The sequence below is a fragment of the Elgaria multicarinata genome, chromosome 5 (genome assembly GCF_023053635.1).
Source record: "Elgaria multicarinata webbii isolate HBS135686 ecotype San Diego chromosome 5, rElgMul1.1.pri, whole genome shotgun sequence".
Lineage (NCBI taxonomy): Eukaryota > Metazoa > Chordata > Lepidosauria > Squamata > Anguidae > Elgaria > Elgaria multicarinata.
In genome coordinates this window covers 766,937-827,884 of record NC_086175.1, presented here as the reverse complement: position 1 = coordinate 827,884, position 60,948 = coordinate 766,937, and the positions used below count along the sequence as shown (strand labels likewise).

General features: G+C 44.5%; 1 protein-coding gene across 1 annotated transcript; it reads right to left on the bottom strand.

Moving 5' to 3' along the window:
- Positions 1-509: 509 nt before the first annotated feature.
- DRGX (dorsal root ganglia homeobox) lies at positions 510-45,835 on the bottom strand. The gene is made up of 5 exons (XM_063127409.1): positions 45,783-45,835; positions 41,539-41,636; positions 40,730-40,831; positions 35,208-35,380; positions 510-722 (listed from the first exon to the last, which is right to left on the bottom strand). Exons 1-5 carry the CDS (start codon positions 45,814-45,816, stop codon positions 719-721), a joined length of 411 nt encoding a protein of 136 aa, XP_062983479.1. The 5' UTR covers positions 45,817-45,835; the 3' UTR covers positions 510-718.
- Positions 45,836-60,948: the final 15,113 nt, after the last annotated feature.

Sequence of the window (60,948 nt, the reverse complement as noted above, 5' to 3'; positions counted from 1 at the left end):
TTATGTACTGAGAGCTCTCCACACCCTGTTTTATTATATCAGTTTGTTTAATTAATAGGAGAGCCTGTTAGGTGATGCTGAGGGAACTCCCCCCCCCCACGTCATCCCCACACCTTGCCCCAGGGGGGAGTATAGGCAACAGGCAAGTATCCTTTTGTTTCTGTTGACTATTTATAGCAGGACTCCTGGGTCCAGTTCCTATTTAGATAGGACTAATGCCAGATGGTGCCAGAAAATTCATTGGGAGTAATAAGGAACCTGAGGAAATCCACCAGGAAGTGAAGATATTAATAGGAATGATGGTCAAAGAAAGCTAGCATGTGTAGCTTGGTGAGATACTAAGTCTTCTCCCAACAGTTGCAAAAGAATCCAGGCAGCTGAAGAGGTGCTCCAGTGGGGTAGATCCCTTAGAATTGGCTTCTTAGGAGGATGGGTTCATTATGATGTGGAAGGTGGAGTCTCCTCACTTTCATTTATTTCCTCAGCCAAAGGAGGCTTGTTGTCCAAGATATTCTCTGGGCCAGGCTTAGCCCCTGGCACCGGGGTGGGGCTGGGGCTGCTGGAGGCCAGAAGGTTCGCTGACTGCAGCACAGCCTCAGAATGCTCCCGGGCTTTCATGCGTAGGGCTGCCACACTCGCTGTGCGATTACTCTGGCAGCCGTATGTGGGAAGGAAGGAGAGACCCATGTGGTCAGGAACACAGCAAGAACACAGTGGGCTACCTGGAGGAGGAGGAAAAACAAAACACTACCTGCCACTAAAATAATCAACAAAGCTGAAGTGGATTGCTGCTGCAACACATTTATCCCAATATGCACCAGATGGAATTTGCAGGGTCCTGCCCATATCTAGGCATCTCTAAGTAGGGATGAGGCAGATTTGGGGTACCCATCAGACTGGAATCACAGCTTCCAGAGGGTGTGAAGGCATTAGCAAAACAGATCCAGGAGATACTGAGCCCCTTCAAGAAATACACAGAAGGTGATTTTTGAGCACAGTCTGGGATAGTCTAGGTCTACACCCTACTCCCAGGCATCTGAGGTGGTGATACAGTACATTTGGTCACCTAAAAATGTGGGAGGCCTCAGAGCAGGAGAGACCAGGGCAGGATCTACACTACTGTGTTATAACAGTTTATAACACTATTGACAACTGTTTGAGCCCACGACACATTCAAACTATTTTCAAAGTGTTGCATCCTGCTTGTGTAGATCTGGCCCAGGTCTACTGCATTTTCAAAGGGGATTACAGAATTAATATTGGATCCACTACAATCTACTCTGGAGTTTTCGTGGAGCTGAATGAATCCATTCCACTCTTTGCAAAATCCTTTCTGAGGCCTGGTTTAAATGTGACACCATCAGATGGTGGAAAATCGCGTTTCCTTACCACGGAATCTCTTGCTGGTTCTCTTCCGCTTCCAAAATGAGCACTTTTCACCGAGAAGAGACCAGCGACCATGGCCTGTAGATTTCAGTGGGGACATTGCCATCTAGTGGGCAATTTATAGCACAACCTTGGAAGACTCGGATTAAAAGAAGTTTATTTTGTCACTCTAAAACTGAGAAAAGGAGCAGGAGGTACGCGGGAGACAAACAATGACATCAAAAGGACCCGGAAAAAACTGTGAGTGGACAGTAACAAGCGTGCAATAAAACGCTCATCTGATGATGCTCTCTGTGTGTAAAAGGAAATCAACACTCTCCCATGCAGGGACTCATGACTTTGCGTCATGTTTAAACTAAGTTGCTCTCCAACCACAAATAGGAATGAACCAAATAATTATAAAATCTTTTTGAATATATGTATATATTATTGTTCTTATTCTTATTGACAAGTTATGTTACACTGTCTCAAACTATGTGAACATAATATTTGTAAGTCATAACCAATCACATCAGTATACAAACACGTCATATCACAAATTTAGACAAAATACTTATAAACAATTATTATATTTCAGAAGTATATCTATGTATTGGTGGCGTGTAAAATATACATTAGTAGAAATCAAAATAAAGCACGTTCATATGATGAAACCATTCACAAAGTCTCCCAGTATTTGTCCTAAATAAGGTAGGAAACAACATTTGATATTTCTGTCAGTCCACTTGTTTTCAATAAGAATTTTAAGGATAATTGCTGTTTTCAAATACCATGTAAGTAATAGTTATTCTATATGCTTTTATGTTCTATATAGCGTGTCCAGAGGAAGCATTTCCAGCAAAACAGGTCATGTGTACCGGACTCCTGTTCATTGAATTACCACACGCTGCATAATTGCTTTCTTCATATTAATGTACTTTATTTTGATTACTATTAATGTATATGTTACACACCATACTTCTGAAATATAATAATTGTTTATAACTATTTTGTCTAAATTTGTGATATGGCATGTGTTTGTATACTGATGTGAATGGTTATGATTTATAAATAATATATTCATATTGTTTAAGGCAGTGTAAAATAATTTGTCAATAAAAATAAGAACAACAATATATACATTTATTCAAAAAGATTTTATAATTGTTTAGTTCGTTCCTATTTGTGGTTGGTGGGTTTCCCACCCACCCCAGCTTTTGTCACATTATTCCCAACCACTGCCTCCCTTCATTTAGGTAAACTAAGTTGCTGACATCTACACATGCACCATGCATACAGCATACTCCTGTGCAACAGAGCCCTGATATGTTAAAACTGAATGTATGAGCATATAAAATATTTATATCCTGCTTCCCTGTTGAAGGATAAAACACCAAAAGTGGATAGTAAATTATCAAATGTACACAAAAGCTGAAATACTGTAAAAAGCCACTCTAAAATTATCACTGAACAATGAAGAATAAGACCAGAAAAAAAGTGGAATGAGGCAAACCAGGAGTGTTGTTACAGTACCAGTAGTCCAGAAATGAGTGAGTGGGCCAAATGAACCTTCCAAGGAAAGTCATTCCAAAGCCTGGGTGCTATAGCCAAAAAGCTGTGTTCCACATACCCACACACCTAAACCCTAAAAATGGGGGCGAGGTGACAGAACTTGGCCTCAGCTAATACTGAAGAGATGCATTGGAATACTACCAACACCAAAGCTGAGTAAGGGGGTTGCACAAACCAGGTATGGGTTAGGGTTTGATACCATCATAATACAGAAAGGATAACCTTTGCATTTCATTGTTTTGGTTTGCCATGTCCTACAGATGAACTTATAATGCTGAGAATTAACTACTTTTATATTTTGCCTGACAAAGGCATAGTTCAAATGCTCCTATTTAAACTGGCTCATTAAAATATTTATTCGTTTGCTTTCTTGTGCTATGTATGGACTGCATTTTCTTCCATTCATGTGATAATGAAAGATAACTTAAAACCATGTACAAATACCACCATAAAACCAAACCAAAACACAATAAAACAATAGTAAAACAGACAGATCATAAAATCAATAATGAGTGAATGGAAAAGACATTATTTAAAAGCCAAATTTTTACTTGGTCACAAATTATTATAAATATAAGGGAGTTAATATACTGTAGATTATCAATGTCATTCAGACAGCATCATTTGGCACATCACTGAATCTCATTTGTTATTTTTCTTGCCCACTCACCCAGTTTGGAGAGATCCTTCTGGAGTCCTTTATAGTCTGAATAAAATTTCACCACCCTTAATAATTTGGAGTAATCTACAATTTATATACCTCATTGAATAAGTTAAATAGCACTGATTGCTGGGGGATCCTACAGTATTTGCTCCTAACTCTGCTTCCTGTTTTTTTAACCAGTGCCCAGTCCAGAAAATGGTACATCCTCCTCTTTATTTAGTTACATAGGTTGCAATCCAGGAGGAGGAGGAGGAGGAGGAGAAAACGACTTCCTGGGGAATGCTGGGAGTTGTAAGTCTTTTTCCTGTCTAAACATGCATAGTATTGTGCCCTAAGAGTTTATCCACACATAACACTAAAGGTGCTGTTTGTATTTTGACATCGTAAAAGCAAAAACTACAGTGGCTACAATGCACCTGCCATTTTAAAATGGTTCTCTTCCACTTTCAATCAAGTATTAGCAGCATTCACAAATGCGAAGTACCTGTGTACGGAGAAGCTTAAACATGGCTTCAATGTTATACATAAATATGTCTAATAAGAGGTGCACATAAAACAAAGAGAGCTGCATCTGATAACATAATGGTTTGGTTTTATTTCTATTGTCTCATTACAATTTCTCACAAGGACACTGAATATGGCTGTAAAGGGGTGGATTCTTTTCGTTTTTAGGAGAAGTCAGGCCTGTTCTTATCCCAGTCTGTGGAAGTGCATCCTTAACAACTTTGCTAAATTGTTTCAAGAACCTGCTGTCTCTCATATTCTAAATTAAAAACATGCAATTAGGTCTCCATTAGGTTACAGCAGATTCTGCAAAATTGATCTAAAGCACCTACTCCTCGCTATATTACATCATGCTTGAAAGGCTGAGCCTGGACATAAATATTTAATGTAATAAATACAGTCTGAAATATTTGATCCACTTGACAGTTTAATTGATCTGCGACAGAGGGACTGACAGGAAAAAATAAGTTAGTCCTGCCCCATGTCTGCCAAAAGCACATTTTAATTGTACGAGGTACTTGAACTAGTTTGGTTCACAAAGGGATGTCTTTTGCCTTGACGCCACTAAAAGGAAAGAAGAGCAGGCGAGGCATTGATTTGGATTTTAAAATGTGTCACACTTCTTCCACCCTACTTCTTCTCCCAAAGAGCTCAGAAGACCTTCCCTATGGCTCCCAAACAGGCTCCCACTCAGGCCAACAAGTTAGCTCCAGCAGCAGAAGTGGTTCCCTTCCTGACTGTTCCCTGTTCTGAGAATCCAATTTTTTTTAACAAATATGACCAGCAAAAGTTTCGGTTTTCAAAGCTGTCATACATATATTGAGCCAGATTATTGCTCCATATTCTGGCCCAATACTTTCTCCTCTAGCAACAATTCTCTAATCTCTCAAGCAGAGGGCCTTTCCCAACTCAAGTACCCAAGACTATTGGCGATGCCAAGGACTGAACCCAAGACCTGTGGGTGCCACATGACCCTATGCCACCCCTTCCCTCCCTTCTCATCCTGTAAAGGTTGGAGAGAGAAGATCTATGCAAAAGACTTTTCTTGTAAATCCCCTTACTCCTAGGTGGTCGATATAAGTGACAAAGAATGCAGGGTTTGTTGTGTTTTCCCAAAAATAGATGGACTATATCTAGTCCCCGTGTTACAATATGCTTCCCTTCAAATGCAAAGAACAGCTTTGGAAAGTAGACTTTGGTTTGGATTATGGCAGGGAAAAGACTCCCTAACCCCAACCCGTTCAGCAGTTGCACAGGCTTCCCTTAGCTATTCACACAGCGAAATCATATGTCAATTCCATTCACACAATAAACCTCATGTCTAGTTTGGACCCAGAATGTCTTACAAAAATAAAATTTAGAAAAATCCTAACATAAATGCTATTTAAGAGCAGTCACAGAGTACATTATGGCACTCTAGTCCTGAGGTCACTAAGGACATGAATAACCATGGCAAGATTTGACTTTGCCAGGAAGAGTCTATCAGCAGAAACAGGTAAAAGGCATTCCCAGACACCGATGCCACCTGAGCTTCCAAAAGCAGCACCAGATCAAGGAGTACACTAAATGGTGAGCCTGATATTTCAGAGGGAAGACTACCCCATCCAGGGGTGAATCTACACTGCCAATTTAATGCAGAGAAGGAGCAATTTGGTGTTGTTTGTAACACATGACATTGTGGCCAACCTACAGCAACCACACAGATTCCCTCAGAAAAAAGTATTTTCACAGAATACTTTTAGTTTATTCCCCCCCCCCCCGTCCCCATTAATGCAGCTCCCATTTAGTTCAGCTGCTCTGTGCCTCATTCCTCCCGATTAAATTCAGCATAATGAGGTGTGTCTTTCAGCTAGCTGTTACATTGGTCAAGGGTAAGGGCTAGCCCTGTTTTCCCCTGTCGTGTTTTTCCATTTCATGGTAGCATGTGCAAACACAGTTCAGGTTTCTGTACTTTGACATCACTCATTGTAATTTATTCTTCTTTCTGTCTCTACCTCGACAAAGCAAATAATCTGGGTTTAGGTGCCTAATTTTATAAAATCGCTAAATCTAAGTCTCTAGAAATTGCTGAACCCCCAAATGCCAACATCATTAAATCGCTAAATCACTCAAGAACTAAATCACTACACCTTAATCACTACACTACACCATGCAGCTAAATTACTGCAGCACCAAAGCCGCACCAGCTGTTTTCTCCTGCACCTCCCTTCAATGCTCTTTGTTTGTACTTTGCACCTTTTACTTTCAGGGCTTAACAATTCCTCCTACATCATTTCCCCTGCTACCACTGTCAGTGGCACTAGCAGAGTTGGTGGAATATAGGGAAACCTCTGGACAAAAGTATCTGCTCCTTTTCTTTGGATGCCTGATATTCCTTACAATACATTTCCTTTCCCTAAGCAGGGCAAAGAGGGGGGTGGGGACCAATCCTTTCCTTCGTTTTTGATGATATTCATTTTGACCACCCGCCCCACCCCACCCCAAAGTAAGGCACATTAGAGCACAGTGTGACCTGTGGTTGGTTTGGGAGGGGTATAGCCCACCTTTTTCAGCTTAGTGTGCCGCTGACAGACCAAAGCTGGTTTCAGGAAAAATTGAAAAAAGCTTAACGTGGTTGCCAATGTGTTTCCATGAAGATGGCCCCCAGAACATGTTGTGATACTAAACATGGCTTGTAGTGACTGAAGAACTCATGGTGCCTGAGTTCAAAGTCGACCCTTTCCCTAGAACTAAGTAATCAATTCCAACCTCTAGCTTCCAAGGAAAGATGCATAAACAGGAGGCGACCTACAGGAGATTCCCACAGTTGAAGTTCCGTCACCTGATCCAAGTGGAGGTCATCTGTCATCAATCAAAATGAAAAAGAAAAGGAAGGTTGTGACTGTAGGTGACTCCCTCTTGAGAGGCACAGAAGCATCCATTTGTCGACCAAATCTTTCATCTTGACACATCCGAGACATGATGGAAAGACTGACAAGGCTTGTTGGACCTGACGATCACAGACATTTTCTTCTCAATCATGTGGACACAAATGATATGGCAAGGCATGATATCCAATGTATCAAGAGTGACTTCATGGCTTTGAGGAAAAGGGTGATGGATCTTAGGGCCAAGGTGGTGTTCTCATCAATACTTCCCACTGAAGGCAAAAGTGCATCAAGAGAAAGGAATTTTTTCAAGTGAACTCCTGGCCACAACATTGGTGCAAGCAGCAAAGATTTGGGTTTTTCAATGGTGGTACAATTTTCAGGGACTGCTTTGATGAGATGAAATTAATCTCACTAGGGAGGGAAAGAACATCTTTGGAAGACGGCTGGCTAACCTGATCAGGAGGGCTTTAAAATAGAAAGCAAGGGGGTGGAGTTATAAGACCACTGGGCAGTAATGAATTGAGCAAGTTATGGATTAAATAAAGCAGGAAAGCAAAGTGAATTGGAAATTATTAGTTTAACAAAGAAGCAAAGGAAAGACAGGCATAAAGGGAAACGGAAACTGAACACAGTGAGTCTAACCCATTATTTTAAATGTCTCTACACTAATGCACAAGGTATGAGGAAAAAGCAAGATGAGCTGGATGTCATAAGCCACCAAGGCAAGAATGACATAATAGGAGCTACAGAAACATGGTGAGATGAATCCCATAAGTGGGCTTGATGGGTTCACTTTGTTTCAGAGAAACAGGCAGCACAAGAGAGGAGGTGGTGGAGCGCTGTGTATCAGGAATGAACTTACCTGGACTGATGGTAATACAAGTGTTGAAAGCCTCTGGGCTAAGATAAAAGGGTAACCTAACAGAAGGGATATCTTGCGAGGTCAGCATGGCTTTGCCAAAAAGAGGTCATATGAGACAAATCTTGTCTCCTTCTTTGACAGGGTAACTACTTTAGTGGACAAGGGGCATGCTATGGAAATAGTCTACCTCAATTTCAGCAAAGCTTTTGACAAGGTTCCATTCACATTGACAAGCTGCTAAAGTTTGGCTGGGATGGTGCTACAGTACAGTGGGTCCACAACTGTCTGGCTAACTGCACTCAGAGCATCAGCATTAATGAGCTGGAGAGCAGTAACCAGTTGGGTGCCACAGAGTTCTGTCTTGGGGCCAGTATTATTTGACATTTTATTAATGACCTGGATGATGGGATTTGAAGATGACACAAAACTGGTAAGTCTGGCTGACATCCAGGATGACAGAATAAGACTGAAATCTGATTTGGACAGGTTGGATGACTGGGCAGAGAGGAACAAGATGTCCTTTAACAAGGATAAATGTGAGATATTATATTTAGGGAGGAAAAAATGTAGGGTACACATACAAGATGGAGGATCCTGGTGGAGGATTTGGGTGTGGTTGTTGACAGCAATCTGAACATGAGTCAGCAATGTAAGATAGCTGCTAGAAGGGCTAACACAGTTCTGGGCTGCATTAGAAGAAGCATTATATCAAAGATGTGTGTGGTCCTTATTCCTCTCTACTCGGCAGTAGTGAGACTACACCTGGAGTATTGTGTGCGATTTTGGGCAGCACATTTCCAGAAGTACATTGACAGGTTAGAACTGGTTCAGAGGAGAGCAACCAAGTTGATATAGGGACTGGAGGTCATGCTATGAGGACAGGCTGAAGGAACTTGGGATGTCCAGTCTGGAGAAAAGAAGACTGGGGTGAAACCTGTTAGCATTGTTCAGGTACATCAAAGTGTGCCACAGGGAGAATGGTCAAGAACTATTTTCCATTGCCACAGGAATTAAGACTTGAAATAATCTCTATAAGTTTCAGTTACCTAGATTTTGATTAAATAGAAGGCAAAACTTCCTGACGGTAATATCTGTACAACAGTGGAACAGTCTACCTACAGAGGTTGTGGGTTCTTCAACTCTGGGAGTTTTTAAGCTACCTCTCATGGATGGTTGAATTGGTTTTCCTGCACATTGCAGAGGGTTGGACTAGATGATCCTTGTGGTCCCTTCCAACTCCACAGTTCTATGATTCTATGGTTCACACAGTTGAACTGCCCACTTCGGCTGTGTGCCGATGGTCGTTTTAAATATGTATAGCTCGGCCATAGGTTGTTGTTTTGTGTGAACCTGGGTCGCAGGTGTATGTGAGGGTTAAACAACTCTTGCATAATCCATGGTCTATTGTTGGGTTATGTAACAAACTGCAGCTGGACACTGAATACTCAGATCCTGCCTGGCACACACTTAAATAAACCACAGTGGGCTATTTAGACCATACAAACCAGATCAATGAGTAACTAATGTATAGAATTCACTGCTACATGATACGATGGATTCTAGCTTATTTGGTTTATTAGAGAAATTCGTGGAAAATAGGAGTATTTTAGCAGCCACCTGAGGGAGCCACCATTTCCCCTCCTCCAAATCCCCAGCAGAATGGCACGACATTATGGCATGACATCTTCTGGGAGAAAAAATAGCAGTCCACAATAGGGCTCTGCTGCTGCCTGTAGCTGTGGCACAAAAATATTTATTTATTTACTTTAAAGAAAAAGAACTTCCTTTTCCAGAAGGACTAAGGAGAAGTGAACCTTGGGGTGAATTCCACCCAACACCTCAGCAACTGCTCCCATCCCTCCGAATTACCTCCATGTTGAGAAGCAGTATTGCTACTTAATATGAGTTACTGTAAAGAAACAATAGGAGATGGGTATTTTAACTAATTTTATGTATTATATTGTATTTATGCAAATTGCGGTCATGCATGCAGCATGTGTAGGGGCTGAAGAAGCCACAATGGCTACTTTTGCCCCCACAATAATATGAACCCAAATCACTGTGACTTGCGAAAGATACACAGTAACCTTCCAGGTATCCCCAAGTTAAGGTCAGCTCTTCATCTGTCTAATTATTATTATTATTATTATTATTATTATTATTATTATTATTATTATTCAATAACCAGGATTCTTTGGGAGGTTTTCTTGCATTACTATATTGAACTGGACAATTATAGTTTCTGAGGTAGCTTTTCTTCAAAAGTGCACTGTTACTGCTTCTTTATGAGTGATGGTCAATTCCCTTCTCTTGCTAAAGGAACAGACTCCAATTAGAATGGTTAAATATGTTGTGCTACAGGCATGCTTTACCATACAATGGAAGTCTCACTGAAGTCCTAGTTAGTCCACATTTTATTACTATTGTTATTAGCATGGTTGTGCTTTTATTTATTTATTTATTTATTTATTTATTTATTTATTATTTATTTATTTTATTACATTTATATACCGCCCCACAGCTGAAGCTCTCTGGGCAGTTCACAAAAGCTAAAAACAGTAAACATTAAAAGTATACAAAATTTAAAAACCATCAGAGACATAAAAACAACAGTATAAAAACGCAGCATCCATTTAAAACAAGAGTTCTGGGGTACATTAAAAACAAACTTAGCATTGTTCAATTCCGTTAAATGCCTGGGAGAAGAGGAAAGTCTTGACCTGGCACCTGAAAGATAACAACGTTGGCTTTTGACTTTCAGTGATTGACATATTTGGTGGGAGAGGTCTGGCCCTCCTCTGTGTGACAACCTTTTAATTATTTGAAGAGTGCTATCACGTCTCCCCTCAACCTTCTCTTCTCCAGGCTAAACATGCCCAGTTCTTTCAGTCTCTCTTCGTAGGGCTTTGTTTCCAGACCCCTGATCATCCTGGTCGCCCTCCTCTGAACACGCTCCAGCTTGTCTGCATCCTTCTTGAATTGTGGAGCCCAGAACTGGACGCAATACTCTAGATGAGGCCTAACCAGGGCGGAATAGAGAGGAACCAGGAAGCTATACTTCTATTAATGCAGCCCAAAATAGCATTGGCCTTTCTTGCAGCCATATCGCACTGTTGGCTCATATTCAGCTTGCAATCTACAACAATTCCAAGATCCTTCTCGTTTATACTATTGCTGAGCCAAGTATCCCCCATCTTGTAACTGTGCCTTTGGTTTCTATTTCCTAAATATAGAACTTGGCATTTATCCCTATTAAATTTCATTCTGTTGTTTTCAGCCCAGCACTCCAGCCTATCAAGATCACTTTGAAGTTTGTTTCTGTCTTCCAGGGTATTAGCTATCCCACCCAATTTTGTGTCATCTGCAAATTTGATCAGCGTTCCCTGCACCTCCTCGTTCAAATCATTAATAAAAATGTTGAAGAGCACTGGGCCCAGGACTGAGCCCTGCAGCACCCCACTCGTTGCCTCTCCCCAGTTTGAGAAGGTTCCATTGATAAGTACTCTTTGAGTCCGATTCTGTAGCCAACTGTGGATCCACCTAATAGTTGTTCCATCTAGCCCACTTTTAGCTAGTTTGTTAATCAGAATGTCATGTGGAACTTTGTCAAAAGCTTTGCTGAAGTCAAGATATATGACGTCCACAGCATTATTTATTTTTCTTGATACACAATTTTAAAAGACAGCATCCATTTTCATTTTAATGCCTTAGTTCTACATAATATGCTTGCCACATGCTCCTGAGAGCTGTGACTGAAGGGGTGTGTCCTGGGAGCTGGTGCTGGGCCTGAAAGGGCATGGCCTGATTGCTCCCAGCAGCTGAGTGGGCGGGGAGTTTCATTCTGTTTCCTGACTCCTAGCTGAACAGAGCAGAGGAAGCAGCCCCAACTGGGCTAGAAGGTACATAATGTTTTTAGGATGTTTTAATCATGTATACTATGTTTTTAATCAGTTATGTGTTTTATATTCACTGGTGTTATTTATTATTTACTAAATAAATAAATAAGTAAATAAAGATGATGATGCAAGCTCCCAGAGAGAGAGAGAGAATGATCAGAGCGATCAAACAGGAAGAGCAAACAGGAGTTTGTCAGGGGAGAGAATTTTTTTTTCTTATAGCACACTCAAATAGTAGGGAACTTGTGTTAACATCCAGGGAGGACAGGACAAAGCACAGGCTATCCCAATACAATTGAAAAGGCAGAAACAAAAAGGGAATGGAGACTACGGATGGAAAGGATTCTCCAGTAGTGGTGGCCTGCAAAGTGTGTGCCATGTTTGTATTCCTGTCTGAGATCAACATGGCGTACACCTGCAACAAGTGCAAGCTGGTTGCGCTATTGGAAGAAAAAGAGAGTGTACTCAAATGGCGACTGTCCACCCTCCAAGGAATAAGAGGAGACAACAAGTTTTTAGACAGAATAGTGGAACTGCAACAGCTAAGAGAAGCACAGGAGGTGAAGGAGCAACAGCAAGTGGAATCAGAAGTATGGAATGCTGAGGTGAGGAAAGCCAATGAAGCAGAACGCCCTGGGAAAGGGTGACAGTTAGGAGCAGAAGAACTAGAAGGCACTTTGCTTCAGTGGAACCTGAAGAGCTATGTAAACTCTTTCAGGTACTGGAGGACAGCCATAGAGAAAGAATTACAGGGGACCCCATGCAACAGTGAGCAAGAGGCAGAAGGTCAGTCAAGCAGAGGCAACAATATCAAGGCCTATAAAAAAATCATAGAATCATAGAATAGCAGAGCTGGAAGGGGCCTACACGGCCATCGAGTCCAACCCCCTGCTCAATGCAGGAATCCACCCTAAAGCATCCCTGACAGATGTTTGTCCAGCTGCCTCTTGAAGGCCTCTAGTGTGGGAGAGCCCACAACCTCCCTAGGTAACTGATTCCATTGTCGTACTGCTCTAACAGCCAGGAAGCTTTTCCTGATGTCCAGCTGGAATCTGGATTCCTTTAACTTGAGCCCGTTATTCTGTGTCCTGGGGGCGGGGGGATCTACACTACTGCTTTTAAAGCGCTTTGAAAACGTTTTGAAAACTGTATATGCAGTGTGTCCTGGGCCCCAACAGTTGTCAAAACTGTTATAAAGCGCTTTAAAGCAATAGTGTAGATCCCCCCTGCACTCTGGGAGGATCGAGGAGAGATCCTTGTCCTCCTCTGTGTGACAACCTTTTAAGTATTTGAAGAGTGCTATAATGTCTCCCCTCAATCTTCTCTTCTCCAGGCTAAACATGCCCAGTTCTTTCAGAAAAGAGTAGTCATTGTGGGAGACTCCCTGCTATGTGGTATTGAAACCCAAGTATGTCGCAAAGACCCATGGACTCACCTGATTTATTTATTTATTTATATAGCACCATCAATGTACATGGTGCTGTACATAGAACAATAGGTTTACATTCTAATAAGGTAATCTGGAGGACAGATTAGAGATGTGACTGAAGGATTGCCAAAGCTCATAAAGCCCACTGGCACACTTCCTTTTCTTCTCATGCATGTGGGAATAAATGATACTGCCAAGCGGAGCTACGAAAAAATCACATCAGACTTTGAAGCACTGGGAAGGAAACCCTAGAACTTTGGGGCTCAGGTAGTTATCCATCCTTCCAGTTCTTGGAAGAGGAGTCAAAAGGGAAAGAAAAATACTCCAGGTGAACGACTGGCTATAAATGTGGTGCTGACATAAGAGATTCAGATTCTGAGACCACAGGCTAGGCTACTTGAAAGATGGACTGCTGGCAAGTGACGGGTTGCACCTCACAAGGGCTGGGAATAATGTGTTTGGCCACAACATGAAGAACTTAATCAGGAGGGCTTTCAAATGAATCTTACAGGGGAGGGAGACATAAACTTGGAGGCAACAAAGGATGAAGGCTTATGCACCATAACTGAGGGAATAGCTCTAATACTGCCCAATACTATTCTTCATAATAATGTAGGAAAAAAGCCAAAGCACATGGTCTTCAATGTTTATACTAATGCCAAGAGTATGGGAAACAAACAGAACACACTTGAACTCTTAATACATGAAGGCAAATACAACTTGATAGGTATAACTGAAACTTGGTGGGATGACTCCCATGACTGGAATATGGGAATTAAAGGATATAACTTTTTCGAAAAGAACAGAAGAAATAGAAAGGGAGGCGGAATTGCACTATATGTTAAAAATACTTAGCCTTTCACAGAAATACCTGGTAGCCTCATCAAGAGCATCTGGATTAAAATAAATGAGGCAATGAATAAAAGGAACATGATAGTTGAAGTCTACTACAACCACACAATAAAAGAGAAGAGGAGACAAGGATGAAACTTTTGAAAAGCAAATTGGCAATGTTTCAAGGAAGTGTGATATAGTAGTAATGAGGGACTTCAATTACCCCAATATCTGTTGGGAGATTACTAAAAGTGGTCCCTCCAAGAAATTCCTGACATGTGTGGATGATAACTTTCTCCTACAGAAAGTAGAGGAAGGAACTAGAGGATCAGCAATCCTTGACTTGATATTGACCAATAGGGATGACTTAGTGGATAAAGTGGCAGCTAAGGGAACTCCGGGGGAAAGTGACCATGTCATATTTCAGTTCTTGATTTTAAAGGAAGCAAAAGCTGAGTGTAGCCATACACCTACTCTGGATTTTAGGAAAGCCGATCTTAATAAACTCAGAACTATGATGAGTAAAGTCCCATGGCAAGTGAGCCTAATGAGAAAAGGAGTCCAAGATGGGTGGGTGTATTTAAAAAAGGAATTTTTAAAGGCACAATTACAAACAATTCCAACAAGGAAAAAAGATAGAAGACAACAGAAGAAACCAAGGTGGCTCCACAAAAAGCTAAAGGATGACCTGAAAACCAAAAAGGACACATATAGGAAGTGGAAGGATGGCCAGGCTACAAAAGAAGAGTACAGACAAGTAGCATAGAAGTGCCGAAATGGCCTCAGGAAGGCCAAAGCTGGGAATGAGCTGAGATTAGCAAGGGGTGCTAAAAGTAATGAAAAGGCTTTCTTCAGATACTTGAATAGTAAAAGACAGAGGAAAGTAATGGTGGTTCAATTGCGTAACGAGGATGGTAAATTGATAACAGATGATAAAGAAAAAGTTGAAGTTCTCAATTCCTACTTTGGCTCTGTCTTCTCCCAAAAGTGGGTCTATGACCTCCCCCTCCCCCCCCCCCCCGGCAAAAGTGAAGTACAAGCTGGAGGGGCAGGATTGCAGTTTGAGACTGCTGAAGTTGTCCCTATCTTCAAAAAGGGGTAAAAGGAGGAACCTGGGAACTACAGACAAGTTAGTCTGACATCAGTCCCTGGGAAATTTTTGGAGCAGATTACAAAGAAGTCAGTCTATAAACACCTTGATAACAATACAATGATTACTAGAAGTAACATGGATTTGTCAAGAACAAATTCTGTCAGACTAATCTGATCTCATTTTTTGATCGGGTAACCTCCCTTCTGGACTTCGGGAATGCTGTGGACATCATATATCTTGATTTCAGCAAAGCTTTTGACAAAGTGCCCCATGATACTCTGATTAGCAAACTAGCTAAAAGTGGGCTAGATGGAACAACTATTAGGTGCATCCAAGACTTGGCTACAGAATCGGACTCAAAGGGTGCTCATCAATGGTTCCTTCTAAATCTGCGGGGAGCTAATGAGCAGGGTACCACAGGGCTCAGTCCTGGGCCCAGTGCTCTTCAACATTTTTATTAATGATTTGGATGAGGAGGTGCAGGGAATGTTTATCAATTTTGCAGATGACACAAAACTGGGTGGGATAGCTAATACCCTCAAAGACAGAAATCACACAAGGTACTGGTTGCCCACTATTTGGCACTGGTTAGGCCTCATCTTGAGTACAGCTCTGGGCACCACACTTCAAGAAAGATGCAGGCAAGCTGGAGGGGGTTCAGAGGAGGGCAACAAGGATGATCAGAGTTTTGGAAACAAAAACTATGAGGAGAAATTGAAAGAACTGGGCATGTTTAGCCTTGAGAAGAAAAGACTGAAGGGAGACATGATAGCACTCTTCAATTACTTGAAAGGTTGTCACACAGAAGAGGGCCAGGATCTCTTCTCAATCATCCCAAAGTGCAGTGCATGGAAGAATAGGCTCAGGTTACAGTAAGCCAGATTCCGGCTAGACATCAGGAAAAACTTCCTGACTGTTAGAGTAGTACAACAATGGAACCAGTTACCTAGAGAGGTTGTGGGCTCTCCCACTCTAGAGGCATTCAAGATAACCATCTGTCAGGGATGCTTTAAGGTAGATTCCTGCATTGAGCAGGCCCCTTGCAACTCTACTGTTCTATGATTCGATGAACTTCTGATTGAGACTCAAATAATGGAAAATCAAGATAGTCAGATCCTTTGGGGAGTTGTACCAAAAGAATTCAAATATTGACCTTGTTTACACCACATGACAACCGTCATGGTGGGTTGTCGTGTTGTGCAAACCCAGTGTGGTTTCTGCAGTGGTTTATTTTTTATGAATAAGCCACCTGAAAACACAAGGCTTGTTGTTGGATCTTCCATACCTATGGTGGCTTGCCATGTCATCCATTCCAAACCCAGCAGGAAAACTTCATTGTGGGTTGTCAGGAACAGTTACAGAGACGCTGGCAAGAGCGATGAAAACCCTGCTGCTCGTTGGGATCTCACTAGTGCCACCACCATCCTCCCTCATCCTTCCTTAGTGCCCGAAAGAAGAAAGGACACTAATAATAATAATAATAATAATAATAATAATAATAATAATAATAATAATAATTTTCAGTACTGTACAATTGCCAGAGAAATGATTGATTACTGCTAGGAAATGTCTATAAATTTCCCTTCCATTTTATTGCTCTGCCATGAGATTTGCACAATTTTTACTGCTTTGCCATAACATTTGCAAATGTTTAGTGATCCTGCTATTGTATGTATATGTGGTAGTTAGTAACAAAGGGAAGGGACAAGCAGGAAGCAGGGTGGGTGGGGGGAGAGCTGAAGGTGGATGGCAGCTACAAGAGAGATGGGGCGGATGCTTTAGGGGTGGGCGTCCTGATTTCAGTCTACTGTGAAGCAGCGTGTTGTTGTTTTTAAAGGTATTCACTAGCAATGGAAGTGCCAAAGTGCTGACATGGCACACGGGTGTGCCTGGCCAAATACTGGAGAGGTAGTCATGTGCTCTTGCTCAGGAATGCAAGTCTCTGAGAATAAAGTTGTTGTTTTTTTAAAAGGATTGCGAACTTGTTCCATGTCTATATAATTATTTATTGGGAAATTATTTCCTTTTTGCAATCTATTGGCGGGGGGGGGGGGGGGGTGTTTGTAGAGGAAAGCTGAAAGTGGCCGGCAGCTGCAGTTTAATGTGAATCAGCCTTTTTAAAAAAGGTGTTTGCTAGCAAGGGAAGTGCTGAGATAGAGGATGAAATTGATACGGGTGTTCACAATAGGAGGATATTGGTATGCTGGGCTAAATATCAGATAGGCGATATTGCACTCTTGTGCAAGTCTGCAATTCCCGGGGTGTGTGTGTTTGTGAACATGTTACCATGCTCAGAAAATTAATTTCATTTGGCAATTGGGTGGCGTTCCCCTTGGATATCAGCAGCACCAGAAAGGGACTGAGGAGTTGAGGAGTTCTGCTGCGAAGCTTCCAAGGATATGTGCTAGTGCTGGAAGGAGAACCAACAAAGACTGAGGGGGGAAACTGCTACAGCAAGCCACAGAGCACCTGATGGTCTCTCAGGTGGCTGATTTGCAGCATGGCTTAGCATGACATGCGAACCCACCCATGGTGTTCTCATAGCCTTCCAAGATGATTGATAGAGAAGACTCTAAGGAAGAGACACAAAATAGAAAAGGTCTCTGAATGAGAAAAGGATCTATAACAAACAATAGAATTCAACATTACTATAGAATGTGATGTTAGATACCATTCAAGATTCAAAACAGTATTGCTCTTATCAAATATCATGTCCATAATGGTGACTTTCAGCCCACCTGATGACACTCTACAGCTTTCTGTACTATTTAGGCAACCCTGTAGAAAATAAGCCAGGAAATACTTAGATAACATATTCTCAGACCCCACAAACTTTGCTACTAAATCTCTTTCAGATTGCAATTAAACAGATTGCAAAGAAGACAGTATTGTTAAGCAAAAATCTGGCAGGAGCAAGGGGACTGATGGCAGAAAAATAAAAAATAGAAATAGAAAGAATTCAAAAAACATCTTTATAGCGCAGTCATATTCATGTCTACTCAGAAGTAAACCCCATTGAGTTCAGTGGGACTTACTCCCATACTGTGTGTAGGGGGCTTGTCTAAACAGGGTATGCTTCATTCCATCGTGGCTGCAATCTTCTGCACCTTTGTTTAGATGACGCAGCCAGCAGTTCGCAGCCACATCATGATATCCATCCCAAAGCTATGTATTTTGAGTGCCGTTTTACTGCATATTTTAACTTTGCTCTGCCATTGCCATGGTTCTCTGTACATCTGTCATTGGTGGGGTGAATGTAGCTGAGGACAGTAGGCATACTTTAGGCACTGATTGGTGGAAGGGGAAGTTGTTGGGGTGGGGGGAGGTAAAGCAGAGGAGTAACCATGTCTACCCAGAAGTAAGTCATTGCCTTCATTTGGTACTTTGGCCAGTACAGGAGCAGAGGGGTCTGGAGAATTCATTTGCCAGCTCTTTTTTTGCTAAAAACTGCTCTGTTGGGAATGTAGGCTCAATTGCTGCCATTTGCTTTAAATATTCATTGAGTGCTGGGTAATCATGCTTGCTCTGAAGTAGGGATGGGTGAACTGAAACTCGGGATGTGCAAAGGATCAGTAGAGGGGTGCTTTATAAAATACCCCCCCTCTCTCCCCCTCCCCTTTCCTTCCTTCCTTGCTCCATCTCTGGGCTGTAGCCACAACTAGGGGCAGGAAGAAAATGCAGGAATGGCACTAGCTGCTGCTGCTATTATTATTATTGTTGTTATTGCTATTGCTGCTCTCAGTCATTCAGGGCCAGGGCAGCGTCGGTTGTTGTTGTTGTTGTTGTTGTTGTTGTTGTTGTTAGGAGGAAGGATCTGTGCTTTCTGAGCATCTCTCTCTCCTTTTCCTTTCCCTTCCTCAGACAGCCACATCTACAGGGAGTAAGGGGAGGAAAGGAGATATTCCGTCTATTACTGGAGGGGGGCCTTCTCTGCTGTGGCACCTCGGCTATGGAATGAGCTTCCTAAGGAGGTTCACCTGGCAACTACACTATATTCTTTTAGACGCCAGGTGAAGACCTTTTTATTCTCTCAGTATTTTAACAGTTTATAAATTAAATTTTAACTGTACTGTTTTAAATTTGTATTTTAAAATTGTATTTTAAAATTGTATTTCTGCACTGCTGCTGATTTTATCCTGGTTGTGTTTTTATATTGTATTTTATATTCTTTTATACTGTTTGTTTTATATTTTGAATGGTTTGTAATTTGTGTGAACCACCCAGAGAGCTTCAGCTATTGGTCGATATTTTTTTTAAAATTATTATTATTATTATTATTATTATTATTATTATTATTATTATTATTATTATTATTATTATTGCTGCTGGTCAGTCATTTATAATATCATGCTTAGAGGTGCCTTCTCCTACCACAAGGAGAGAGTAGGATGCAAGGGTGGATGTTTGCATATCTACTCAGAAGTAACTCCTCCATTTGACTCTATGAGCCTGCGAGGGATGGATGAAACCTGTAGATTCAAAGTTTCAGGTGAGCACAGCTGAGAGAAGGTGGGTCACTGTGGATTCAAACCTGAATAGCTTCATTGGTGCATCAAGGCGTCCTTTTACTGCTACAGAGTTGAGAAGAAGAAAAAACTACTTTCAGAATCCCTTTGTTAGTCACTATTTGCTGCACATTATAACTGTATAACCAATCCTATTCAGGGCACAATCCTATGCATGGAAATCCTACCATGCCCACCATGATTGCCTCATTTTAAATTTTAGTTTAATTTGTTCCACACCAAAAAGAATTCTAAGGGTGCCAGCTTGGGCCTTGAACTTGCCAAAATGGCGCCCACAGACACCAGGTTGGGGAAGTAACAAGCTATTTCCTCACCTATCTCTGAGCACTGAGAGGGGGGCTGCAGAGGGAGGGAAGCCTGTGGTTCCCAAGGGGCTTTTCAGGTTCAATTATTTGCTGCTGAGATTCTGTGCATTTTATTGCGCCGTTTCAGGGTTTTGTTTCCAATTGCTTAACTCGCCTACCTTTCTCATTCATAAAAGCAGCAATGTGCTGTTTCAGGGCTTCACGTTGCTTCCAGGGAAACCAGTCATTCATAAAAGTGTAGGCAAGAGGAGGAGGCTTAGTTTGTGGTCAGGGACCACAGGAACTAACATAGGAAAAACGATTGCTCGGATTACTGCCCTGGAAACATCCACTCTACCCCAAAGTAAGGTGATTTTGACAGCAGTCTGACCTTTGAAATATGGGTTTTTAGGTACTGTTTACTGTTCTTTTCTTGCTTCGTGTGCTGCTGATATAACAAAGCTGATTTCATTAAAATCTGGATAATAGCCCAATGTGATTCTCACTCCATTCTCATGTAGACACCACCTAGGATTCAAGCCTTAAATGATATGCTATACATGTACTCTGGATTTTAAGAATGCCAGTTCTAATAAACTCAGAACAATGCTAAGTAAGGTCCCATGGCAAGTGGCCCTAATAAGAATAGGAGTCCAAGGGGGTATCTTCACGGTGCCATGTTGGCACTGCATTTCCCCAAAACCCCACGCATTTGCTCCTGCGGGGTTGCACCCCATTATCTCCATGCAAAGGATTGAGTTTGGGGTTTAAATGGATCTAGGAGTGGGGTGGGGGGGGGAGCTGCCACCACTGCCATCCCTTCCTGGCTTTTCCCCCTTACCTTGTGGGGATCAAAGCCAGGGGAAGGGAGAACCTTTGTCCCATCAAAAGGGAGACTCTACTCCCCATGGAGGCAGCATAATGGCGTTCCAGCAGCCATTTGGTTCACCAGGTCATCCCCTCCCCTGCCTGGGTGGATGGCAAGTAATCAGGCAGCACTATCCACCCGGCCACACCTCCCACAGGACCCTGGAGCAGCGGCAACAGACAGCGATGCACGGTCCTCGGTCCTCGCTGCGCTGAAGATGAAAAAGTTGAGGTAAATCCCCAACTTCTTTGCTATCACCAAGTAGACTTGAAGTACTATTTCCCTTTATGATTGTGTGTAATTTGCTTAAATATATTCGCTTGTGGCCGTCTACCAGATCGTGTGGCAGCAAATTCCACAACTGAATTATGTCTTCTCTAGAAGAACATACAACAAACATAAAAGAGAAGAAAGGAGGGTAGAGAAAAGGCTGGCAGGGGTGAAACAACCTGCTTCAGTGGGCATCATGGGGGTGTAGATGAAGGCAGTGATTGGTGTCTGAATGGTGCAGCAAGACTTTTAACATGTTGGCTTGGCTGGGTGGGGTAGGGGTTGAGGGGGGGACTGTCGTCTGGCCACTACTCCAGGCAGCAACATGTTTTGAGCCAGTACTGGACACTGAGAGAAAGATTCAGTGCTTTAATTCATAGGAATTTCTTGAACAAAAGTACTTTAGGGAATCTGACCTTTTATTTTTCAAATTAAGGCTTGTGTGGCGCAGAGCGGTAAAGCAGCAATTTCTGCAGCTGAAACTCTCTCCCCCCCCCCCCCGCCTGAGTTCAATCCCAGCGGAAGCTGGTTTCAGGCAGCCGTCTCAAGTCAACTCAGCCTTCCATCCTTTTGAGGTCAGTAAAATGAGTACCCAGTTAGCTGGGGGAAAGGTAACAATGGCCGGGGAAGGCAACGGCAAACCACCCTGCTATAAAGCCTGCCAAGAAAACGTCAGCTTTTGCTGGCATCCCTCCAAGAGTCAGTAATGACTCAGTGCTTGCACGAGAGGTTCCTTTCCTTTCCTTCCCATACACACTTATGTGGGATGCGGGGGGGGGGGGGGCGGGGGCATTTGTATCTGTGTTCATTTACATGATATGCATATTCTCTTCCACCAGTTTGACAGACATGTAGCAAAAGAAAATAACCATTATGAAAGCTAGCCAGCTGCCAGTTTTTAAAGAGTAAAGTAAATGTATTTTAGAAAAATGATTGCCATAAATGCCTTTTTTGTCTTTTGTTAATGACAACGGTACGTGTGTGGGGGGGATTCCTTTCTTACAGGTGTCTGAAATTGGCAGCATCAGTGCACTGAAATTACACAAAAATTCAAAGCCACTGACACAAAACCTTGTGAGCAACCCCAACTAAAACATTTTATATGAAGGCATATAAAAATGCAGTCACACACACTTTGCACAGCAACCCCTGTTAGTTAACTCAGAGCAAAATTGAATACCTAGAAGTTAAGAAAAAAATTTATAGTCAGCAAAGAATTAGGGAGGATTTTAAAACACCTGTCAAGAGCAAATGGTCCTACATACTGCACCTTCAGAACATTGGTTCTTGGTAACTCAGAGTTCTGACTGTGCTCCTGTTTGTCGTTATAAAGGTTGGATGGGTTCTGGCACTGACAAATTCTATTCTTATAGAACAATTTAGTATGCAAGTTTTTTCCTGTAGGCACCACAATTAAGCCTCCACAAAACCTTCTGCAACCACAGCAGCACACAAACCCTGAATGATCCTGGTCGATCCTGCTTGGTGCTTTGATGTATAATGCAAAACCTGCTTTACCATCCGTGGCTCATGCTGCTATGCCAACGGAGCCAGCAACACCATGAAAGCAGAGGATGAACTAGGCAAGTCATTCTCTTACAAGTCTAATGTTTTTTCTACTCCTAACCTGCACTACACAATAGTGGTCTGATGAATTTCTGTATGAGTGGAATTGAGACTTTCCCACAAGCACAGAGAATTGCTGATGAAAACCAGAGGTTATTTTTTTACCCCCGTTAATAACCTCAACATTAATGAATAGCCTTTGTCTGTTAAGGAACTGCTCTGGGGTTCATGCTTTTAGCCTGCTGATTTCTCCTGGTTGTTTGTTGTTCTTACAAAATTCATAAATAAATCAAATACTGCAAGGGATTTTCACTTTAGGCTCTATAGTGTAACAATATGACTGTAATGTGTGAAGGAGGGCAAATAAACATCACAAATTCACAAATTCTGGATAACATACTTTGTGACAAAGTCTACTTTCAAAATGTGTATATCACTGGTTTTCAATAGGTAGACTTGGTGTCCAGACAATGTCAATCAACTTAACAGCCCCACTACCTGAATTTCTCTAAAATATCCAACACACCAGGAGACTGGATGACAACACAGGACTACATTGCAAAGTTGTCACACACACACACACACCCCTGTAAATTGGGAATAACTATACTGGGCTAATTTGCACAGCTGGCATAACCCACACTGTCTCAGCTGCAGTCCTAACTCCAGTAATGTAGATATAATAATGATGAATTTTATTTGCATGCATTTTAAATGTAATTTTAAAATGTTTAAAATTCAGGGGGGGGGAATTAATAAGACCTGAGTTAGAAAGTTTTCTGCTCCTAGATGCACGACTGTCCAATCTGAGCTACACCACCATTCTCGATTTCTGAGTGGATTCTTTTAGGCAGAAACCACTTCTCACCAAGAAGGAACCCCACACACACACTCACCCAACCCCCTGCAACAAGCCTTTAGAATGTACCAGGAAAATGAATGGGCAGAATAATGGCTGTTCTGCCTTAAATCTCAGGTTCTACAAATGCTAGACACTTACTTTAAAAAAATAATCAGGGAATCTGGAGATTATGGTTCATCTGGGGGTGGGAGGTATGCAACCGCCCCTGGCCCCTTCCACATGGCACTTACTGTCAGGTAAGTGTGTGTCTGGTTGTAACCTAAATCTAGCTAAACAGAACATTTAATCATGAAGTCCAAACGAAAAAGCAAAGCATTGCACCAATTCTGCAACCATTATGCTAAGTAGTTGCAGCCATAAGGAGTACTGAACTAGTTAACTGTGGCACATCCAATTGTGGTAGTTTTTTAATCATTTTATGTCTCAAGAGGGGAGGCCACATAATATTTTTTTAAAATCTATTGCTGTCCCTGAGTCTGTGTTTAAAGAAAAAGTGCCTTACCTTTAAGGGATGCAACTTGTGACAAAGCCTGGGCATAGGTGGCTGTGTTGAGGAGGGTCCCTGGTAGACATGAGGGGAAAAAGGGGCCAGAAGGGCCAACTGCTCGGCTGAGGCTGCAAGAAGGAAAAAACGAACAGATTACAAACAAGTCCCTCTGTGGAAGAAGATGTGTCCCCCCCCCCCCCATTGCTCAGGCCCTTCAGGAGAGAATCTATCACTTTCTCAGGCCATTGAGCCTCACAAGTCTGTGAGGAAGATCACAGTTGCCCTTGCATTACCAGTCATGGTCTCTACACATAACACTGCCCACGGAGTAAGTCCTGACATTTCACCTGGTTCAAAATGTAGCTGCCTGCCTGTTGATGGGTATAGGGTTATTAGAAACACTTCAGACCAGTTATGACACAGATACACTGGCTACTAATTAAGTTCATTTGCTGGTGCTGCCTGATAGTGACCTTTAAAACACTAATGGTCTAAGGCCTGAGTATCAGCATATGCTTTTTCCACTATGCACCCCCTTGGGCTTTCATCAGTCAATGAATCTTTCCTCCAGGTACCATCATTTTTAGATATCCATTTGGTCTCCATGGGAGGTCTCTGCAATGGCACAAGTTTACAAAATATCAACTCTCCAGCGGCTTAAGTGGCATCACCTCATGTCTTCTTTCAAAGACAAGTAGAAACATAACAGCTTCATCAAGCTTTTGGAAGTTGATCTTTTTATTTGCATTGCCTATTACTACTAATGTTATTCTTAGTTGTCAGTTTATATTTCTTTAATTTGTTATTTTATGTTTTCAGATGGATACATTTTGAATTATTATTTTGGAAAAACCACACACCTGCAAACCACCATGGGGGTATGTGTTGTTGTTTATTTATTTATTTATTTATTTATTTATTACATTTTTATACCGCCCAATAGCCGAAGCTCTCTGTTGTTGTTGCTAAATGAAAGGCAGTATATAAATATTCTTTTAAAATCTGAGACTGAGAGACAGCCACTTGCTCAATGCTGTTCAGTGATCCTAATTCTGGACTTTAACCCAGGTCATTCATATCCAGATTACCCAAGCCTCTGGGTTGCACTAACTCATTTTAGTCACACCATCTTGATGCCATTGGACTGCCCAGCATTACAATTAAGCCGGAGTAAGAGACTTCCCTGCCATGCCCATCTACCACCCACTCATTCGGTCTCTCTCTCTCTCTCTCTCTCTCTCTCTCTCTCTCTCTCTCTCTCTCTGTGCCTTTTAACAATAACAACTCACTCAGCTTTCAGACCCTCAGCAGGCAGCAGCACTGGAAAGCCCCAAGGGAGGAAGTCAGGCTCAAGACCTTTACAGGGCTTTTCAGAAAACCCAAGCAGCCAGAGAGGCTACAAGGAGAGTTTCCTTTTCTAATTATAACTAACATGGAGTTTCCTTTCTTTAAAGATGCCACATACTAGGCTGACATTTTCAGCGAGCTATCCATCACAACCCCAAGATCTCTTTCTTGATTGATCACCACTTGCTCAGATCCCATCAGGTTATACTTGAAGTTGGGATTTTTTTGCCCCAATGCACATCACTTTACACTTGCTTACAATGAACCATATTTGCCATTTGGATGCCCATTCTCCAAGTTTGGAGAGATCCTTTTGGAGCTTCTCACAATCTGTTTTTGTTTTAGCCACCATAAATAATTTGATGTCATCCGCAAATTTGATAACTGCTTACTCCTAATTCCATATCATTTCTGAAAAAGTTGGAAAGCATTGATCTCAATACAGGTCCCTGGGGGACCCCACTATTTACTTCCCTCCATTGGGAGAATTTGCCATTTATTCCTACTCTCTGCTTTCTGTTCTTTAATAAGTTATTGATCCATAAGAGGACCTCTCCTCTTTTACCATGACTGCTAAGATTGCTCAGGAGTCTTTGGTGAGGGGCTTTGTCAATAGCCTTTTGGAAGACCATGTAAACAATGTTTACCAGATCACCCCTGTCTATATGTTTATTGACATGCTCAAAGAACTCCAAAAGATTAGTGAGACAGGACTTACCATTGCGGAAGCTATATTGATAATTTTTCAGCAGGGCTTGCCTTCTATATGCTTACTAATCTTGTCTTTAATAATGCTTTCAACCAATTTACCTGGAACAGACATCAAGCTAACCAGGCTGAATCCTTTTTTAATAATTGGTGTTGTATTGGCCATCCTCCAGCCCTCTGGTACAGAGGCTAATCTTAGGGATGTGATGCATTTTTTTTTGTGAACTGGCCAGAGAGCTTCAGCTATTGGGTGGTATAGAAATGCAATAAATAAATAAATAAAATTTTGGTTAGAAGATCAGCAGTTTCATATTTCAGTTCTTTGAGAACTCTAGGATGGATACCACCCAGGCCTGGTGATTTATTTGCTTTCAATTTGTCAATAAGATTGAGAACTTCATCTTTTGTCACCACTATTTGCCTCAGTTCCTCAGATTCCCTTCCTGAAAAAAATCAGTTCTGGCACAGGCATCTGTCCTGTATCCTCTGCTGTGAACATTGATGCAAAGTATTCATTCAGCTTCTCTCCAATCTCCTTGTCCTCTTTCAGTACTCCCTTAACTCTATTGTCCTCCAACAGTCCAACTGCTTCCCTAGCTGTTTTCCTGCTTCTGATATATTGAAATAATTCTTTATTGTTGGCCTTGATATTGTTAGCAATATGTTTTTCAAAATGCCTTTTTGCATCTCTTAATGTCTTCTTGCATCACCTTTGTGTGAGCTTGCGCTCCCTTTTATTTACCTCACTTGGGCAAGACTTTCATTTTTTGAAGGAAGCCTATATCCCTGAGTCGCTTGATCTTCACAGCCCCTGATAAAGAAATTCTTTCAGAAGCTTTGGTCTTTGCTCAAGTCTTTGATCAGATACTGAGCTCAGGAGAACAGACCACGTCCAGCAAACTGGTTCAGGCTGCTCTGCCTGTGTGGAAGCAGGGGCGGTTTTTATAGACAAAGGTTAACTCTGGGCCTTGCTAGACCTACCTTTGAATCCGGTTGGGAGGAGGGGCCAGCCTGTACTAAAAGTAGTGCGGGCTGTCGCCCCAGTCTAAACGTCAGACGCGACGGGCTGCAGGAAAGCCCTGTCGCGTCCACCATTTTTTATTTTTAAAGGGCCAGGTGTGCAGGAGCACACCATTGATTAAGGTAGGCTTTTTAAAAAAGGGGGGGTTCCCCGCTCCCCCCTCGCCACCAATTTCCCCACCCTGGCCTCGATCCCCCCACCCGCGATCTCCAATCCCCCCATCCCTCCCTGGCTCTTATTATTTGCTTGCATCACCTTTGTGCAAGCTTGTGCTCCCTTTTGTTTTTCTCAGTTGGGCAAGACATTCATTTTCTGAAGGAGGCCTTCTTTTCTCTAAAATTTCCCTTAATATTGCTCATTAACCATAACCCCTTGGACTTGGAACCATCTTTCTGAATCTGTGATATACATTTTAGCTGAGCTTCTATTATTGTGATTTTTAGTAATCTCCAAGCATTTTGAAGGGATTTAACCTTCTTGACTTCTTTCAAGAAGGTTAAATCCTTTCAACTCCTTTCTCTAAGTTCCCTTACTTTAGAGAAGTTTCCTCTTTTGAAGTCAAATATGACTGTTTTGGACTTCCTTGGCAATTTTCCATTTAAATAGCTATTAAATCTGATAGCACAGATTGGCTCAACAACATCTACATCTTGTACTAGGTCCTGGGCCACATAGGATTAAATCCAGGGTTGCCTCTCCTCTGGTCGGTTCCATGACCAACTCTTCTGGGGTACAGTCCTTTAGGGCATCAAGAAATTTAACCTCTTTGTCTTGACTGGAATACGCAGTTATCCAGTCAATGCAGGAGGGCGTGGAGAGAAGGATCTCCACTCCCTCTCCTAGAGATCCTCATGCTATCACTAGTAGCAATTGTACCTTCTTCTGATTTCTAACTCTTCCTTTCCAGAATTCTCCACTGAAGCCTTTCTTTAACAACTTACCAGCTCCATTTATGCACATTATTCCTGCTCCCAACCTCTTAGCTTCTCAGAAGGGTGGCAGAGTTTTAAAAAAGTTTTTATTTCCCATACTATATGAGCACAGCACAGACATTTTGAACCACTTGGCATTAACAGTCTCTAAACAGAGAGCAATTATTTACAACCAAGAACAAAACACAAAATGGATGGAAAGTTTCATTCCTTCTCATCATCAATGCTCTTTGTGTGTGCGCGCGCACACACATGCTTTCTGCTCAAGTATGGACTCCAGGGGGGAATCCACATGGAGCTTTTACCCCAGTTCTGCTCCACGCCCCAAGTTGATTGTGTCAGATGACCCCCCCTCCCCTTCATAACTAACACTGGCATTTCTTGCCCTAAATCCATTCCCCCCGCCCCCCCCCCCAAAAAAAACTCATTTTGTGACAGTTTCCCATCACTGTGGATTCAGTGCAGTTTGGGAGTCTGTATGGCCTGAGCTGGCTTTGGCAGGGACTGGTGGAAGTGGTGCTGATTTGCTGAAGGGAAAGTTGTGTGGGGTGAGAGCAGAGGGCTAAACAAGGGGTTACCCAGAAGTAACTCATTGCCTTCCATTGCACTTTGCCAAGTACAAGAGTGGGGAGCCAGCCCAGCTACTTGGAAGCTGTGCTGTTGCTAACATGGGCTCTATAGCTGCCTTTCCACTCTTTACTGTTGCACTATTTCACAGTTGTGGAGTTGTGCACCCATTGCAGAGAAAGATAGGGGTGCGAGAGTGCACGTTTGCATGTCTACTCAGGAGTAACTCCTCCATTTCACTTTATAAATATGCAAGTGATGGGGGTAGAAGCCTGTTGATTCAAAGCTTTGCAACTACGAAGGAGCACAGCTGAGAGAGGGTGGGGTGCCTGTTGATTTGAAGCTGTGTCGGTGTGTGGAGGCATCATTTCACTGCTATGGAGCTGAGCCACCCTTAGTCGCTATTTGCTGTGCATTACAGCTGAGTAACTGATTCTGTGAAGTTTTGAGGCAGGATATTCCACATCCTGCCCACATGTCACAGTGGTTGTCACGTCACAACTGCAATGCTGTGGGTGAAAACCACACCACGTAGTTGGCCCTCAGATGCAAGGATGCCTCACTTTTTACATTAGCATCAAGGGAAGCTCCGGTGTGAGGGTGCGGAAGCAGAATGAATCAGCTAATTTAGTTCTATTCAATTTTAGCTTGATTGGAGCCATAGGTTTCTTTTGTTCTATTTTGCTTTTAATGTTACAATTATGTTTTAAAAAGGGGAGGAAGAAAAATAATTAAGGATACAATCCTGTGCATGTTTAGACAGGAAAAAAATCATACAGCTCCCAGCATTCCCCACACAGGAATTGGTTTTTTTCCTGCCTAAACACACATAGGATTGTACCCTTAATTTCAAATGTCACCGCATAAAATTGCTAAAATAAAACACAGCTACATGTTTGATATCTACTCAAACTTAAGTCCTATTTAATTCAATGATGCCAACACCCATTCAGTGATACCTACTCCCAAGTAAGCCAACCCCACTATTCTAAATGAGACATACAAATGTGTATTGACCCAATCCTATAATGGAAACAACATTTTAAAAGCTGCAAAACTGCATTCAAATACATGCAACTAAAAACAACCCATCCCCCCCCCAAAAAAGCCTTGCTTTTTGTTGTTTGTTTGTTTGTTTGTTTGTTTGTTTGGGCTCTACATGTGCTAAACTAGCATGGCGTGCCATGACTAAAATGAATTATCACTGTTACAGGTGCTGTTCTTCTGTTGTAGGCAGGTGGGCTTTTCAAGCTAACTGCATGTGCTTCTGGCTCTCCGGCTTACATATTTTTCTTTGATCTGTATGCTGTGTGTGTTTGCACACATGCCGCTTCTTGCTCTGGCTGACAAAAAACTATGCCACAATAAATATGTTATGCTACAGGACTCTTTGGGATATTTTGCTGCTGCAACAGACTAACATGGCAACCCTCCTGCTACCCTCAGTCTGTACATGTAAGATTCTTTGTAACAGGGCTGCCCCTGGTTGTAGTTCCTGCTCTCCCTTTCCTTATTCCTTCTTTTGCACCATTTGTTCAATGCAAACTAACTTGCTATTTCATCCCTACCATTTATAGTCCAGCAGATAGGTGAAATAATTGTGACTTTGATGATAAAAGCATGAAATTCGGCACACTTGTAGACCATACCATGTTGAATATTTTTAGCTACAGAGCTAGGGTGACTATGTGAAAAGGAGGACAGGCCTCTTGTACCTTTAACAGTTGCATAGAAAAGGGAATTTCAACAGATGTCATTTGTATGCATGCAGCACCTGGTGAAATTCCCTCTTCATCACCACAGTTAAAGCTGCAGGAGCTATGGTAGAGTGACCAGATACAAAAGAGGGCAGGGCTTCTGCAGCTTTAACTATTTTGATGAAGAGGGAATTTCACCAGGTGCTGCATGCATACAAACGACACCTGCTGAAATTCCCTTCTCTATGCAACCGTTAAAGATCCCTGTCCTCCTTTTCATATGGTCACCCTATACATTGCCATCTCAGATTTGCCTTGTAACAAAATTGACAGCCATTTTAAAATATGGCCACCATTCACCATTACGATTCCTCAATTTTTGGAGAACCATGCCTATTTTAGGGTTTATGAGCCCTGATTTATTTGAATTATAACTTTAAAAAAATAAATAAATAAAAAAAATAATAATAATAAGTATACAAAAAAACCTAATGGCAATTAATTACAAACAACAACAACAACAACAACAACAACCTTTAGGTTCCTTTATAGAATATAGACCTATGTTGTTGTTTTTAAATCTAGACACTGGGGAGGGGTGAATAACTAAAATAAGAATAGAATGATTACTGTTTATTTCATGTAAATACAATGTTGTCATTACCAGGTCTACCACACTAAATATACTTTTTTCAAAGTCCCGTTGGACATCCCCCTCCCCAATTCTTATTAATCAGTACGAAGTGCCATAAAGGTAAAAAGCAGCATACTGTAGAGCAGCCTTGTGACACTTGCAATGTCCTCTATGGCCTTTCTTGCAGCCACATCATGTAAGTTCTCTACAAGGTTGTGTAGCCTCTGGTAGGGTCATCCAGCATATTTCCCAACCACCCCCATCCTTCTTCTTCCACCCCCAATCACTCAGCTAGGGAAGCTGTGGTTTTTGGATCATCATTTGGGCCCAGCCTGTAGACAGTCCTTTTGATATGCTGAATGAACACATCCTCTGTAAGAGGTAGACCATCAATTGCTCTACTTTTCTGCATGAACAGCTGCTTCCTTGTATCATTAATGTGCTCTTCGCTGCTGGTAAGGTCATATAGCAAAATTACAAATCTCTCCACTCTTCAGCCACTCTTCTACTGCCTGCTGTCTTGGCCTATCAGCCAAGGTACAGAAAGCAGAGGTAACATCTCCATATGCATTCCAGGTGTCCCATGCAGTCCTTTTGCTCCGCCTTCAAAAAAGGACACAGTATCACACCCAGTAATTGGGTGGAACAGTGGCAAGGCAATACATCGATCAGGACCCAGAGCTCTTGCTAACTCATGAGCAGCAACTCCAAATGCCACCCATAGTTCATTAATGTGCAGGCGCTATGCCAATATTATGGCCTGATCAAAAACGGAGATGTCAACAGTGCATATTAGGGCTTTATTATACCCTTGCTGGACAGCATCACAAGTAGAGTACGATCAAGTATCTGCCTCTTTGTGTGAGCATGGAGCCAGTCTCAAGACATCTTGATGATTTGCACAAAGCATATTCATATTGTTTGTAGTATTAGGTGTGAGCTCATTCAAACAGTACAACAAATCAGACTTTGTTCCTGTTTTCAGACTCTCCACCTTTGACAGTACTGGGGCATAGGCTTGATTCTCATGGCAAAAGAAGTCATCTAAATCACCATTGTGTATTTGTGATGCAATGTAAAGTCTGGAGAAAAGCAAGCAGTCCTTTCTTAGGGACATCAGTTGCAGCTGTTTACTTGACTTTTCTCTGATTGGAGGATGGCTGAAAATATGGAAGTTGTTCCATTTGACAGGATCTGTGATAGGTTTTTATTGGATGACAAGCCCCTCAATGACTTATGTTTCATTTTGGTCAACTCCAAGTTTTTCAATCTTGAGTCGTGTGTCTACCACTGCTGGATCTACAATGTTTCTAGTGTCAAGTACAATAAATCACAGCGTTTTTCACTAAATGGATTTCCCATATCTTCTATAGCTTGAGTAAGAGACTTAACAGATTTCACAAATGCCATCTGTGAGTGCTTTTTGGCTTCATAATGGTGGTTATCTGTGTCCCATCTCTTATTATTTGAATCCTCAAATTCTTCAGTTAAGTGGGTCATCTCAGGACCAGACACCATCCATGGACGCAGAGCTGCTGGGTTTTCTGTTAGGCCTACAGCCCCGCCATCACCTTTTGCAAATGCATTATTCTGCTCTGTCAATGACAATTGCAGAGAAGGCACATTTGGACGTTTTTGTGACAAATTTCCCTTTCATGAATTCTTCATAGATTTTACAATGGCACTCTTTAAGTGAAACCATATCACATAAGTCAGACCATCTTGCATAGTGGGTATGGTCCAATGCAAAGAACCAGGGAACAATCTTGGACAGGGCTTCAATATAGAGCTGGACGTCTCCCTCTCATATCACTCTCACATAAATCGTCAAGACAAGCTCCAACTGAAGAATGATGTACCAGAATTGGAACTGGAGACATACATTACTTCTTTCCTTACACCAGCCTTCAAGTGACAAAAAGTGGCCACTGTCTTCTAAGTCTTTGCTGCCCTCATTATAGGCCTGCTGGAGAAGTACACAGAGACTACTGGCTGTGATTTGATGAGCCCTACAGGGACGTGTCACATTGGACGCTTGTATAAATGAATCAGCTTTTCCTGCTGTGGAAGCACCAGCCTGAACAAGTGCTCCGGTCCACCCACTTTCATCCAGAAGATCTCCAAGTACCTGGAGAACCATCATCTCAGTATGGAGCCCACCAAACATTACAATGCATGGATCCTCACCATGAGTTGTTGGACAGTTCCACTGGATTTGCTTCATTGACCATGCGCATGTGCAAACGTGTGTGTGCAAGTGTGTATGAGTGTATATGGCGGATGTCTCCACATGTATTTACACACCCACATAGCATCAAACACACAATAGGGCAGATTGAAAATGTTTCTTAGGAGACGTCCACCATTGCTGTTAGGGGAGAAATCTGCGATGGCCCTATAGCTTAAAATTTTCATGAAAATAAATCTTACCTGTGCCCCAAGTCTCAGGCTTTTATCATCAAAAACACGATTTGGCCAAATATTGCACCAATCTGCTGGACTATTATTTCTTTCTGCTGCTGCCATTCAGCTCCACCACACCTACTTTTTAAATCTGGTTTTAATCTATGGTTTCCCCTATGCTTCCTCAGCAAGTCAAACGCTGGGGCACTTTCACATCTGTGCATTGCCGCGCTCTTTCTGCTCATGTATCTTTTTACCTGGAGAGCTACTATGCCAGTGAATTCTCCCAACCCGCCCCTTACGTTCTCCTTTCCCCTACAGTTATTTTCTTTATTTCTGCCAAATACAATAGTACGGCAGCCTGAAACAGCACATTTACAATAAAACAGCTCACTATACTTTCCCCTAAGATTATATCAAACAAACTCAAAGGAAGGGAGGCCATTTGTAGGAAGCAGGAGGGGATGCAAAGGTCGAGACAGTTGCTGCCCCTTGGCTTGGGAAAGGTTTACCGGGGTGGGGGTGGGGGTTGGAGAGGAGCCAAGGTTTGTTTTGCTCATTTCAAAGGGTGAGCAGATGAACAATCATTTTAACTAATTTCTTTTGTGAAGGTGGTCAGGTCCCCTCCCTTGCTCCAAGGTAACTAAAATGCTTACATCTGCGTAAGTTTTAAAGATAAAGAGAGTAATGGTGATAGCTCTTAAGGAAAGCATTAGCCATGCCAAATTTGAATCAGATCCGTTCATGCCTTGATTTTAAGAAAGTTTTTAAATGGAAATTAACAAAAATGCTTACAATTGTGTAATTTTTAAAGTTAAAGAGATCAAGCTTGGCACAGTGATAGCTCTTAAGGAGGGCTTTCAGCATACCAAGTTTGAATCAGATTGGTTCATCCCTTGATTTTATAGGAATTTTAAAATTCCCCCCTTAAACCCATTTCCTGATAGTGCACCAGTGAGAAAGTCCACCTGTTTGCAATTGTGAAGGATCGATTTTCCTTTCCTTTGATCATGCGAAGCAGTGCATCTCCAGTTCATAAAACAGAGATCTGCTGGTTCCCTTACTCAAGAGTAAATCCCACTGATTTTAACTGCATTTACATCCAAGTCATACTAAAATCCCATGCATGGTTGCCTTTGAGTAAACCCCATTGAAAAGAGATAGACTTACTTCTGAGTAAACAGAAGTAAGACCTCAGAAGTAAGCATAGGGTTGCAGAGCACTTCTTTCCAGTTTGCTGTTTTAGACTTAAAAAAAAAAAAAAAAGCTTCTGAGTGACCACACGATTTAAAGTCAGTGCTGTATGTGTTTATGTGGTGGTGCTGTGCATTGGAATAAAATGGATGCCTTTTAAGGCCTCTCCTCCCCTTCCTCTTCCACCGAGCAGGGCCTCATCTGTTAGTCACCAGACAGGCAAAGTCTGAGAGGCTCATTCTTGGTCCTTGGATTGGGATGAACCTTTTTCTCATTACTGAAAGTGTTGTGCTGTATTGTCCCAGCATAGTTCCACATTTTGCTTTCTCTCTCCCCCAGCGGCTGCACAGTGCACCACTGCAGCTAGCCAATCACATTGCTGTTTGCCTCTTGGGCTCCACCCTTCACATCAAACTAGCTGTTTGTCTGCTGCCTTCTTCCTCTTTCTCCTGACCCCCCAGCCATCTTACAGCCAATGAGCAGCAGGTTTCCTAACACCACACCCCCAAACCACCTGCAGTTGCCCAGGTGACAGCCCTAATGCAAACAACAAGACCAACCTAGAAAGCCACTGTTGAAACTGAGCAGCTACTGCAAAGAGAGAGAAGGAGAAAGGGATGGAGAGCCACATGTGAGGTGACAGGGAGCAGCCAGAGGTCGTTGAACCTTGCTGTGAAGAACACTGACCTAAGACATTGCTGATGCTAAATATACATTAAATCAAGTGGTAGAAGCAACAGAGGGCGTCATACCTTTGATGAATTTCCAGGCTCTCTTTCTTATTCCTGGTTTGATCAACTGGAGTGGGAGAGTTTAAATTTCTTCCTGGAGGGGTCACCTCAGCCATTGTCTCCTTAGGCCCTTCCTGATCTGAAGCCCCTCTCTCAGTTTTTCTCCATTTAGCCCTTCTATTCTGGAACCAGACCTGAATCAGAAAAGAGAGAATCAATAGGCAGTCTTGCTTGGGCATCAAATAATAATCATTGATGTGAATTTCCCTTCATAGAATCATAGAGTTGGTAGGGACCATTTAGGTCATTAAGTCCAACCCAGTGCCAGAATCCAGTTTTAAGTATCCCTTCCTCCTTTGCCTTAGTGGGACAATCCTATGATATTGCTAAGACTGTAAAAAGCACCATCTTCTGCATATGAAATCTCTCACAGAAATATCTTATACAGGTATACTATACCCGAACATTAGTGTGATCAAAAGGGCGCTTGATGGCCACTCAGATAATCCAACTGTAGCACCTGGGGCCGAGATAAGACAATATGATATTACAGTCAATGATAATAGGGATCAAGAGGGGGAATGCACCAAGACGAACACTAACCCTGCAGTCTATGCAGGGAAGCTATCATTGAGCCCAATAACAGAAACATCCGTAGCAGCGGCTAAGCCATCTTGTCCTTTAAAGCCTAGGCCCCCCACTGACTGGCAAAGAACCGCTAGAAGTAAAATGAATAAAGAAAAGCGCTCCTCCTATCTCTTTGGAAAAGCCCACACAGATCCACCCTTAGCCCCACTGAGGTTTTTGTCCTGGAATATCTCAGGATGGGATAATAAACTGATGGACATAGGACTCTCACAGAAATATCTTAATCTTCTTTCTGCTATGTCCACCGCTCTGGAATTTGTATTAGGTAATTGAGCAGTATATAAATATTGTAAATAAATAAATAAATATGGATTTTTGTTTGAAGCCCTTATTCAGTGAAACAAAAGAAATGCTTTATGTTAAGGTATACCTAGATCCCATTCCAGCAAACTGTTGGGGAACGCAGCAGATCTCTATTGTTTATAAACTGGAGATGTACAGCTGTGCATCAGCAAAGTAAAGGATAAAAGCTCCCTCCTTAAATGCGCAGATCCTCCCATGGATAACTTCTGATTTTTACTTCTTCTCAGAATAGTGTGCATAATGGGGCAAAGGGTGGGAGCTATTACTCCCCCCCTCCCCAAAGTATGTTTTCCCCAGCACTGAAAATTCAGGTATTAGGGACATCTAGCACTAACCGAATAGAGCCAACTTCATTATACTGCAGGGAATAAGAGTAACGCACTTTCCTCCTATGCTCATCAAGATGAAGCCCTGGAATGGAAGACTTCCCTAGCAGAACATATAATTGTGTGAATGCAATTAACACAAACTTTTTCTTGCATACTTTGCAGATAAGGGAAACCTGGGAATTAAACAAATTCATTGAGGATAAGACTACCAATGGTTATATGCTACGTTCATGGTCAGAGGCAGCAAGCCTCTCAATTCCAGCTGCTGGAGAACACTAGCAGGAGGAGGCCATTGCCCTTGGGTCCTGCTTGTGGGCCTCTCATAAGGCATCTGGTTGGCACAGAGGGGGAAAAGATGCTGGAGCAGAAGCAGTGTTCTACTTCTTATGAGGTTCTCCTTGAGGATGTTTAATGCTCTTTCTCCCTGTCATGGGCACAATAAAAATCCCCTCTCTGAAGATGTTTTTGAAACAAAATGCAAACAGCAGCTTCATGGAAGAGATTTTTCTGCAGGACCATTGCAGGGACACAGGGAATTAAATGCCCCCTCCCTGCCCCCAGGGTCTCAAGGCTGCTCAGGCTTCCCATTGGCTGCTAATGATAACACACACCAAATGTGAATGTTAACTGCATTCGTTCATTAACACCTCTCCAGTTTGTCCCTTAAACTACCTGTTGCAGTTTATACAGAGATTCTTATTTTCTTATTATTTCCAAGTTTTGACCCATAGCACCGTATTGAACACACAGAACAATGGTCTTGGTAGCTCCTTCTAAAACCCTGGAGAGAAGCATCTTCAGTACCGCTTATATTGGAAGGATTAAGTGGCTAAAATCTAAGTACGTCAGATTAATTGGGGTGTAATAAGTGAATCCACAATCCAGTTATGCAACAGTCTGACTAGAGGCAAATGAGAATATGACTGGCCTGCCCATTATTTTAAATTTAAATAGTTTGACTTAACCAGGTTGTGGATATTATCACACTTATAGAAAATCTGGCTTTCTGAAGAAATACACAATTTTAAATATGATTACAATGTCCTGAGTATAGTTGTTCATATTACCATTCCATTTTTATTTAGCATGCTTTTAATTGCATGTATCAGCAGAGGCTGAATAATGATTGTATCTGCATTCTAAATTTAGGGGTGTTAAACGCAAAGCCAATTGCAGACACTTCCTTGTGTCTTAATTGAATGAAGGTCACAGCTATAACAACATTTAATTGAGCTATTTTTCATTATCATATTTTAATGACTTTGCAATGACAGTTTGCCAGCTTCTGAAGAAAGAGCCTGATGAAGTCGTTTATTTTCCTATTTAGTTTTTGTTTGACAACATCATCTTCGATTAAGACGTGGCTTTCCAGCACATTAATCATATTTGAATGAGCAAGGGGCAGAAATGTAAACACGGCTCCCTTCCCCTGTTTCCCCATGTCCCGGCATGAAAGCAAACCCGAGCGCATCTATTGTCTGCTTGTATAATAGCCCACAACAACAAGGCTAAACATTCTGATTTTCAACGCCCCTATCTCGCCCTTGCACCTTTCAGGGAGAAGTTATGATCTTCCACTTCTGAATGCCTAATAATTGTCCCATTTATCTCAATTTGCAGTGCAGTCTTCAGGCACCAATTGCTAAAATGGTGGGAGGGAAAACCCTAAGCCATCACATCCAATGTAATGGCAAAAAGGAGATTTGAATGTCCAAATAATAATAATCCGTTTAATTCCTCCTGCACATGACCAATGATTCATGTTCAGATTTAATAATCAGGGTTGCGTAATCTGATTGTAGAAGAAATAATTTGTTTACAAACCCCAATTTACTATAGTGAATTCCATTATCTCTCCTTAGCCATTGGGTTTTAAGAGACACTAACATGACCCTGGGGGAGAAAAGGCATCCTATTATATTTCCTACAATTATATCTTTGCATAGTCTTAACCCCAAGCACCTACATAAAAAGAAGATAGAAGCAGCAGGGAGGAAAACCCCCATAAATAACACATATGCGCTGAGAGAGTCTCCATTGCTAAGCCGGATATGTGTGTGCGTGTGTATAGCTATTCAGCCCCTATCCCATATTTTGAGGTCTTTATTCTCATGGAGAGATAGTTCAAAGTTAGATGGAAGCGGGAGGCCAGACTCCACCTTAATGAGTGTTTTAGCCATTCTGAAAGTGCCTCCGTCCACCACTGAGAGAAGGGCAATTTCCATCCTAAGAAAGCAGGAGAATGCCAAGCTATTCCTGCATGACACACACACACACACACACACACCAGTGAAAAAACATCCTTTCCTTTTCTGCCACAGTGAGTGCTTCCCTTTACAGGATATTCATTCTTTCTGAATGCTGAATGTGCTTCTCCTAATCTTGGATGAAGACAGATATATTTTTGTCTTTAAGCACTAGTGGTTTTTAAAGCAGCCATATTGTGAATCTCAAGCTGTAGTAGCCACAGTATTACCCAGAGTAGCCAGAGCAACTTGGAGTTAAGACTATGCAACGATCTAATGGCAGACGTGTCTTTCCTGCCATTCAGCTTAATTTCCATCATCAGACTCCTTGCAAAATAACAACAACAACACTCAGGCATTAGGGAATGCAGTGCACTCCCTTAGCTACACCCCAATTCCATTATAAGGCTATCCCCTGAAAAGCTCCTACCTGCCTTGCCTTCATCCTTTCATAGAGCATCATCGGGGGTGGGGAAAGAGGAAGTAAACAAAGACCACATAGCCCATTTAGGGGTCATTTTAATTGCACTGCTTTTCCAGCACGCAGCAGGAGATTATGTCACATTCCGTTTTTTAAATAAAGTTGGGTTAAAAGGGGTCTATTTTGTGATGGAAAAATGAGCAGATGGAGCCAGAGGCATGTGGAAGGCGGACGTTGTTGTTTAAAGGACACACACACATCCGTAAGTGGGCAGTAGTGAGCATGCAATAAAACGCTCATCTGATGAAACTCATAGACACTTGAGGAAACAGCTCTGGCAGAAAATACTCCCTTCCTTCCAGATCATGGCCATTCCCAAACAAGTGAAAGACTGGGCATGGGAAGCCATTCTGGGAATCCCAGAAATCAGCCCTATGCATGGGGCATACAAGTAAACCTGCCCTTTTGAGAGTCTTTTGACTGATTATCAGAATAAAATGCTTTGAATAACAGCAGCAGCAGGAACAACAACAACAACAAGTCAATGTGTATAGGATTGCAGCCCTAGTTATCCTTTTAGGATGACTTCCATCTTTTGTAAGGAAGTCATCCTGTCCACAGAAGAGGATGGACATCTGGGAAGGAGCTATGGCCCATGTTGGGTATTACTTGAACCTTCTTCCTGACCTATCATGTATTCCAGTCCCTAGATAGAAATTGAGAGGAAGGGTATTAAGAGAACACTATGGCAAGGGCATTGTCAAGCAATGCAAAACTGCAAAACCCTAACTACAGTTAGACAATTATATTTAAAGTTATTTATGAAACAATTTTAAATTACATTAATTTTAATTTAAAAAATAAAAGGTCATGTGTGCCCAAACATTTGTCAATCATCCCAATAATTACCTTTGCATACTTTGGCCAGAGAACTGGAAATGAACAGGAGTTTGACATCTGGTTGAAATTACTGAATCTCTTTTATTCCAGGTCAGCTGATGTATTGGACAGTGTTTGAGACAAGGCTGAAATCCTGTAGACACTTACCTGGGAGTAAGTCTCATATAACTCAGTGGCACTTACTTCCCATTAAGGATTGCAATGTCGTTCTTTTTCTTCTTTTTTTGCCACTTCCATTCCTTTCAATGGGACTTGCATTGCACAGGAGGATCCTTGCCCTGTAATCTGAGCTTGTCAATTTCACCCAGCAGCAGCTTTGCAAAAGATGAGAGCAGGGAGAATTTCATCCATTTCAGCACCCCACCCTTCCCCCATCTCTCCAATGTGAGGAAATGGATGTGCATTGATGTAATTTAGTGCCTCAGAGACATGGACAAATTAGTGTAGAACATTATCACTGGTTAATTATGAATGACCGATTAATCAACCTAATCTAATATTCCACATTATGTTGATGTTATTAAAGTGCATCATGAAAATGACAGATCGGCTTCATTTGCTTTCTTTGGCCAAATGTGCAAATGGGGGCCCTCCCCCCCCTCGCAGGCAGCACTGGGTGAATTTGATGATGTCAAAAAAACAAAAACTTTTTGCTGTAGTAGAAAGAAGGCTCCTTACTACTACAGCTTTGCTTACCTGGACACGGGCTTCTGTGAGGTTGATCTTCATGGCCAGCTCTTCTCTTGTGAATACGTCTGGGTAGTGAGTTTGAGCGAAAACAGCTTCCAGGGCTTCCAGCTGGTTAAAAACAAGACATGAGAGAATAGGAGGATTGAGACTGATCTGGTGGAGGTTGGTGCTTCCTATTTTGGTGGGGCTGGGAATCCCTTTTAGTGAGAACCAGCCAGAACTAGATGAACTATCCATGGTGCTGAATCCTATCCCCCAAAGAGGTGCCACACCTTGGGTAGCTCCTTTAGAGTTCTGGCTGGTTCTGACTGAAACCGAGAATAGATTCACAGCTCCATTAAAATCGGAGCTACCATCCTCCACTAGCATGATCTAAGACGGAAGAAGTCTTGTTAGGGAAACAGGGTTGAAGGAGCCCCCCCCCCCTTCTCCATCCCTCCCACCCACCAGTTCAAAGGGCTCAGGTGCTGCTATCATCAGAAGCCAGTGGCAGGGAACCAGTTCGCCCTGCCGAACCCCCAGCGGGCACATCTCCATGGCCCGTGGTAGCCATCGGGTCCGAGAAATCGTCGTGTATCATTGGCATGCAGATCCGACTACTCGGGCAGTGCCCTGGCAGAGCGGCCGGGGCGCTTAGCACATAAACATGCCCAGGGCGCCGGTCGAAAGCGGCGGCGGTAGCCCGGCCTGTGCCCTGCTCCACTGCCCTCCACTCGGCCTCGGGCCAAACTCCGGCGCTTGATCGGGGCCGGCTTGGAAGCGCGGCGCCCGCGGCGGGCCCCTCCCTCAGCAGGGCTCTCTAAGGACGGCTATACCTGCTGGAGGGTGAAGGTGGTCCGGTTTCGGCGCTGCTTCCGCCTCAAGAAGCCGTCGTCGAAGTCCGCCGCGGAAGGGCCTCCGAAGGGCGTGGCACCTGTGGCGAGGAAGAGAAACAGCCCTGACGCCGCCGGTCCGCCAGACGGACGCCGCTTTGGGGCGGCCGGACCGGGCCAGAACTCTTGTCCGAGCGCGCGTCTGACCTGGACAGGGCGGCGGCATGAGAGAGAGGGCGGGGAGGGGCGGAGGGGCGGGCCAGGCCCTGGCGCGCGGGGAAGCCCCGTTTCTGCCTCCCGTGCCACAGACCCGGAGGGCGCAGCCAGGCGCCGGCACAACTGGGAAAGGGCAGGGCTAGCGGGAAGCTGGTGCGAGACCCGGAGTCCGCCTAGGCCAGTGGCCCGGCCCACGCGCCGCCCTCCGGGCCAGGGTACGCAGGCCGGCCGGCAGGCCCTCTGCTCATCGAGTTAGACGCGGCGCTTCTTAGCATGTGGGGGGAAGGCGCAAAGCGCCGTTCGGCTGCGGAGGGCCAAGCCACGCGTTCCAGCGGCTTCTTTCACACAAAGAGCGGCTGGAGGAGGCTGCAGTCCGGGGCCAGAGCTCGACTCCCGCCCTGTCCGCTGCTCCCCCTCCCTCCGTCCCTCCCCCGGGCTTCCTCGCGCGTGGAAGTGGACAGGGCCATGATCGGAAATGCCCAGGCGAGGCGCGGGCCCTGCGGCAAATGCCAACTTCACAGGCTGCGCGAAAGGCACTGGGGCGGGCTATGAAAATCCACGCGAAGGTCGGGCAAAGTCCGTCGGCGAGCCGTTGGCGGCTGCCTTCCCTACGTCGCATCCCGACAACCCCGGGGAGATCCCATGCTTGTCCATTTCCCGGTGCCATGAAGGCCTCGTTAATGCGTGTAGCAAAGCCTGGAGACCGAGAGCGCGAGGCAGGATAAACTTTTTGAGAGAGGGGGGCGGCGGTTTCGACGGAGAGAGGGGGAAGGAAAAGCGTTCAGTGCGGCGGCTCCTGCTCCGAATTGCCCCTCTCCTCCCTCCCTCCGCAGGAAAACGCGGCAACCGGGATGAAGTGGTTCACAAGTTGCGCGTTTCCCGAAACAAGGGGTTTGCTGTCGAATTCGGCAGGCAATGGGAGGGGCTGGGCGTTGGCGTTTCCGAAGCTGCAGCCGCCTCCTTTCCGCCGCCCGTCCCGGCCTGGGATCGGTGTTTGTGCAGAGAGAACAGGGCCAAGATGCCGACCGCCGGGGCAAACTGGGCGATTGCGGTGTGGTGTGAAGATTGCAACTTTTACCTTACGACTTCATTTTTAAACTCTGCCTTCTCTTCTGATATGGAAAATAAAATCACCCAAATCTTTCATAGCAAATGTGTTAAATTAGAAGTGATTTTAAAAGCAAAAGACTTTACGAAGTTATTGCCAGAAACAGACTGATCACAGAAGGTAATCAGGCAAAGAATTATGATTTGGGAGAAGAGGCAGGCATCCCTAGAATTCAAATCCCTTTACGGGGTTCAAGGCCATTACCTCATTTGTTAAAATCGATTTAAAGCCTCAAACGTGCGACGGGCCTTTTGAAGACCCTCCTAATGGGCTGCATGTTACAAACCACTTACGCAGCAGTAGCAGCAGCAGCAGGCCTGAAATAGATTTCGGGCGGGATCCTCTGCCCCGGCTTTTAAGCAAATCAGAGCTACTGGAACCGGTTTTCCTGGTGTGCACGGGGATGAGGAGGGGGTGGGGCGCGTTGATCTTTATGGGTCTAACAGGGCAATTAGAAACATGCTCCATTGACTCCAATAGATTTATTGCCAGGTAAGCGTGTAAAGGATTGCAGCCTAAATTCTTTTACATTATGTACGATCAGTGCCTCCTAGAAAAATGCCTATTAGCAGTTTAGAAGAAAGCTGGAATATAGATTAGGTAGGGTAGGTAGAACATGGTAGAGTTAAAAATAGGGTGGATGGGTCTGATTCTGCTTGGAATTAATCTATGCCAATGGATGTTTTTGCCCAATTTTTTCCACTGAAGATTCAGCACCATTAAATTATCCTGCTACCCCAGTTGTGCATTGCATCTTCCCAAATCCATCCACACACTGCACTTTAGCCAAAAGGTTTTGATTTAAAGATCATTTTTGAGGGGATCACAAGCAGGCTTATTAATACATTCTACTGGATTTGATAAGGATTTACTTCAAAGTAGTATGCTTATGATTGTGTACTAGGATTCCCTCTTCTTTCTGCCTCTTGCTCGAGCTGGCTTTTTCTCATATTTATTCCCTGCCAGTAGTCAGACTGGCAGGGGATAAATTAAAGCTGCTACAAAATGTTCCATGGGAATGCTTGGCACCTACTCTGATACTGAACTTCGAGGCGACTATTCCCAGAATCATCCTCTAGGTACTGTGCATTGATTGCAACTGCAATTCCAAGCTATTATTACAAAGTAGCATTATTATTATTATTATTATTATTATTATTATTATTATTATTATTATTATTATTATTCTAAAGTTGTGGCAGATCTCCAGAGTATGAGTGGTGGGCTGGAGTGGTAAGTACCCAGAACACATTGTGAATTTGTGATATTACAGGGAACGAGCACGGCCTCCTTGCCAAGAGGTTTCAGGCTTGTACAACACCACGTCTCCCCCATTTTCAGCTCAATTAATTTGGATTTATATAACTGATTGACTTGCAACCTGATTTAAACATGTTACTTGGACGTAAGCCCCATTCGATCGTGAGGGTGGGGGTGAGGATGGGAGGGAAGGAATAAAGAATGGATGGTTAAATCGAAGTTCTTTGATAAGGCACTCGGATGAATGGGATTCATTTCCAAGGCCTTAGCTAGACCTAAGGTTTATCGGAATTATCCCGGGTTCATCCCTATTCATGTAAATGACACACAGGATATCCCTGGAGCAGGCAGGGACGACCCCAGGATAAACCTTAGGTCTAGCTAAGGCCCAAGTAAAAGTGCATCCTTCTGACTAATTGCTTGGCTCACTAAACCAGAGCCCTCACTAGAAGACCTGTACACTCAGGCCACAAGACTGAGCCCAGTGATTTTGGCTTGCACCAATGCTGGTCAAACCCTTGGCGAGCTGAGGGGGCTCGAGCTGCATCAAGCGAATGGCCAGCCAAGAGGAGCTTGGCCTTTGGAACGGTTTTGCAGTCCGGGTGTCCAAAGGACTCAGGACAAATCGAAGGTTCTCGGGGCGGGAAAGGCATTAGGAAAGGAAGCTATAGGGGGACGTCCAGGGGCAGAAACTTCCATGGCACCCAGCTGCGCCAATTCCCTTCCCGCGGAATCCTGCAGCAGAGCGCCCTAAGCATCAGGCGTGCTACTCCATCGAATGAGCACATGTGCTTTAGGAAGCACGCTGCAGCCCGAGACAGCTCCAATTTAGCTGCTTGGCTCAGGGCAATATTTTAAGACAGCATTTTATCCACCTCTCTCTCTTTCTCTCTGTTTTCTCTCCCCACCCCAAACACACCCGCTCCACTTCATACACTTTTTTAACTGACAAAAACTTTCCGAAACTGACGAGAACTGTAGGATGTTAAGCCTGACTGTAAGTCTGACGTCGGTCGAAACTGCTCCTCTCCTGCGCCCGGCACTGAAGTCTTTTCCCTCCTCCCGATCTCAAAGCCTGTTTCCAAAACGGGATGAAAGATTTATGTGCCTCCGGGCGAGGGAAAGGGGGCTGCTCCCGACCTTCTGAGAGCTTCCCGATTAGAGGCGGAACAAGAACATCTGTGCTGCTGCAAGAGGAGAAAGCGTCCCCAGCCCGCTGGGCTCCCGCGCCAGTGTCTCTTCGAGGCGCAATGGGGAGGCAGGTGGCAAAATGTCACGGGGAAGCCCGCGAGGACACGCGCGCGCTCGCGGTCGCACAAAGGCGCTTCCAAGACAAATCGAATTAACGCTGCTTCCCCACCCCCACCGCACCCCCACCAGCCCTCCGACGACTGGCTAGCGACCATTCCCATTAAGAAAAAACGAGATTTTGCAGGGCCGCAGATAAAAGTCGGTAGCTGCCTGTATCAAAGCGATGGCGAGCGGGCTCAACTCCTCTTTCTCAGCCGAGGAAGCTGCGGAACAACCCGGCGGGGTTCCCTCCCAGGTCATTGGGTCTAGGGTTGCCGCCAAGTCCAAGAAATCAGTCTGCTTCTGAGAAGGGATCTCAAGCATCCCGAGTTTGCCCTCCTACTTACGGTTTGAGGTCCGACACAACACTCACCCTCAAGCTGTGGGGGGCAGTGGAAATAAAACATGGTCGCAGATGGATGGAGGCGGCGGCGGAGGCTTGAGCTAAGGAACAAGCAGCACAGGGAAAGAAGGGTCATTAGCAGGCGGCAAAGCCCGTTCACCGCCCCACAACGACTGGAGCAGGTCCTGGTTTTTAATCGCACAAAACACCCTCAGCTCAAACAGGTCAAAGTTTTCCAGATTATCTCTACAGAAACGGTGAGTCTATTCTAGACACCTGTTATAGGAATGGTTTGCCGAGAACTTTGACCAAATGAGAAGGGAGACGAGGGCATCACTCCTCAAGCAGAGCTGAAGAACCGCGGATGACTCGTTCCGTGGGCCCAATGTCCTCTGTGTCCAGTGTTGAAAAGAAGGATATGAACGGGGGCGGAAGCGAGGGCGGGGTGGTGGTGGTGGTCAGCAAAGGACAGCAGTGATCTGTGGCTACCACCCTTCGGCAAGAGCGGCGGCGGCAGGCAAAGCTCTCTGGCCGCTGGGCCCGATCCTGCGATCTGCCCTGGCAGGCAGGCCCAAGAAGTGGTCGCCAGCCATCTCTTAGCCCAGTGGCACCCACGTTATCCAGCCCAGACAGCCAAAGGAAAAAAAGACAAATATAGGCATGTAGATGTACAATGAAAATATCCTACCTAAAACTGCAAGGCGTGAGGGCAGCCGCACCAGGAGCAGCAGCTGCTGCCGCTGCTACTTCTGGCGTCAAGGCAGCCCAAGGCCTCGGCGGAGTCGTGCCAATGGGCAGATGTCTTTGCGAAACTGTCTGCCGCCCGCTCAGCTTCTCAGCACTTGCTTTTATAATCTCACGCATAATTGGCCTTAATCTGATTATTGCCAGCGCTGTCTACAGTGAGTAACTTGGATAGGTCTACCGGGCCTTCCAAATGACCCACGTGGTGCGTGGAGGGTGGGGGGAGCGCGTCATCTCTCAGTCAATATCAGGCCTGCAAACCGAAGGCGGGCGGGGGGGGCACGCCCGCAGCCCGTGATTTCCCAAGCCCGTCCTGCTCGCCCCAGGCTCTCCCGGACCGGCTGTGTCCCTCCTGTGCTGCCGTTCCATTGGCGAGCCAAGCTGGGCGAGGGGGGTGGGCGGGTTGGCACTTGTGCCTGGCTGGCGCGTCCCTCCCCAGGCCCGGTAATGGCCCACTCGGTGGGCTTTTCAGGAGCCGCCTCGCCTTTCCGAAGCGAAGTTTGATTTTGTTCACAGCGAGGGGTCTCCGGATTGATGCTCGCTTCCCGTCTACAAATGACGTGCAGTGGGATCTTTCGCAATTACTTTTAAAGCGCATTCGAGACCGAGACAGCGGCGAGAGAGCTGGCCCAGCCTCGAAGCCTGGGTGAAAGTGAGACTTTAAAGCACCCAGCTGAAAATTTAAATTCGGGGGCGCGGGATTGGATCAAATGACATAAACTGGAAAGTGAGGGAAACAAGATAATGGTGCATAATTGGTTCTATAATAGCATTACACAAAGATAATAGCTGCTTATGCCCCTCCCCCCTGCCCTATTAAATGTGTCCCTGGCGTAAAGCCTTTATGATATTAAAGGGGGGATATAATGATATTTGGGTTATTAAATGCGTGTAATTAATTTATGTACCACTGAAAATAAAGTTGGTATTTTGACCCACTCAAGATGCATCAGAAAATGCAAGTCAGACAACTGTTGATAAATTTAGCTGTCTGTATTAGGTCTAGACCATTTGCTTTATTTGAACAGACTACAAAAAATTGAATATTTTATAAATCCAGCAGGAGAAAAGAACAGGTGAGTCAGTTAAGGGATCGCTCAAAAGCAGAGGAAGCTTAAAAGAAATCCTGCATTCGAAAGCCAGCAAATGACAAGAAGAGAAAAGAGAGAAGCACATTTCATGAGTAAGATTTTTCCTCTCCTTTGGTTCTAGATAAATTGCACCTTTGAAGGTTAAGCAAGAAGCTGTTCTGACAACCCTACTCTGATCAAAGGTCTCTTTCTGTCCTGTCTAGAATACATCTGGCAGAAAGAGAGGGGAGCCGACACCCCATCCACCCCAACTCAGTTGTAATACATCTAGAAAGGGTCGTTCGACGTTTCCTGTTCTTCCCACCCCACCCCCATGACCAGTATTTTTTTTTTTTTTTTTTTGCTTCCAAAGGAGTGGACCCTGAACAAGAAATTTTCTTCTTGATTCACCAGCCGGGCAAGTCCAGGTCTAAAGAAAAGAAGAATTGGTTTCTCAGGATCGGGAACTGGCAGATTTAGGTTTTAGGTGATTCAGACTGAACTGATCCAGTTTTGCTTAACAGAAGAGTTAAAAACGCAGCATAATCATCTTCAACAACAACAACAACGAAGACGTGATGATGGAGGCTTCCACTTCTCAAGTACATCCAGTGGTATAAACTCCCAGGACCTGATTGGCACCAATGGTTCCCTTGCTTGGAAGCAGATGTGTTTTTCCGTTTTTCTCGCTGACATATGACAGAGAGCGAAGAAAAGAGAGGAAAGAGAGAAGATTTTATCTTAAGAACCCTAATAAAATAATCATAACTTCATTACAGCACTCTTCATGCTTGCTCTTGTCAGGAGACAGAGGAGGAGAATGCATTGCCGTCCTGCTTTCCTGGCTCATGACTCGTTTCTGCCTTTCGCTGCTAGTAGTTTAAAGAGTCTGCAAGTTCAGCGTATTCCATCCAGGGCTCAGAATGCGGGTTATCTTCTGCACCCGGACAGACAAAAAGAGCTTCTCGAGGGTCCCATTCTAAATGGCTGGACATGAATTTATCTAAGAATGGCAAGATGTTCTGTCCAATAAAATATATCACCTTACTTATACTGAATGTAAGAAGGACCTAATCGAGAGCTTGTTGCAAAACTCAGGGGGAACGAAGCACTAGATAAGCCCACCCCACTCGTTCCTCAGTGCCATCCCTTTTGCCTCTTCTATCTGAATGTGAACCTTTCCTAAGTTGAACTTTCCCTCCACCCACGGAACCATATTTAAGCTTCAGCACCTGAGAGAGAGAGACATGGTCTTGTGATTTAAAGATGATTTTAAGTACAATTCTATGCCCACTGATGTTGGAGAAAGTCCCATTGAACACAGAGACTCTTCCTTTAGAGTAAACAAAAATGTAACAGCATCCCGTCTGCCCCAAAAGAGATCGGTCTTATCCGATGCCATGACAGCCTTACTGGTTAAACGGTTATCAAGGAAATGTGAAGGAAAGTTCTTTGCTGCACATTTCATTGATAACCCTTTATCAAGGAAACCTCAAATCACTTCAGCCAAAGTATTTGTACTTCCAAAAGTTACTCCTTCTGCTGGGACTGGCTGGGTCCAATCCAGTGTTTCCCTTTCATGGGCCACTATTATTGCTAGCCCACTAGAGTTTAGCTACATCGCTTGGAAGGGGGTGCCCACATTTAGAGAGCATTTGCAGTGTAAAATCTGGTTTGTATTCTTTTCTAACTTTACGAATAAGAACAACACCTGGAAGTGTGCCTTTAAGCCCCCCAAATGGGCAGCTACTGGAAGAGCATGTAGAAAGTTTAAATTTCAGGTGTGTGTGTGTGAGAGAGAGAGAGAAAGAGAGAGAGAGAGAGAGAGAGAGAGAGAGAGAGGTGGTGGTGGTGGTGGTGGTGGTGGTGGACGAGGAGGAGGAGGAGGAGGAGGAAGAAGAATTAACTAAGACAGTCTTAAACGATTGGGAGCATAGTTACCCTTTAATAGCAGAGAATCGGTTGGAGGGGAGAATTGGGGCACATCTTGCATTTGTATTTAGGAAGTTGAATTTGTAGGCAAGTGAGAACCCATTCTGCCTCAGTGCAATTATTTCCATGCAAATGCTTCATGGCTTTTACTCTAATGTGTAAAGAGTATTTCCTGTGACAAGTGTACATTCCTGCTTGCTCTCATTTTCCCCACAACATCCCCATAACACATACACAGCAGAATAGATTTTCAGGTGCTGATTCAGGTCTTGTGAAATTATTTGCTAAGACTGTCTCATACCAAGCAAATTTGGCTCAATCATCTGGTCTTGTTTTTCTCTCTTTCCTTGTTATGTAGCAAACTGTTATGATACCCAGTTGCCTATGAGAACCAGCAATGAAGAGGTTATATTTAATCCATATGCAGTAAAATGTATTTTCCAATTAGTCAAATTTGCAGATTTGTCCCGCTTGGACTCCCTTATAATTTATAACAAAAGTGGTCTTTCTTTATCTAAAGACCAAGGTGACTGTTCTTCATCTTTTCTAACCTCTTTTACACTTGATGTTCATCAGACTCATAATGTTAATTGGCTTCATATACGGATCATCAGTTTAATGAAGAAATAAATCCTATGTTTTATTCTTTATGTCCCTCCATTTTAACAGTCATTGCTTTAATGAAGAATGGGACTAGTTCCGAAATTAAAATGTACGAAAGTTGGTCCTTTGTACTCGACTGCAGGTGCGATGGAAAACAAAAAAAAAAAAGAATATCTTGCAAACTTTCTTTCAGTAACTGTCTGTGGAAAATTCTGCCAAAATGTTCAGCAAGCTTCTTTCTGCTGTAGTCAGAGAACACTGGTGGCTCTATGAGAGGCGGCTTTAACTGTTGACTATAGCTTTCTTCCGGATCTATTTGATTATTCCTGAAGGTCACGCTTGAAACCAGAATGCAGGCTTCCACCCTTTGAACTGCATTTTAAGCCTGGTCCAAGGCTCCCTCTCAAGGAGTAAAACCACACCTTCTTCCGTTTTAGAGCAGGCTCCACTGACTTTAATAGAACTACTTGAAGGCAAAAGAGTGATGCATTGCAGACTTTTACCATTGTGCTACTGATTCCTTATTGACAACTGAGAACAGGAAAAGAGAACTGTAAGAATCAATCAATGAACTGCTACAATTAATCAATTTATCAATTCCTTGCAGATTTTAACTTGCAGTGGGAAAACATTAAAACAGAAGGGTTGAATCCAGAGTCATACTTAGAGTAGACCCACTGAAATCAATAGAACTTACATTAGTCATCACCAACCTGTACTATTGATTTAATTAGGTCTACTCCAAGCATGACTATGTCATGAAAGCTATATAAATAAAGTAATAACATTAGTTGGCCATGAAAATGGTTCCCTGTTTTTCATAGCTATGGCATACTCCGGAAGAATTATTCCTTATATGCCCTCCTGATTCAAACTAGCCCATGGATGACATTGTTAAGAAGCTTTTGCAGTATTTTTAATAGCATTTTTAATAGCATTTGTATATGTGGTGGGGTGTTGTAGCCCATCTTGGCTCCCTGATGCAGGTTCACCACCATAAGCTTCTTAGAGGAAGGGAAGGATAAAAATGTAATAGATTAATCACAACAGCATTCAGGGTTGGAAATATGTATTTCCTACATGCATATGTAACATTTGCTTGTATATATGTAAAATATTTTATGGGAACACCTTGAAGATATGAATACGTGCAAGCAGTCCTTAGTTGGCAGCAGAAATCTAAGTGAAGCACAAAAAATATTTTTTTAAGCCAAGGAAAAGCATTATTTTCTTTAAATTGCCTTGAAGTACAATATCTACATTGAGATAGTGGGATATGGTATCTTATAGGCATGTGCTCCGCTCCGATTAGAAGCGCAGAAGCAGGAGCGAATTGGCCTGCTCCGCCTTGCCCAGAGGCGGAGTAGAAGTGGACCGCGGACCCCTAGAAGCAAGGCGAAGAGAAGCGGCCATTTTCGGAGTGCTCCGGTCCGCTTCTATCGCCATCTTGAAACATTTCGCCCATAGGATTGCATTGCAGAAAAGAATTGCAGATAACTGGGCTGTTTTTTATGCTATCTTTCTGAAAATTCTTGTGCTCAGAGACTCATGGATGGGGGTCATTTTGAGACTACTCTGAGCTCTCTGCGTGGTGTGGTTCACGTGCTATATTTTTTTAAAAATCGGGTCAACAAACAGGGACAGCGCGGTTTGGGGTTTTTTTTTGTTGTTGTTTTTTGAAGCGATGACAGGCACATTCAACTCCCAATCCTGATGAGAATTGATCACCTCATGAAGCATCCTCCAATCCCAGCATTGGAGGGGGGACTAAGGCAGAGCCACCCTGAGACCTTTCTGCTTTGTGTCTCTTTGTGGGTTGGCGTTCGTGGAGAGAGGAGTTAGTTATAGGTGCTGCTGCTGTGTTTGGACTTTGGAGATAGATAGGATTTAGCTTGGCGTGTGTGTGTGTGTTTGTTTGCTTCTTTCTGACTTTTAGCTTAGTTTGCTCTGTGTTTTTCCCTTACTTTGATTTAATATAAACTTTATTTTTAAACTTTGGAGTGTGTGTTTGGTTGGTTGGTTGTCCCCCCCCTCCCCTCTCTTAAAGCCTGACTGTGTTTCATCTTCCTTCCTTTTATATACCAAAAAATACAAAAAGATACCAAAAAAAATTTATTATCTATTTCTTCTCTCTGTTACTTGGACTCTGTGTGTGACTGTGTTATTGTGTGAGTGGGCTGTGTGTGCAGTGCACTGTTTGTGAAGTGCAACAGCCACTGATTGAGCATTTCAAATCCTGTTTGGGCAAAGCATACTAATATTTTATTCTTATACATATTATTAGTAGTATATATTAGGGGTGTGCACGGACCCCCCGCTCCGCTTCACTTGCAGATCCGCCATTTTTCGGAGCGGGTCGCTCCGCCCCGCCCCCGCTCCGCCCACTTCCGCTCCGCTCCGCTCGGAGCTCCGGATCGGATCCGGAGCTCCGTTTTTGCCCCCCCATAGGCTTGCATTGAAAGCTAAAAAAGTAAACAACTTTTTTTCCGTTGAAGTTAGAAACCTCACGTTTGGCACCATGACACCTCATGGGCGTATACACACACACGCCAAGTTTCAAGGCAATCCCATCATCCCCTGATTTTTGGCGAATTTTTGAAAATCGGGCACCCCATTCACACCCCTTGGGATAGCTCCGTCAATTTGCATGTTACAAACCTCAAACTCGGCACCAGGGCAGCTTATCCATGTGTCCACATGCACGCCAAGTTGCAAGCAAATCCCATCATCCCCTGATTTTTGGCGCGGCTCTACCCTCTAACGCACCTCCCATAACCCTAATTCACACCCCTTTAGATAGCTCCGTCAATTTGCACGTTAGAAACCTCAAACTCAGCACCATGATAGCTTATCCACGTGTCCACATGCACGCCAAGTTTCAAGGCAATCCCATCATCCCCTGATTTTTGGGGAATTTATGAAAATCGGGCACCCCATTCACACCCCTTGGGATAGCTCCGTCAATTTGCATGTTAGAAACCTCAAACTCGGCACCAGGAGAGCTTATCCATGTGTCCACATGCACGCCAAGTTGCAAGCAAATCCCATCATCCCCTGATTTTTGGCATGGCTTAACTCACCCCAAATTGTCCCATTCTACAACTACGTCAATTTGCACGTTAGAAACCTCAAACTCAGCACCATGATAGCTTATCCACGTGTCCACATGCACGCCAAGTTTCAAGGCAATCCCATCATCCCCTGATTTTTGGGGAATTTATGAAAATCGGGCACCCCATTCACACCCCTTGGGATAGCTCCGTCAATTTGCATGTTAGAAACCTCAAACTCGGCACCAGGAGAGCTTATCCATGTGTCCACATGCACGCCAAGTTGCAAGCAAATCCCATCATCCCCTGATTTTTGGCGCGGCTTAAACTTTTTAACTCACCCCAAATCAAGTCCCATTCTACAACTACGTCAATTTGCACGTTAGAAACCTATCCTTTGGTCCCATGACAGCTTACCCATGTGTCCCCATGGACACCAAGTTTCAAGGCAATCCCATCATCCCCTGATGTTAGGGGAACTTTTGAAATTTGAACACTCCAGTATGTCAGGGATTTAAAGTTGCAATTGCAGACAGCTCAATGGGGCCAGTTCCAAGGCAATCCCAACATGCCACGAGATAACCCTAAATCTTCTGGCACATTTGAAAAAGGGATTATTGAATTTGATAAAGTCTAAGTGAGCGCAGGAAGGACTTCTCCCCTTAGTCAAAGCAAGACACATACACCATCGCTGCAAGGCGGGAAGGGGAGAATTATTATTATTATTATTATTTATTTATATAGCACCATCAATGGAAAGCAGGCAGGCAGCATGCATTGTAGTGCCGCAAGGATGGCTTGAGCACTAACGCATAGCAAACCAACCCATAAGTGGGCGCAAAGTGAGGCAAAGATGGCTGGTTGTTTCTTTCTAAGCCAGCAGTTACGCCTTGAGGGGCACAGAGGAGGACGATTGGGAGCAAACCAGGCACCAGGCGGGCAGAGAGGCAGGCAGAGTAGGCGAGGAGTCAGTCCTGGCAGATGCCCCACCACAGCAGCACCCCGGGGGAGGCGGGCAGGCAGGCAGGCAGGCTGCGGGCATTTCTGGGGGCACAAGGAAGTGATGGCTGGTTTCTAAGCCAGCATTGCAGTTAGTCACGCATTGCAAACGCAAACCATCCCAGCGAGTCGGTCACCGAGGAGGACAGGCTAGCAGAGGGGCAGGCAGAGTGACATGTCATAGATCTAGTATTGGGGAGGAGTCAGTCCCGGCAGATGCCCCAACACAGTAGCACCCTGGGTGGGCATTGGAAAACGCCATCTTGTGGGTCAATACTTCCCCCACCCCATGTCCTGCAGGGTTGCCTGCCTAACCCTTGTGGGGATGGGAGATGGAGAGCTTAGAGTGGCAGTGCCAGCAGCAGCCTTCGGCTTTCCCCTGGAACCAGTCGCCTTGCCCGCCTCTTTCCCCAGCAAGATCGCCTGGTGCTGCCTATGAAGATGCATCTTCATGCTGCTGGTTCCATAATGCCCTGTCGATGAACCCCTGCTTAGGCTGAGTTTGCAGTGGCGACAGACAGCAAAGCGGGGATCCGCTCCCAACTCAAAGTGGTCCCACACGATGCTTGTCTTTCGTTTCTGTGGTGACACCACCAATTGCCCGCCTGAGCTCTCTGGTGTTGCCACAGAAACAGGGGTGTGGGATGAGACTGGGGAGAGAGCCTCGGCCTGCTGCTGCTCCTCCTCAGCCCCCACATCCTGGAGGCCCACCGCCTCCTCCTCCTCCCCCCCCTCCACTGTGCTGAGGACCTCGTCTAGGTCCATCAGCGGGCTCGTGGGCTGAAAGGAGAATGAAGGAGTTGGGGATACTCCTCCTCCTCTAATGGCACTGCTGCCACGTGCCTCTTGCAAACGGGCACTTTTCCCATTCCCACCCTCAAAAAGAGAACGCCGGGCACAAGTTGCAGAAGAGAGTGGCTCTGCCTGCTGCTTGTCCTGCTTCTGTTTTGGAGCAGTCAGCCAAGGAGTTGCCCGTTTGAGTTTCACAGGAGGAGAGGAAGCCCTGCTGGCAGACTGAGCCTTGCTGCTTTCAGCACGCCTGCTTTCTCTTTTCATGATGACTAACAAAATATTAATACTACTAATACTATGTATAAGGTACTACTAAGAATATGTATAAGAAGAATATAATATGTTTAAATGTAGGGAAATGGGACAAGAACAATAAAATATACTACTACTAATATGTATGAGAATATACTACTAAGAATATCTACAAGAATATAATAATATGTTTTAGAATATTACTAATAAATGTAGGGAAATGGGACAAGAAATGGGACAACCACTACTATAAGAAGAACAAAATATGAATACTACTACTAATATGTATGAGAATGTATACTAATAGACTACTAAGACTATGTCAAAGAATATAATAATAATATGTTTAAGAATAGGGAAATGGTGTGCGTATGCTTTCCCCAAAATGCTCAATCTGTGGCTGCCTGTTGAACTTGACAAAAGCAGCCCACTCCGTCGAAGTTACACAGAGAAGAAAAAGAGAATCCAATTTTTTTGGTATATTTGGTATATAGAAGATAGAAGGAAACACAATCAGGATTTAAGAGAGGGGAGGGGGAAAAAGAACCAACCACTACTATAAGAAGAACAAAATATGAATACTAATATAATATGTATGAGAATATATACTAATGGACTATGTGAAAGAATATAATAAAATATGTTTAAGAATATAAATGTAGGGAAATGGGACAAAAAGTGTGTGTATGCTTTCAAAAGAAAGCTTTCACAAAAGCAGAACAGTCAGGCTTTAATACAGGGAAGGGGGGGGCAACCAACCCAACCACACACTCCAAAATTCAAAAATAAAGTTTATATTAAATCAAAGTAAGGGGAAAACACAGGGCAAACTAAGCTACAAGTCAGAAAGAAGCAAACAAACACACACACGCGCCAAACTAAACCTATATTAAATTAATCTATCTCCAAAGCAGGAGCACTAGCTAAGTAAGTGTTCCCTCCACGAACGCCAACCCACAAAGAGACACAAAACAGAAAGTTCTCAGGGTGGGTCTGCCTTAGTCCCCCCTCCAACGCTGGGATTGGAGGAGGATGCTTTCTGAGGAGATGAATTCTCATCAGGATTGGGAGTTGAATGTGCCTGTCATCGCTTCCAAAAAAATAATAATAATAAAAAAAAAAAACCCAAACCCCGATTTTTAAAAAAATATTGCACGTGAACCACAGCACGCAGAAAGTTGAGAGTGGTCTCAAAATGACCCCCATCCACGACTCTCTGTGCACAAGAATTTTCAGAACGATAGCTTAACCCCCCCCCCAGTTATCCCCGATTCTTTCCCTCAATGCAATCCTATGGGCGAAAAGCCGAAACGCCGTTTGAGCCCTGCGGTTGACCCGATTTTTAAAAAAATATTGCACGTGAACCACAGCACGCAGAAAGTTGAGAGTGGTCTCAAAATGACCCCCATCCACGACTCTCTGTGCACAAGAATTTTCAGAACGATAGCTTAAACCCCCCCCCAGTTATCCCCGATTCTTTCCCTCAATGCAATCCTATGGGCGAAAAGCCGAAACGCAGTTTGAGCCCCGCGGTTGACCCGATTTTTAAAAAAATATTGCACGTGAACCACAGCACGCAGAGAGGTGAGAGTGGTCTCAAAATGACCCCCATCCACGACTCTCTGTGCACAAGAATTTCCAGAACGATAGCTTCAAAAACAACGTAGTTATGCGCGATTATTTGCCGCAATGCAATCCTATGGCGAAATGTTTTCAAGATGGCGACCGGAGCGCTCCGACTGAACTCGGAGCTCCGAAAAATGGTCGCTTCTCTTCGCCTTGCTTCTAGGGGGTCCGCGGTCCGCTCCTACTCCGCCTCTGGGTAAGGCGGAGCAGGCCAATCCGCTACTGCTTCTACGCTCCTAATCGGAGCGGAGCACATCCCTAGTATATATTCTTATACATATTATTATTAGTATTAATATTTTATTCTTATACATATTAGTAGTAGTATATTAGTATATTCTTATAGATATTATTAGTAGTAGTACCATCATGAGAAGAGGGAGCAGGCGCATGTCTGTGGCGGGGCGTGCTGAGAGCAGTGGTCAAGGCAAGGGTCAGGCTGGCACCAGTAAGCAGGCTGCCTCTCCTGCTGTGAAAATCAAACGGGCAACTCCTTGGCTGGCTGCTCCGCAACAGAAGCAGGACAAGCAGCAGGCAGAGGCACTCTCTTCTGCAACTTGTGCCCGGCGTTCTCTTTTTGAGGGTGGGAGCAGCAGTGCCATTAGAGGAGGAGGAGGAGTATCCCCAACTCCTTCATTATCCTTTGAGCCCACGAGCCTGCTGATGGACCTGTCTCCAGACCTCCTAGATGAGGCCCTCAGCACAGTGGAGGGGGAGGAGGAGGCGATGGTCCTCCAGGATGTGGGGGATGAGGAGGAGCAGCAGCAGGCCGAGGCTCCCTCCCCAGTCTCATCCCACACCTCTTTCGCTGCAACCCCTGTTTCTGTGGCAACACCAGAGAGCTCAGGCGGGCAATTGGTGGTGTCACCACGGAAGCGAAAGACAAGCATAGTGTGGGACCACCTTGAGTTGGGAGCGGATCCCCGCTTTGCTGTCTGTCGCCACTGCAAACTCACCCTAAGCAGGGGTTCATCTACAGGGCATTATGGAACCAGCAGCATGAAGATGCATCTTCAGAGGCAGCACCAGTCGATCTTGCTGGGGAAAGAAGCGGGCAAGGCGACTGGTTCCAGGGGAAAGCCGAAGGCTGCTGCTGCTGCTGCTACTGCTGCTTCTGGCACTGCCACTGCCACTCTAAGCTCTCCATCTCCCATCCCCACAAGGGTTAGGCAGGCAACCCTGCCGGAAATGGGGTGGGGGAAGTATGGACCCACAAGATGGCGTTTTCCAACGCCCACCCAGATCACCACCTGCATCAGTGAGATGGTGGCGTTGGACGACCAGCCATTCAGCCTCGTCGACAACGCAGGCTTCAAGAGGCTGATGGTGCTTGTGGTTCCATACAATAAGCTGCCGTGTCGCACCACCCTTAGCAGGCGGGTGGTGCTTTCCCTGTACCGTTCCTGCAGGGAGTTAGTGCTGGGTCATCTGTGCCAGGCAGAGGCACGGATGGTGCACTTCACCTCGGACATTTGGTCCAGCGAGGGCGGAGTGCACGCTTACCTGTCCCTGATGGCCCACTGGTGGGCAGGCGTGGGGCAGGAAGCATCATCCAGCACTAGAGGGACTGGCAAGGAGGGCTACTGCTGGGCCCTCCTCCACACGCAAGTGATGGACCAGTCCCACACGGCAGGGGAGATTACGGAGGCCATGAACCGTATGGTGGATGGGTGGCTAGCTGGGCAGAAGGTCACCCACGGTTACATGGTCATGGATGGGGGAGCCAACATGGTGAAGGCGGTGCGCAACGGCGGATTCGAGGGCGTCCGCTGCATCGCGCACATCTTGAACCTGGTGGTGAGGGATGGCCTTGGGATGGGCAGCAAGGCCAACCTCGGTCCCCTGTCCGGGATCCATAACCTCCTGGAGAGCTGCAGAAAGGTGGCAGGGCATTTCCACCACAGCGTCAAGGGCAGTCGCTTGCTGCGGGAGAAGCAGGAGGAGTTGAATCTTCCGCAGCACAGGCTAGTGCAAGACGTGGTGACACGCTGGAACTCCACATACCTGATGCTGGAGCGTATGGTGGAGCAACAGCGTGCCATCCACTACTTGTTCAGGGTCAGGGACATGGGCGTCCACCCAGCCCTGGGCAAGCAGCAGTGGGACGCCATGTCCCAGCTGGTGGTGGTCCTCAAGCCGTTCCTTAAGGCCACCGAGACCCTGAGCACTAGCTCTGCCCTCCTCAGCCAGGTGATCCCTGTATGCAGGCATCTCCAGAAACAGATGGGCGAGTTTCTGGAGTACAAGGATCCCGTCACCGGCAGGCGCTTCGAGCCCGAGGTACGCGAAGCGGTGACTAGGCTCAGGGACGGCCTGACGAGGAGGCTGGAGCCCATCCAAACCGACAGGGTCCACATGTTGGCAGCCATGTGCGAACCTCGTGTGAAGGATGGGCTTTGTGGGCCAAATAGCAGGCAGCACTGGGTGGAAATGCTGGTGAGCGAAGTGCAGGCGGCACGGGCCAAGAGGGTGGGGCAGAGTGAGGCAGAGGAGCAGGCCACCACTTCCCACAGCAGCAGCAGCACCAGCAGCAGCCTCACCTGCATCCCTCCCAGCAGCAGCACAGGCCAGGGGTATTGGGCACAGGCTCTGCATGCCGTGGTGGGGCAGAGACCCTCCCCAGACACCGGCCAGGATGACGCTGCAACCGCCGTTCAGCGTTACCTGGCAGAGCCCATGGAGGAGTGCACCATGGACCCCCTGGCCTACTGGTCATCCCGCTGCCAGATTTGGCCGGACCTGGCATGGGTGGCCATGGATCGACTCAGCTGCCCACCCACCAGTGTTCCAAGCGAGAGGGTCTTCTCTATGGCGGGCGACATAGTGACCCCTCACCGCTCTCGCTTGGAGCCGGACTTGGTGGAGCAGCTGGTCTTTCTGAAGAGCAATCTGCCCCTGCTGGGATACCCCACACTCAAGCCCTCGTGGGAGTGACAGGCAGGCTCCCCTCTCTTTAATTCCACCCCTCCTTCGGTTGGCAGGCAGACTACAGTTCAGGCAGGCAGGCAGGCAGGCCTTTTCTTCTTCTTCTTCTTCTTCTTCTTCTTATTATTATTATTATTATTATTATTATGTGGCTGTGTTTCAGTTCACAACATCAACTCTGAATCATTCGATTCGTCTCTCTCAGTAAGGTCATGCCTTCTTCGCCTTACATACAGGCAGGCAGGCTGTAGTCCTTCTACAATTCAGTTCACTCCGTCAAATTCAGGCTATCTCTTCCTTACTACCACAGTAGACGTAGCAGGCACTGCCAGGCTGAATCTTCCCCAGAATACTTCCTGCCTGGTGGGCATCATGAGCCTCTACAAAAGCTGTAGGCAGAGTTTGTCACTGTCCGTGTGTGTGTGTGTGTGTGTGTGTGTGACTATGTGAGGGCAAAGCACCACACTCGATTTCATTTCATTTCTGTGGTGTCTGGTACAGCTTAGTAAACTCATCCGGATAGTTTTCCACCCAGTTCCAAAAGACTCCATGATTGACTGCATGTGTTTGGGTGAGGTGCAAGCAGGGGGCAAGGCAATGCCTGGCACCACCACCACTAGCCAGGCTGCCTCTCTCCAGCAGTCCACGGGTCGCCCTTTGGAGTGCCCTGGGAGTGGAAGACATATTCCCTGATCCAGAAGTATGGTTTTGAGAAGCAAGCTCTCACTTCAACTCATGAGCCTCTGTGCAAAAGCTGTCATTGTGTGTGTGGTTGTGAGTGTTACTGCAGCTGCCTGTCTCGCTGCGAAAATGAAACAGGAGAGTCCTCGCCTTTGAGAAGCAACCTTTCACTTCAACTCATGGAAGTCATTGACTTCAGCACAGCCACTACTGTAGAGGCTGTGGTCCTCCAGGATGTGGGTGACTCGATCAGTGTGCTGATTTTGAGAAGCAACCTTTCACTGAAACTCATTCACTTCCCCAATTGAGGGAGGTTAAACTCAAGCAGTCCACGGGTCGCCCAGTTTGGATAGCTCGGGGATCAAATGGAGTACTCGATCAGTGTGCTGATTTTGAGAAGCAACCTTTCACTGAAACTCATTCACTTCCCCAATTGAGGGAGGTTAAACTCCAGCAGTCCATGGGTTGCCCTTTGGAGAGCTCAGGGATCAAGTGGACTACTCGACCAGTCTGCTGATTTTG

Bases quoted from the DNA above. Each gene is read 5' to 3' on its own strand.
- DRGX (XM_063127409.1), bottom strand. From the start codon at position 45,816: ATGTTTTATTTCCACTGCCCCCCACAGCTTGAGG. The intron at 41,637-45,782 runs GTGAGTGTTGTG...TCCTCGCCACAG, and splicing joins CTGCCCCCCACAGCTTGAGG to GTGCCACGCCCTTCGGAGGC. The intron at 40,832-41,538 runs GTATAGCCGTCC...GTTTTTAACCAG, and splicing joins CCACCTTCACCCTCCAGCAG to CTGGAAGCCCTGGAAGCTGT.